We start from the raw sequence: 72,089 nt of genomic DNA on the forward strand, positions 1-72,089 counted from the left end.
ATTTGTAGCTTCTTCCGTACAGGTACTATATTGCATAAACTCAATTAAATCTTTCATATAAAACCACTTAAATTTTCATTATCATCAGTAGGCATTGAAAGGCTATGTGTCAAAACTTGTTAGATGCCCTCTTAGAAAAATAGCCACTCTTAGATCCTAAACACATGTCAGAATTATAAATAGAGGAGAGTTGATGGTAAATGGGATGGAAAATTATCACATTGTATTACTGAAGTTCTTTTAAGGGGAAGTTTTAATATCCCAACTGTAATATTTTAAGCTTAGTGCTGTCTGTTGCTGAGCAATGAGTAATAGCATTTTACTGGTTGCCTGAATACTGTTTCTTTTAGATCTTTTTAAAATTTCTCACGACTGACCTAGAGAGGATTTTTTCTTTGTTTTGCTTTAGCTGTAGCATATCCTATACTTCTTTCTATCTGCACGGTAGAAAGTGTTCAGCAATGACCTGTCAGCGTAGTCACAGACCGATTACAAATTGCAATTCAAATGATTAAAGTGAAATAAAACACAAATTTTACTTAAAGGGTGGCCAATAACAGATTTTTTCCATCCTCTTATTTATCCTTTTTATTTTTCAAGGAATAGCTGAACATTCAAAAATGTAGATCACTATTAGTCTCCAGTCAATAGGAATGAGCAGAATCCTAAAAAGGAACTTAAGTGAGCAGAAAATATAGGAATAATTTCCTCAAGGCAATTAATTCCATTGTTTTCTTCTTCTGTGAGACACATAAATCTAACCATTGTTGGAGGACATGTAACTGATAGAATCCTGTACTACATTCTATAGAGTCCTTATGAATTAATGGCAATTAAGTAACTTTGGATTTTTTAATTTATTTCTTTATTTGTATTCCTGGTAACCTGATGAGATACAAAAAGTGCAGATGTAAAAAGCACACAATTCTAAAGTGAGAATTCACATGTTAAATTTAGATAAGCCCATAGACTCTTGTTGCACAATTCCTTGTATTTTTTGCAAATACATTTTATTTAGAGAGATTTAAAGCCATTTTTATTTTGGTTTAATGTGATTATTTCAAATTTTACCTCTGAAATGTTTTATTGAGCCTAGCCTTTCATATTTTCCCCAGACAACTCCTATTTCTTAGTATTCATGTTCAGATTTTATTCAATTTATTTTAACCCATTTTCATACCTCTGTCAAATCTGATCTAGTTAGCGATTTCTTTGCCCCATTTCTTTTGTCTTTTATGAAAGATATTTTGCTATTACCTGAGGAAGAAGTTTCCTAAAATTCCTCTCCAAGTCTGAGGTCTACTCCACTGCTGTAATACAGTATTTGAACTTATTTTTGCACATCAAAGGAGTGGAGAACAGAAGTCTTATTGTTGCGATGTGTTATAAAGTTTAGGTCAAGGCTGTCATATCTTTGGATGTCTTTGGACATCTTTCCATATTATTTTTTAAAAAACTTAAAAGAATGTGTTAATGCTGAGCCCTAAAAAAGGAGCAGTTGCACAGTACAGTACTTCATTTGCTAACGAGACTGTAACAGAAAGCCAACTTCAGGTGCAAATGCAAATACTGGTTTTTTTTACCTTAAGGTGAGTTTTGCATCACAGACTCTTTCTCAATGCAGAGCTGGGTTTCTAGGTTTGATGAGAAAGATATGTTGTATTTCCACATAACACTGGGAGTTACCAAAAGCTCAGAGTAAAACATACACTGAAACCCAGAAAATGTTATTTTATGCAATTATATGACACCTTGAAAGTTTAGTCTTACATTTACGTCTATACATAACTATTGGAAAGGAAGAAAAATGTTAACGAAGTGAAATTCCAGCCATGAAATTTCAACTTTAATTGCAAATTATTTGAAGAGTCAATTATATCATTATATATTTAAAACTACATTTAATTATCTTTAAATTAGTTGCATTTAAATTTTATATACTTTTTGGACATGTTAAGGACACTATTGAACATTACAAATTAAACGTCTTTCAAAATACCATTATAATCTCATGTCCTGCATTTAAAATTGATTATTGTTTCAGAGCACGATACCAATAATGAGTCAATGTTTCCAAGTACCAAAGGTCTTCTTGTTTTTCCATTGTTGCAAATAACCATGGCCTCCAGGTAAGAAATCATTGTAGAACATACCTACACAACTACAGAGAGTCCATTACTTTTTCAGTAGAAGTCACAGACTTACAAGAGGTGTACCTCCTTACTGACATTTTCATCTTGGTGAGACTAGAAGACTGTGCACTTCAAAGCTGTTTTCTTCTTTTTTCCTGCTTTGAGAATCAAATTGGGGAAAAAAAAAAAAGAAAAATAAAAACCAAAGAAAAAAAACCCAACCAACCAAAACCTTAAAACCTATACTTTCTTCAGCATCCTTTCCTAAATACCTTTTTTTATAAATAACTAAAACATCTATAAAAAGACATGCAGAGTAGGTGTGAATCATGACTCCCAGTGCTAGCCAACATCAGAATAGGGATTAAAAATGAATAGTTCCATTTACCTTCATTATCATTCTTAAATTATGAGACCATGCATATTACAGCTCTGAATAAAAAAAAAGATTCATTGAGGAGAGAAGCAAATAGATCTTTATGATTAAAAGAATCAAGATAATTTTCATTTTCATCAAAAATTCTTCTATAAGCACAATTAAATCTGTGAGTATTGAGCTGGATATCAACTATCTTGATATCTCTAAGTTCTTCCTCTCAAACCACCAGCCCTCTATGTAAAGAAAAAAAAAAAGCCTCCAGCACCTCAGTAACTGTTAGGAAAGAATAAAGAAAGAAGACATGCTGTTCTGTATCTCAACCCATTAGCAGCTAATGAAGCAGAGAATAACAGCAGTCCAGAAGGAAATAGTATATGATTCAGTTGAAAAAGGGCAGAAAATGAAGACAGATAATGGGTGTAATGAGCCAACAGAGGAATTTTCAGGTTGCACCTTTGATTTCATAGATCACTCCAGATGTTTTTTCCCATTTCCTCATGTAATGAAAGACTTGGCGAATTTTTTTTTTTTTTTTACAGTCTATGTTTTGTCATTCTTCTTTCAAAGAGACAACAGACTGGATTATCTCTAACAACAATTATGCTTTGTCATAATAAATCTTCAGAATTGTTACGGACAAAACTGAATGAAGATCACTTGCACTTAAAGTAATATATTCTTCAGAGAATGACCCAATAGATTTACATTCTCTTCTATGGAAGCTAACAGGAAGCATGTACGAGGATAGCATTTGGGCAACAGACTATATAAAATAACTGGAAAAACTTTTACTGATATGAATTATAGGCTTTAAAAGTAGCTCACTGTAATCACTACCAATACCAGTATTAGAGTTGCAAGATGAAATTCAGAAGTATATTTTCATCTGAAATCATTTTCAGGATTAAATGTTCTCAAAATATACTTCCTTGGCTACACAGAAAGGGATATGGTAAGTCTAAACAAGGACAGCTAGACTCTCTGCATGTGCTAAAATCTCATCTTGGCTTAAAACCAGATTAAATTGGGACCTCCCTCCTGAATTAATCCTTTAGTCATTGACCACCAATTTTTGAGCTACAACTAAAATACAACAGAGATTAATTCCCAAATGTGTTCCTAGGTCTAAACTTTGTTTGTTTGTTTGTTATTAAAGTTTAGGCATTGGAACTTTGTTGTGAAAACAAAGTAACAAAGTGTTTGTGTAAACATTTAATTGTTGGTTTGTTACTTGGTTTAATGCTGCCACTGCACTTCAAATTATTAAAAATGACATTTACATAAAAATAATCTTAAGGCTCTTCATATTAATTTAAAAAGTAGTGGTCATTCCACCGACTCTTCCTTCCCAGATTTGTGGAAAAGCTGGGAATAAGCATAAGTAAAAGAGAAATGAGTCTCCTGTTTACAGTATCCGAGCTGTTGCAAAAGGCTTCTTCGGACATTCAGACACATGCCTCCCACCCCCCATTTCTTTCCTCAACATATGAAATCTAGTTAAGATGTATACAGTTTCCTCTTTCCAATCCCATTTTTGTATAACAAAATCTGTATTTTCACACACTAATGCTGATGACCATATTCATACCTTTTAGAAATTATTCCAAACATCTTCACACATCTAACCTACGCAAAGTCTTTGGTAGACAAAATACTAACAGTATGACATGTAATTAGCCAAGACAAAACTTTCTAGCATGCTCCCAATTTTTACAGAGGCATATTTTGAACAGTAATTATAAACTACTGTACCTTCTTTTGTCAAATTAATGACCTTCATCATAATGACCATATACTCCAGTACCATAGAAAGAATCTGCTTTTTCTCTTTTTAACATTTTTTTTCTGGATTTCTTTTTTTCATCTTCTGGTTCTTAACAAGAAACATTATTTTGAAAAAGAAGACGCTAATTATTAAAGATGAATTTCTAAGTGAAGCTGTCAATGGGGACATTCACATGCGACTGATAGGTTACATGACAAGCTCAAACAATCAGTCACCTCAGCAGCTGTCCTGGGGCATCTCGTGACTAGCAGTGCCATGCAAACAGGGGCTGCTCCGTAGCACAATGTAGGCAGAGACAGGAATAAACCCAACAGGAAAAATCCCAAAGGCGTCAGTACTAGCTTACCCCAGCACTGATACGCACACCCTGGACCATCCAGCAGGAGAGCAGTGTTGTGCCTGCAGATGTACTGACACCGTTTACATTGTTGACCCCTATGACTCTCTCTCTTGCTCTAGTTCTCCAGGGCATAACATGTTTAGTGACTCTCAGCTGTAGGAAAGGTGGATTCTTGGCATCTTTCTCTTGCATCATCACTTGATGTTATTTTAAAGAACAGTACTGCAAAGAGGATTACAATCCGAAGGTTGTTCTGCTGTCTAACAGCTTCAGAGACCCTGTTACAGACACAGCAAGGACAGGAGATCACTCTCCTACCTAGACGTGATCCTCTAATACGTTTGGGATAGAAGTAGGAAAGACAGGTCAATTAGGCAAACACGTCACTCTCGCTTTGTACCATTACTTTTCTGTTGATCATCTTTCCTCTGTTCATTCAAAAATAATCTTTCCAGCTACAAACTTTGAAGGGCAGGTGTAAATTTTGACTGTCCAAAGAGTAACTATTTAAAGTTTGTTTCCTTACATTTACTTCAGTTGTAATATTCCCAGCTAATGTGTTAGTAGTTTCTACCACTTGCAGTTCCCAGTTAGATATTTTAAAGAAGTTGACTGTGCCACATATGCTTTGGATATTTATCATAGAACACTAAGTTAAATGAATCATAAAAAATTACTCAGAAAATAAATATTGTATAAAGAGAGGAACCGAAAGTCCACAGCTAATATACAAAACTGTGAATATTACTATTTTGCTTACAACAGGATGTCAACAAGATCTTACATTATTTTCTCTGGAATAATAAAGATGTAACCAGGCACAAGCTGATAGTATTTGATGACTATTCCTTTCGCTTGTTTCCTTGACCTTGTAAACTGATATTTGGAAAACTATAAACACATCTTCCCTGCGGGCAGAGCAATCCAGAAGAGCACAATGCAAACCATCTTTGGCAAGATGCATTACACACCGATGTCATCATCAGAAACATCGCAAAATAGTGTTACAAACACAGATGATATTACCTAGAACAGATATTCTTTTATAGTGGGGTAACATCTGTCATTCCTGAGAGAATCTCTATGCACGTCATCCACAGGTTGAAAACCACATAGGGAGAACGTGCCTAAGTTTCAACAAATATTTCGAGAGTACATAGGAGAATGGAACTGGTTAAACAAATATAGGTACTTCAAAATAAGTTAGTTGTTTCATGTGTTAAATGAATCATCAGGAGGAAATTTCAGTAAGGCTTTATTTCATGCCTTGTCATGTTTCTCTCCCTCCCTCCCCGAACAAAGACTAAATATCAGCTTCTTGCTCACCCTATGTACTATTTCCTTAGAAACAGCAATTACTCTTTCTGCAACAGTAGAAAGAACTAGCAAAACATTCCTGATACCTGCGAACTTTTTGAGTAGGATTTTTCTGTATTTGAGCCAGACATGCTATATGTAACATACTACAGCTGGCAAGTGATAGGATTTTCAGATTTAAAAACCGTCCGTCTGTTCACTACTTTAAGTATAACTCTTAGACAAAATTAATTATATGCCTTTCTCTCTTTACATTGTAAGTTTTCTCTAATATTCCTAGGTAGTAGCCTCAAGACCATTCTCAGTGTAAAAATCCCAAATTGTGTGTTCAATTGCAAGTGCAACATAAACCTTAAAGGCAGCAATATAATTATTGCCATAAGCTTATCTTTATGTCAGCTTAGCATTTGCTAGGGAACAACTTAGGAGTTATTTTTAGGCATTTAAACAGGGGCACATCTGGCATGGGGTGTTCATTAATGAAGTGTGTTAAAACTGGTAAGACATTGCTGATATCAACAGAGGAAAATGTTGAGATTCTGGAACATGTGGCCTGGTATTTTTATGTGCTGCTTTGAATGCTGAGTGTTAATAATAATAAATCAAAACCTGGCAGAATGTTCTTTTTGTAATACCAGCCATAACATTACAATCTTTCAAGGTGTCGACACAAATTTCTGTCTTCAAATTAAGTAAATTCAAGTATTTTGACATACTTCTAGAATGATATCTCATGCATAAGCTGTATTTGGTATCATGCACTGTTACAGAGATAGCCTGGAAATAACTAATTGCCAGAAAATCCATTTTTAAGAACAGTGACTGATCATATCAATTATGATATGCTTTCCATAATAATAATTGTCTAAAACATGCAGCATATTGTAGACAAAATACAGATTCAGCAGGCATCTTTTGTTTTAAATTAGTTGCAAAAGATGTATGTACATAGTAATTTTGATCACTCTAACCTGGAAGAAGTCTTGTTTGTAATATACTTCCAGAGAAAGTCTTTGAAGATGCATAATCCAGCAGAATGCGCCCCAGCCTGCACTTTGTATGTAAATTTGTTTTCCTGTTTTGCCCTTTATTTCTTATTAGAGTAAGCGCAAGTATTTTCTGCATGAGAACTCAGATAAAAAATAATTAAAAAATAAATCAAAAGAAGCGCAATAAATAAACAATTCAGTAGCATAAAGGATGATGGATTTTGGGGAAAGTAAACGTATGCTGAACACTTAGATATTAGATAAGTAAAAGAGGCTTTTTGAAATTATGCCGCTAATTTACTTCTTAGTATTTTCTATTCCATATTTAGTGTCTATCTTGAACAGCATGGAAGTGACCACACCACAAAGAGCACTCTTCCTTCACTGTTCATAATTTGTTGGACTAAAAGGAGAGTTTCCTCCAAACTTTACATGATGTGCAGACAGAAAGTGTTACATTATAAGCTTAAGGCTTTACATTATAAGGCTTATTGGCATAGGAGCATGATGAAACATGTCACTCTAATATATACACCTTTACCTCCTGATCTTGTGAGACACCCATATTTTCCATTCATAAACAGCAACACATTAAATCCTCGGACAGAAAGTGGATCAAATTAAACACTGAGTATGCCCTAGGACTTATAAAAAAGTTTATAAAATTATTTAAACATCTGAATACTCAGCATCAGCCAGAAAACAGAACGTAACGGGTCACAGTCTAGCATCCTAGACAAAACTGGGAAGGTAACAACTACATCCTGACAGGTGGAAGGGCTGCCGGACTTTCCATCACTGGACACATTTAAAAGCAAGTTGGATAATCTATTCATTACTTAACAGTTTGAACTACAGCATGAATGTACATATGAATTAACAAGACCTATTTTGGGTATACTACAAATTTTCTAGCTGTACATGAGCTAAAGAAATAAGGGAAGCCTTATTTTGGTGCACTTAACTTGAAGAGAAATGAAAAAGAAAATTGAACTCTGTAGTAGCGACAGCCAGGACTACAAATTTCCCCTGGATATATATTTAATGCTAAAATAATGCTGGAAACAATTTATACAGAACCTTCCTCTTCCATGCAGAGAAAACACTCAGAGATGAGAGTCTTGAAATAACATTGTCACAGTAACAGTAGTATCATGCTTCAAAGTATGAAATGGTTCAACATAGAAACCTAAGCATTTAACAGCACAGGTTTAAGTAGTGCTGCCTTTTCCAAAGGTGGTGCACTCAAGTACAAGGTCAGGCCAGAAGTACATAAAACACATCCAGACAGAGAAGTTCATTGTCTGTACAAGATTGAATCACCGCTCATTTCACATTAGATGTATACACTGACCTCATCCACACATCATGTCCTTAATTCTACAATGAGTAGTGATTTATTTTCTTTTAAAGTTAAAATTATGGCAAACATTTGCATACTATGAAGAGAGGTAAATACTGCATATATGCTGAGAGGAAGAAGGTCTGAGACACCAGGACTGCAGAAGTGATCTATTTAATTTGCTAAGGTCCACCAGAGGATGTTCCTTGAAATTCCTTAGTAACAGAAGGAAGTTATTTCAGGTCTCTGAAGGAAATTGCTTAATTCATTTGCATGACATTTAGTGTCATATTCATGCTGAGAAATACACATTTAGTTGGAAGGGAATAATTCATTAAAGTAAAGGTTACACGATAATTCTCAGCTTCCACTGTTTTTATACAGAGGGAAGTCCAAATCCTGCTGATACTCAGGCAAAATATAGATAGTAAGATCTGTGTTTTGGCTAACGGCAGCAAGGTTATTGGCTGCCTCTGATACTTCTGCATCCAGTCTTGAAGTTTTCCAACTGGAACTGATACTGACTTATACTTGGCTGTAGTGTGGATGACATGCTTTCAAGAAGGTCTGGAAAAGAGAAATGAGACTTCAATCCCAATAGCAGGAGAGGTTCACATCCGTGAAGGAACTTCCCTACAAAGCAAAACCCAGATTCCTCATTAATAAAATCAGTAGAATCAGTTTAATGCTGTCATCAACAGTGGTCCAGGCACAGAATCCAGGGCAAACAAAAAGTGTCATATCTAAGTGTTACCAACTACAGGACCAAGACACCCGAGGCAAAAGTTTGCAGCATGTGCCAGAATACAGATTAAAACTCTGCTTGCAATGACTATATTTCGAGACAGTCTAGATCTCATTGCTGCGTAAACAAAGGAGTAGAAAGGCTACATGCAATGTGATGCTTGAAACATTAAGAAGTTAAGAGTTAATATATTCTTTCTTTACAATCTGAGAGGCTTGTCCTGAGTGAAGACACTTTTAAATTGTCATGTTTTAGTATCTATTTTTGAAGCTATTGTGAACTGTTGAGTACCTGGCCTTTTTGAAAACTTAACCACTCTCTTTGAGTTCCCAAACAGAAGAGAAGCACTGTTTCAGGAATTAGTCAGATGCTTAAAAGAATTGAACATCTGTGAAAACCTAAATAGAAGTTCTGCCGCAGTGCAGTCTGTAACCTTGGGAGAGCTTGTTCAAGACAGTTTGCTATGGGTGATGTATGGCTTGATGATAAAGTAAACCTGTCTAATGGATATCTCCCACTGAAAGAGGAGGTTAGGCCTTGTTCTTGAATTCTCTTCCCTTGTATTGGAACTGAAGATTGACTGACACTGTAGTTAACTGGTTAAAGATAGCAAACTTTAACAAGAAACTGTTGTTTGGGCCACTAAGGACTTCTGATCCCACAGTTTTCTCACAGCAAGTCCTGATACAGCCTGCAAAATACGCATCCAGTACCTTGTATATGAAACTTTTAGCATTAAGATCCAAGAATCTCTGTTTAGACAGTGGAGTAAAGACACCTTGTATTTCTGGACTCATTAGTTTTCTGAGGTTCTGAGCAAACCAGAGTGACTAAATTAGGTTTCCAGGAAAATAATTTAGGAACTCCCTACAGCTGGTCAAGTAGTTTGATATTGTTGTGAGTTTGAATGCTAATAATAGAAACTTGTTTACATTTCTTCCCTGCCTTTTAAAAACAATATAGTTTAAAAAAAATAGCAATAAAAAACAGACAGCGCTTTCTGACTGCATGCCAAGATATCTAGCTATTCACTTTCTGCCCATGGAGACAAAGCCAATCTTATAAATAACTAGTCTATAATTCAGAGACAGAAATCAAGACTCATTTTCCAACATTTCTTTCCCTCAAAAAATTTGAAAGAATGCTTGTGTCTGCGTGTATCAGATATAAGCATTTCTCAGAAGTAGGTTTCTTCCCCTATGGAAAGGTTTTTGCTTTTTCAAACAAGCTCAGACCATTAGCAGTGTCTTTAGAAATCTTGTCTTTTCTTTCACAGGCTTCCACATGCTCTAGCTGGAACTGGTTTTGTGGGTATAATCTTATAAAAACAATGATGGCAACAGTGTATATAATTCAAACAACTAAGCTACTGCAATGGGGGGAGTATAATGTCTCTGTGTGTTAAATCATATTTGCAGTTTGGGTACTGTCCTGCATAATATATTTGAATGGTGCAATGTTTTGTCTGCTATAAATAGCAGCTTTTACTTTCTTTGCGATTCTACTATATCAGCCATGCACTAGGATAAACAACACACCATAAAAGAGCAGAAGGCACAGTTAAGATAGAATCATTATGCAAATAGGTTATGGCATGCTTTATATGAGAACAGCTTCCCTAAAGAGACCTAATGGGATGACTGACCTATAAAGCATTTAATTTGTTGTTAGCATTTCATTTAATTGTCTTTCAGTTCCTCTAGGAATAAAACTTTTAATTGTAAAAACTTCTAAATGACATAATGGTTGATTTCTCTTTCTGTAACTAACAGGTTCCTCTCATAGTAAAAATAGCTTGCTGTAATTTCCAACTGTAGTTTTTAAATTCTGGTATAATTCTGGTGAAAAAGTTAGCATGTTAGACTTCAGCTGACAAAACTCTATTAAAAGACTGATATTCTAGAAATGTTAATGAGCAGCATGTTCAAGAAAGACTATATATCTTGATATACAGGTATACAACAGATGATCAATTTTTCTCACTTTTGACCTTTGAGTGGTAGACTCAGGATCCATAATCCTAGCAGAATTGATTATTGTGTGAAGGTTACATACAATAGGGGGTAAATAGAGTATATAAATAAATCTTCATTTCCTTTGACCAGCTACTAAAAGAGATTTAAAATCACTACAAAGAGTCCAATGGCATTTAGCATTAATTAAGAAGTCTAAGTAAAGGGACTATATAAATAACATATTATGAAATGTATTGGTTATTTCAATAAAAGCCTTTAGATGTGCTTACAAAGATAAACAGATTTTTTTCAGAGTGGCAATTTTTATGTCTCCAAAGGCAAGCCTGGAGGCATCTCTTAGGATATGATAAAGTAAGAGGTTGTTACTCTTGGGAATCTGGTTTTAAATTTCAGGCTTTTTTTGTATGAACAATGGGATGGCTGACATAATTTGAGTTTAAATTGCTATACTTTTCCGTCAGTGAAAAATACTGGTACTTCTTTCAGACAAATGAGGTAGGAAACACTTTTTAACCAACACATCAGTATTTGAGGTATCCAAGTGAAATGAAACCAGCTGCAGTGTCTCCCTGTGCTTCCCAACAATGATGGGGTTCATTTTTCTGTATGAAGCTCCTCAACATCTCCATAGGAATTTCTTTCAAGTTATGCATTTATCTAAATGTGTTCTTGCACCTGGGTATACTATGTTCCACACGATGACCTAACGCGGTACCTTTGAGTATTACTTTTAGGCTAGGTGAGTGTCCACACATAGTAGAACTGCATAAGCAGAAGAGAGACATCCATCACAGTCAATTGATCTTTGTGTGGCTAGGATTTCTGCTTCTAGCCTATTAAAACCTGACCAAATAACATCAGCTGGCAGATCTGAGAGAACCTTCTTGCCCCTATCTGTCTAGAATTGAGAATTGCTGTGTAAATCCTTATGTCAGTAGGGAGACTTATATCTCACTGGGAAGAGGTTCTTACAAATCTTGGATAAGTGTCCCAACAAGTGAAATGTAGGGTATATTATTTCTTCTGAGTTTATTATGAATACTTGAACTAAATCGTATGACTGCAAATCTGTATAGAATCCGAATATTATTCTAGTCTTTATGGTGCTGATCCCATAAAACCAACTTGTTTCACACCCAAACCTTCCTCTTTTACTCCTGTGTGTTGGCTATGTACCTCCGTGTTCTACATGGGAGGGATATTGACAGGAGATTCAACCTGAAGAGGAGTATGCACAGTCTGTGTTCACTCTTGGATCTAAGAAGTATTTATATGTCCAAGAAGAAAGTCCTATCCAGTGGAATTCCTCAGGAATCAATACCAAATAGCAGTCAATATTCTTATGAACCAGCTGGATGGCAGGAGTGAATGCAATCTCTCCAAGATTGCAGATGATACTAAACTGGGAGAAAAAAACCTCATTAGGCTAGAAGATCAGGCCAGCAAGATTTGCGTGAGGTTCAGTAAAGATAAATGTGAAGTCCTACACCTGGGATGGAATAATCCCAAATAACAGTACGGGCTGAGTTGTCACCCTGCTGAAAATGGCCTGGGAGTCCTGGTGAACAGCAAGCTGAGAATGAGTCAGAAAAATGCTCTGGCAGCCAACACTGTCAACCGGATCTTGGGCTACATCAGCAAGAGAACAGCCACAAAGATCAGGGGATGTGATCATTCCACTCCATTCAACACTTGTCAGGCCGCACCTGGAATACTTTGTCCAGTTTAGATCCCCCAGTTTCAAAGAGACAATAAAAAATGGAAAAGGTACAGCAGAGAGACACCAAGATAATCAGACGGCGGGACAACTTGGCATGTAAAGGAAGGATGAAAGACTTTGTTTTGTTCATCCAAGAGATGAGAAGGCTCAGGGGGAAAAAAAAAAAACAAAACCAAGAAGAAAACCCAATCACAAACTTCCAGCACCTAAAAGGTAATCATAGAAATGATGGAGGTACTCTCTTCACAAGGACGCATTCTGACAGGACAAGAGGCAATGGGCTTAAGCTGCTTCAGGGGAAATATTGGTCTGGAAATAAGAAAACAATTCATTACAAGAAAAAAACAGCACTGGAATAAGTTACAGAGAAGTGGTGGAATCTCCCTCGCTGGAAATATTCTAGCCTCAGCTTGACAGGGATAACCTTTCAACAGAAGGTTGGACCAGATGGTCTCCAGAGATGCCTCCCAACCTAGATTTTTCTATGATTCTAAAAAAGTCTGGTATGCTGCTATGACATTTCTTCCTACACAGCCTTTTTTAAAACTTAAAATCTTGTCTGAAATTTATACCTCATTTCACAATCATTTATTGTGTTAATACCTTTGTTATGAAAAGAAACCTTCTTTCTACAAATTGAACAAATGAAAACAATTCAGTCATTAGTAAAACATGTTTATAGGCTAAGTCTGCTGATAAGACATGACAAAGAACTGCTAACCAGCTATGGATTTGTGATGGATATATTTTAGTTCTTGCTCCAGAGAATATTAAATCTAAACATAAACATAGTGAGCAACATATTTAAAAAGGTCAGAGCAAAAGATTCCAATTCTAATCTCAAGCAAGAAGAAAAAAAGAAAAAAAGAAACCAGTATTTTTACAAAGGCTTTTCCTAATTCTAAAGTATTGAAATAAAATTGAAAGGCACATTTTTAGTGGGGATAGAAATATACATGATCCTTCCAGAAAGAAAGCTTTTAGTATTCTGTTGGCATTCTTCTCCAGGAAGCTGCAGAACTCATGCATTTTCATTTAGATTCTTCCATCTTAACCTTTCTTCATGTCATTGCACCCTTAAGCAAAAGTGTATAATGTATATTATTTTATCCATTAATCTCCTGTTTCTAATGTTACTATACCTCAAAAGGATTCACTGTGGATAATTCTGAAATACTTTGTCCAGCATGATGCCACACTCAACAAGCAATTCAAAGCAATCAAATAAAAAATGAAAAAGCCTAAACCCCAGAAATATCTAAGGTTTATCATGCCACTGTTTTCTAAATATATGAATAATTAAAAAAAAAAAACCCACATTTTTTTAATTCTACAAAACCTATCCACATCCTGGAATTAACATACATTTCTGAAAGCACAATAAAAACACACTCATTGCTGTTTATAAACTAATTTAAAAGACTAGTCTAAGAAAGATAAGCCAACTTGAATTAAAAGGAAGAGACATTGAACAGATGATGCTGAGAAATTTACAGTTCAGAACAACTGGTTAAAAGGACAGTGAAGTTGCGTGGAGATGATACCAAAAGCAGTGATAAGCCTCAAAATACAACAGATGCAACTGAAAGCTCTTGTAACACTTCTGGATTCTAAGTGCTGAGGACTGAGTGATTCCTGTAGACATTTTGTTGAAAATAATTAGTTGGAAAATGAATCAGAGTGAAAGAAGGCAACAGGAAGGATTTCTAAAATGACTGAAGACTGAAAGAATAAAAATGCGTTGTTTCTTTTTTTTATATTACTTTCAGAATGTAACACTTGAGATAAATTCACCTAAAATATTAAGAGTGGTGTTAAGGACAGTTAATGTTTAATTGCAAACATGGCAAATTTCACTTGTGGCACTGTGAACACAATGGCTTAGTAAGCATTGAAGAGTAACCATTACTAATTTCAGTCATCACATTAAAATGGTATATTTCTATTTTTTACATTTACAGAAAGGGAAAAGATTAGCTGACTAAACAAATCATGGAGATAGTAGAAGAGACATTTACAAAAATGTAGTTTTATACAGTAGGAATATGCTGAATCAATGCTATCCACACACAGACTTAATGTTACCGAAGATAGCTTGCTCCCTAAACTGCTTATATTATGAAACCTGATGCAATTCACAGTGGGATGAGTGGAAAATCACACTTGTTTAACTCCTGTAATTCAGAAGTTTTTCTTTAGAAAAAAACTAAACTCAGCTCTGCACAGATTAATGCTCCTAAACTGATTTATATTCAAGTCCCTTAGTAAAGCATCTGTTAAGTTTCTCCATATCATATGTGTGTTAGGCAGAGAGCCTTAGGGTTTTTAACTATAATAAATCCAGAGTTGATTTTCCAAACCTATTGCAGTTTTCCATTTCACAACAACCTCCTCTTAGATTTATGTCCTTTCAAATGTATTTGCCCTCTACTAATCAAGGATGTTTCGAAATCTCTCTGATTGCTTTCCCCATGATCATCATCTCTACTATCCCCTCAGATAACACTGTGTATTTCAACTGTCTCAAATATCTGTAATATGGCAGAAAAAAATATGGCCCAGTTTTGCCAGAAAAATTTAGCACAATCCTAATTTCACTTTTACAGTTTAAATAAGTGATAGTTTTCAAGTTACTATCGGTTTTGTTCAAGCAAAGGAAAGGACAGTGAGACTGAGAAACAAGCCTCTTTCCAGGTCACTCTTTTAATTGGCTTAGTTTATTTCTCGCTACTCAGGATTATTCACTGAATTATTTCCATAGCTTGATATTTTAGTCTGTAAATTATTGTTGTTAAAAGGTAACCAGAATGAATATTATATAACACAACAGAACCTTGCACTGTGTATGTCAACAGTGTCCAAAATATACATTTATTTTCATTTGTGAAGACACAGATCTCTTGTGTAGTAACTGTAAAAGCTCCTTCATCAAGGTACCTCTCTTAGGAGCTCATTTAAGACAGTGGAATGAACTCATGAGGAACTCCAGATCATATAAAATGAAGCCCAACCTATAAACGTAAAATGCATTACTTTGGGGATTTGTACTCCAAGATCAACACACAACTTTCCTGTTGCAAAGAACAAACTACACTAATTGCAAAATCTCACTCACTGTCACTATTATTCTATTAGTCTATGAGCCTAACAGATAACTAGAATAGACTACTTAATATTAGGATGAACAGTGTGGAACAAAAACAAAATAAAAAATATGTCATGTTTGAATTTCCGAGATTAAATTTCAGGATTATTTTTTTTCTTATGAATGTTCTACAAATATTCAGTCTTTGCCAATTATTTCAAAAAAATGTAAGTGAAGTAGCACTACAACCAACATACAGACCGGTTGTGTTTCACCATACTACATTGGTTTTAAAATTTCACCTCTTCAAAGTTCATACATAAACTGCATGCAACCATCAGCCCATTGGATCATTTTTTTTACGTCTTCCTCTAAGCAACTGTCTCTCATAAACAATTTGGAAACCTGCCGTACATCCATGGTATTTTTAATATAACTACAGGAGCACAGTTTCAGTCATAGCCTAGAAACACATGGAAAGTAAGAATTTACAAAGAAAAACAACTGCAGCATCAGTCCTGCAGGTCTGTCTTACATTTACAGGTTTCAGCAGATGTTTAGGCTGCAACCTTCCAGAGATATAGTGTCTTATGAAAGAATTATTCTGTGACCAAACAAAGACTTCTTGAGACGTGAATGTGAGAAGAGCTATGACTATCACAAAAATCTACAAATCTACAAACTACTTACCATGAAGTGCTGTCATTATTACAATAGATCCTCCCTTCTTTGTTACTATTACTACTGATTATTCTGTTTTGAAGTGAAGGGAAGGGCTTTCTCCATAGTCTGAGTATTCCACTTGCAAGAGAACGCAGACACTTTGTGAAAACATGTCTGTGTCTTATTTAAATCCTGCAGGGGATACATAAAGACTGCATTAATGGCAAACAAAAAGTTTAGACTAATATGGTCAGAATAACTAGGTAAAAAAAAAAGTCAAATGATTTGGCAGGATTTTACATTTAATTTTGCTGGCAAGGCATCATATGAAATTAAGATGAAAACTCAGACTTCAGAATGAGTATTCTTAGAATCTGCTTACAATGGGTTAAATTCTAAGGTTAAATTTCTGTTATTCTAAAGAAAATTCAGCTCTGACTCTGTGCTGTAGCCAATATGCGTAGCACTATTAAGGGTCCATAAAATGAATCACAAAATTTATTTTCTTTATTAAAAGGATGTAAAATGAAATGTTAACTTTCAGCCTTTTTCATATTAACTCAGTGTATGGAAGAATAATCAAAAAGCATATAAGAACTAGAACTTCCTTGCCGTATTTTGCTTTTAAAAAAGGAAAAATAATAATAAAGGGGAAATGTTAAAAAATAAATACTACTTTAATAGTCTGCAGATGAAAGGTTTAATATATTTCCCTGGTTTTCCAAGTGCGGTTTAGCATTTAAAGGAGAGTAACAAATTGTTTATAACTCAGGCTGAAATTTTGTACCCTATCAATGCAGTTAATAATATAAATTAATAACCTGAAATATAAGCCAAACATTTTGAAATCCAGTCATGTCTGAGCTGCAAATGAATTCACAAGACTAGCTTTTGGGTTCCGTTTTGAAGTATTCCCACATTTCAATGAAAAAAAAGAGTACACACCTTTTAGCATATTTTTTTAAAGGCTGTATTTATAAATATGGTGGGGCTGGCATACACTATTCTGTAGAAAGGTTACAGTCCTGTATGTTTTGGCATTACAGTTATTTGATGTGATGTGTTCCTTTATGTTGGTGTTATAATACAGCAGGATCATACTCTCCCTTAGTTGTATTAAAATGTCGATTTGAACAGTGTTCACTGTACAGATTAATCATATTTCATCACTGCAGTACCATGAATTTCTGTTACATCTGACTTTTGATATTTTCACACTTGGCAAGAAAATACAGCAGAACTTGTAAAGATAGTCAGCTACCTCTCCCCTCATTCAGTATGTAATCTAAATCTGAACGCTGAGTAAAGCCCTTTTCAATTGTTGCCACTGATGACTGCGCCGCAGTAGGAGGTGAACTGTAATCATATTTTAATATAGTTTAATCAGAAGTCACAAACCAATTGCAGTAACCTGTAAGACACACTGTGATGGATAATATACAAATGTTGCATGAAGGACTGTGCTCCATCTCCAGGAATTAGCGCTTCTTGCCTCATCCTTAGTACCGCAGAGTTTAATATGGTAAAGCTACACAGAAAAGCAGAGTACTTGGCAGATACAAAGGAAACAAGGAAGAAAGACAAAAGTTAAAGCAAACTTCTGAATGTGGCCTCTTCTGCCCTTTCTGTGGGATTGGACGTTCTGATCACTTACAGGCCACCACCTAAAAATGTAAAAGCTATATTGGGATGAGGCTAGAAGGGTGAAATATTAGCTGAGAAAACGACAATGTTCTTTGTTGGTGATTTATTCTAGCTTCAGTTAATGTGTTTTCTTAAGCTTTTGGATAGTGTCATCTTCATTCTAAATTGTGAAGTTTCAGACATGCAGCTATATTATTAAAAATTCCTTTTGATAGAATTAGACTATCATTACCAGGTAATGAGAAGAACATTACTGACTTTGTGAGGAATTATGTCTTCCAGGATTTTCATCTAAATTAAACTTTGGTCTGACTTAAAAGAATAAATTGCCTCTGAAGTCTACCGTTTCCTTGGTGATATTTTTTATTCTTGTGTCATAATGCAAGTAGATGAAACATTTGAAACTTTTGTAAGATTACTTTCCAATACTGCAAAATACAAAGATCACAGAAAAATTGAATGATGCCAAATGAATGGAGCAGAGAGCATGCAATTATGACTAAAGTGGGATTAAGTAAGTAAAGGTTAAGTGCAAGCATGACATGATAGAGCAGGGAAAAAAGGAAAGGAAAAATTTTACCGTGCTTCTTTTCATAACTCATACATACAAGTTCTGTAAGTCATAGGTAATATATGATCATATGTATATAGATCATATATATAAGCGTTGTGCAATACAGAGCGCTATGAAGTTGCACAGAGATCTATTGACAGAGTTTTAAATGACAGAAATCACTAATAAACAAACACACAGGAATGAAAGGTATAAGTGGTTTTTTTTTAATTAGATGCTAAAGCTATTTCTGCTTGAGAAAATACCACTCCAGCGTCCTTGGGGTCCATATACCTCTCAGAGATTCATATTCTCTTTCTCTAATATACAAAATATTTTTAAATATATGTATGTATACGCGCACGAGTGAAAGGGCAAATGGAAATACTATAGTACAAGTCTGGGGACTCCTACACAGATAAGCGCTAATATGAATTTTTTCTTCAAAGACAACTACTTTCATTATCTGGAATTTTTAATAAATTAAACAACTACAGAGTCACTACTACCTTGTAGAAAAGCCAGATGCTAAAGGACTACACGAAAATCAGAACCAATTATTTGAGAATAAGAAATCCAATCCAAAGAACTTCTTAATTTATCTAGTCCCTGTTCAAAGTGAATAAAAATTATATGAAAATCTAATAATTTTCCAAAGAGACATGAGGGAAAAATGAAATCAAGCATTTTGCCCAGAATAAATTTTATTATATAAAAAACCTGATGTGAGTATAGCAGTGGGGAGCTTTCAAAGCAGTTTGATCTGAAAAACACCAATATCTTTAAAGAAAGACCTCATTTCAATATTCATACTAATATCAATGACAACAGAGTCTCTTTGAAGAGAAGTTCCTGGGTTTACCTTTGAGAACGCTCATCACTGCGTGTGCTTGCCTCCTTTCTATCTTGAGATATTTCCAGAAGCAGAACTCTTGAAAGAACGTATTTATTCCAGGGCAGCGTATTGCTGTTTTTTCAAGACAGTTTGTCAGGTTAGTGTCACCCTTTTGTAACTGAAGAGTCATTATGATCAGAGCCAGATCTTTAAGGATCCATATGTAGAATCACTCTTCATGGGGCAGATGATTCTCTAACACATTGACATTATTTTATGATGATGTGTTACAATTTCAATCAGAAAAGGTCAGAGCTGGCACTAAAAGAACAGTGATTTATTATTCAGAGGAAGATTGCATTGCAACCCATAAAGCATTCAATACTACCATTAGGACAAAAACTACAGTCAGAATAGTAGCAATACTACAGTCCAAGGGTATTTAACTGCTGCCCCAGCAGGAAGTATAAGAATAATCCCATTTATTTAGCAATTCAAAAACTACTGCTCTGTGCCTTTTTATTCTCTCCTAATTAAAGTCATAAATAATAATTTGATCAATAATGGCCAAAGCAACCGTCCAATCTTGATTTCTTTTTCCAATAGCCCAATACTCTTTCAAATATTAATGAAATATTAAAGATTTTTTTTGTTAGAAAGGGACAGAGATATAGAAAACTAGCTAGACATATGTGACTATTATACTGTAAACACGATCAAGTACATCCTCTTTTTTTAAGTTTTATGTGGACATGTAAAGAAATCTCAGAAGAGAGGAAAGCCTTGACAAATCAATTTTTTACAGAAGAATAGCTCAATCAATATTCTAAGAAAAGTATTCACTTGTCTGGAAACATATACACTTAATTAGGAGTCTAATTTTGAATCAAATCCTGTGAAACTGTGTGGACATCCACAGTAGTGGAATAGCCAAGAATCAGTGACTAAAATAGCAGTAGAAGATGATGTACCTCATCACTCTGTTAACGAGGAAAGCGCATTTGGAGACAGAGGGCTGTTGTCCTGTGTGAGGGCTCAAGGTCATTATCTGGACAGAACATTAATTTCTTTCAGAAGAATTCTTACATTATGAGTTGAAATGAGAAAAATAAAAAACTCTTAATTATTAGGACCTATGCCTAATTTGTCCACAGTTGAGCAATTACTTGGACCTTGCATTCATCACAGCAGGGAAAATGGTCGGAGATGGACTAAAATGCGTGCATTGCCTTGCTTCTTGAGCGGATCTATAGAACGTGCCTTTCGAATATAGCTTGAAGAATAATAGGAAATAGTAGTGAAAAAGTGTACTGCTAATACTGTCTTCACCTCATCAACTCAAAGCACCTCCCAAAATGTAACCTATTATTTCATAGTATGCGTTAAAATACTAACTTTAAATTCTTATCAGTATCATTAGGGCACTTCTTAAATTCACATGTTCATCTTCAGTACCAGCATTATCACAAGTAGCTAGCAGAAATATCTTTAAATAAAAAGACAATTCTAAATGAGAAATCAAGCATGAGAATACTTAAATTTCTTCAAAATTCCTTTTGGGGACCAAAAAGACAGTTATTTTGTTTCCTTTCCTTGAGGAGTGGGAAAGCAAACAAGCAAGGCAAGATTTCTCTGCAGCTACCTGGAGCCTGGAAGAAGTCAAGATAAGGACTCAAGCTTTAAAAGACTTCTGTGGAGCACAGAGATCTGAATATAAATGAGACAGCTTGAAGCAAGCCAAGCCTTATACATTGTTACAAGGTTTCAATATCAGAAACTAATTTAACCATCATTTCTGCTGTGGAAAACTGAGTTACAGGTGCCCCTTGTACTTCAGAATTTATTTCTTTTTTCCCAATGATAAATAATAGCTTCCAAATAGTTTGGGCTATATTAATTATGTGGAACATCACCACGGGTCAAGGCACAACAAGATAATAAGTACTGCCTGAATATGCTAATAAGCATCTTTCTTAAGTAAGGTCAGAAAGTGCATCTGCGGCAGAATCAGGAATAGAATAGTTATATGCAAATCTAAATGGTAAGATCATTGTCGTCTTCTCTCTTGCTGGAGACTTTTTTTTTATTTAACCAAATTACAGTTTCTGCAACGAATCACTGGTTTGTTGGGTTTTTTTCTTTATATGGAAAGTTTGAAGTTTCTTTGAAAGGAATAAGGCCTTTAGTGCGCACTGAAGCAGCCAAGTTCAGGATGTTGTAGAGCAAGAAGGGTTTTGCTCTGTTGAGTATGGTTCACACGCAGAAGCTACACTATTTAGGAACTTGATAGCAGTGGAAAGAAATGCATGAATGTAATAAATTTGAGTGCCTTAAATAATGTGTGACCTAATATACTGCTTTAAAATATTAAAATTTCAAATTATGAAAGATTCTTCTTATACCTGATATATGAGGATGTTTCAGCAATTTCCATTATATCTATAATGATAGCTGTTTCAGAATTGCTGATCCTGACAACTTTACTGAATTGGTTGTAAATCTGGAGAAAATGTACCCCAAAAACCAGATGGCTACATAAGGGAAAATCCACAAAATTGTTGAAAGATACTAAAATAGATGCTAAAAGCTTACTTTTACGATTAAGACACATATGCCAAAATATATATTACTCATTACATGTTGTAAAGACAAGGTAAGTAGGTTATGAATTCACATTTTACATTACAATACAGTATTTATGGTTAAGCTGCCTTATTTCTAGCATGGTAACTTCAAAATCCACCAAGCTTTATACTTATGCCCAAAGCAGAGAGATCAGAGGGGAAAAAAAACCCAACAAACAACTGTATTCCATATTATAGAAATAAGAACCTCTAAAAGCAGTACTTGTTAAACTACATGCATTCAAATAAAAAAACATTTCTAAATGTTAGTGACAAAGACAAAACATTCATCTAATCATCAGAATCTAGGAAGCACATCACAAATCTCTCCAACAGCTGTTCTTTTACTGTAAAAGTAATCTGTAAAAATGTCTGAATTTGTTTTAACTGCTTTGACTACCTAGGAGTTTATTGTTTTGACTACTACAGCTATACATTTATGGGAAAGTAGGAAGACAGACTTAAGAGGCTGTCCTGAGGCCAAAAAGGTATGGATCACTAAAACCTGCTATTAACCTGTCTGTCCTTGGATAACCTCATTATGCTATTGAAATTAGGCTCAGAACATAACTGATTTGGGGCATGTATTTGGAACACCTTGTTTATGAATACCTAAGTCTGCTTTGTCAAATTAAGTACTAATTTCTTTTCTTGTGCTCTTCACTTTTATGCCTAATATCCACTAGCCAATTCTGTAAGGCAGAATTTGGCCTGATTTTGGGGCAGCACTATTATCCCTATAACATTCTACCTTCAGGAAAGACCTCTCTCTGGAAATTAATTCCGTCTTCCTTTTTTGATGTCTGCTACCTTCTAGATAATTTGTTTTTTAAACAAATACTAAAGATACTTTTCACTTTCTGTAAATTGCTGCTTCCTTGTTTGTATTGCAGCTCAGATAGATCTTGAAGCCTTGACTTCAGAGATTCCATAGCTCCTTCACATTAAGTCCCTTGGCACTTCAGTCTTGTTGACTTCACTAATTACTCTCCATAATTTCTCAGTCTGCTCTTTTGGAATTAGAAACCTTAGTAACCAACCTGTTTTTGTTTATCCTTCTAGTTAATTGAAAACGCATCAATTCATGCTCATTTATTCCAAGGTTATTCTCTTTGACCAGCTAATAACATACCCTCCTGTTGGTTCACTGACTATCCAGAGTGAAGAAATTTAATGACTAATGCATCCGATAGTAGGAAGTTTCTATCATTGTTGGCAACGCTTGCTCCAGTCGATATGTGCAAATGTAATGTCTACTGTAATGACACAGTTCTTGGAAGAATTCCTCTCTCCATAACATTAACAATCTCTGCATCTATTTAAATCTGTCCATGGAAGCTGGAGCAGAACAAAACACTGACTTAGAGAATGTTTTTTCACAATCTTTCCCAAAGTGATTTTCAGATTTTGACCTCTATTGTACTGTGTTTCTTCTAAAACATGCTACGGCGGTTTGCCATTGCCTCTTTTTCTTTGTTTTGAACCCAACTTTTTGAAAAGCAAGTACTCTTCAGTTTCTCTGTTCTAGTCATGATGGCTCTTAGACAATAGTTCTATTATTTCCCAAAACAAAACAAAACAAAGGTAAAACAGCTTGAGTCAAATATTTCTGCACAGGAATATGAACACATATTCTGGAACTTCATTCAGTGAAACTTGACCTCTGGCTGTATCTATAACATTTAGTGTAGCTTTCATACACTGTTGTTGCATTTGTGTTTGTAATTTTAGTAAAAATATTGCCAAAAAATGTTTAAATTTGAACCCGCATTCAAAGAACTTTTACAAGTATCCTGTCATGATACAAACAGAGCAAATGCTTTATGGAGTAGGGGATGTGTCTCCACATCATACCACATCATTTTCAGATGCTCCATATATATATTTGAAGTGCTTGCTTGTATATATGTATATATACAAGAAACTTGAAAAAGTATAATTTAAATGCAATTATCTCTGTTTTGTATGGTTCATTAGCAAAAAGGAAAACCAATCCTCCAAACTGCCAAACCACTGCATGTGGTTTTTTAAGCCTCATTTTAACTGTAATATTAATTATCTGCTTCAAAACCACATCTTTTACTCCACCTATTTTATTTTTTTTAAAGTTTCTGCTTTGAAACGTGAAAATGAACTTCTTTATTCAATATGGTGTTCTGCTTTCATATATAACAAAGACAGACTGTCTTTGGTATTTTTCAAATCATTTTCTTTGCATTTGTATTCAACATCTATTTGTGCTATTTTTCTAGTCTTCTATTTGATTGAACACACTAATTCTTCCTTCTAATTAAAATCTCATCTTTAATTTTATATATAGATGGCCTATAAGAAAGTTGTTCTGATGATGCTATTTAAAGCACATTAATGGGGTAATACTTTTGTTTTCCTGTTGGAGTTTTGAATCTAGACAGCAACTGACAAAATATTGAAAAAAAAAAAAAATTCAAAAGAATTATTTACTGGCATTCTGTGCTAGTTCTGTACCAAGATTTTACATCTTGGACCTCAGTGCTGGCTCCAGGATAGGTTACTGTGCATCTGAGATAAACCATTTTCTGCAAGAGATTTTAGTATGCGTATCACAGTTTAAAATATCTGAGTTTCAGCCTATTTTATCCTTTGGCATTTTAATATTGAACCAAAGATTTACTACATGTAATTGATCTATAAATAACTTAGAATGAAACAGTCAATTCAACTGGAATCAATTTAAGAGTTTCTTTTTAGCAAATTTAAAAAAAAAAAAAAACCAACCAAAAAACCACCACCCTACACAACTCTAACTTAAAAATCTTTCCCATATTCTTAATTTGAGTAGTTTCTTTCTTTCTTTCTTTTTTTTTTCCCCTTAAATCAGAAATCAACAAATCCACAGTTTGGCAGCAGAACCTGACAGTGAAATTGCCTTCGTTAATTCTAGTACACAATGACATTGATTATGAAACAGGGTAAAGGACTGTGTGCAGAACGCCAGAGGGGCATTCCTGAGAAGCTGAAGCAAACCATGAATATATAAAGAATTAACTCTTCAGGGTGATCATTATGGCAAGATAGGAGTTGTTGTTGAGAAGAATTATAACCAAATATAATGTAAGAACTGTTGTCACAGCCTTGGAAGAAGACAGAGTTGGAAACCATAGAATAAGAGTTATTGTTGTAATGAGCTTTGGTTAATATGGGTACTTACTTGGTATTATGGCTGCACAGAGACAGACACTGGGGAGCTGGATGTGACATTGATGGCCTATCTTCTTTTCAACTTGGAATGACATTTGCTAAGATTCAGTTCCCATCCAATGGCAAGCACGTTATTGCATTTTCATTTTAATGGCTCGTTCAAACAAACAAAAAATATTATCACTTTTTCAAAATCAAACACATCCCTTTTAAGCAACACTCCAAAAGATTAGCTGGTTGTTAATTTCCTGTATCAGAAGATCTTTTCAACCCTTCACAAAACCAAAACTAAAACCATGTCTTCCATTATCAAAGCCATTTCATTTTCAATCCTCAAATTTAAGGACATGTCATCCAACATGACAGCAGCAGAAATTTTCATAAATCTTTCCATGTTTTGAGAATCGTGGGTTTTATTTAATTACAGTCTACAGCACATAAAAAATAAGTAAATTAACATTTAAAACACATGAAGAGCAGCAGAAGTAGTCAGAGAAGTAGAACTGAATAACTCACAGTGCACTTATCTTCAGCTAAGTTAACTTCAGAGGCTTTATCACAGACAAAAATCTGTTACACAGTCCAACGAATCATATGTTTGCACTTAATAAGAAGCAGTAAACCTATAAAGTTCACTGTGCCTGGGTAAATTCGTGGCAGTACACAACCAAAATCTGCCTCTTCTTATGCTGAAAAAACACGTATTTGCACACACATATTCATATTAATGAAAATTAAAATTTTTGGAAGCCAGGTATTTGTCACTATGTCAGAACTGTATTCAAATCCTAAAGGTATCAGATGGTTTACAGAGAATTTTATAGACATTTCTTTTTGAGCATGAAAAATGGCACAGAATGGATATGAAACAAGGATATTGAAATTTTCTAGTTTACTTCTGCTGCAAGTTGCTCGATTTTTAGATCAGTAGAATAATCACCCATAGCTAAGTTCAACCTCCAAAAACCTTACAGGAGTACATATCTTACCTGAAAAGCTGGTGAAACCAACCATTTCAAAGTTGGTTTGGTTATTTTGCCCTTAAGTTATGCAACGGCAGTGTGTTCTCTATTACTACTTTTATTTAAATCTTACAGACCGTCAGTATCTTAAGACCAGAGCTTTGCAGATAACTGCTGTCTTCACATCTTTTCACCCCAAAATATCACTGTCCAAAACCAAAGCACAATTTGTCACCACAATCATATGTAAAAAGAAAGTCTGTTCCATACGCCTGATAAACTGTCTCTGATCTGGGACTGTCTTTCCTGATTTTGATCATGTTCTCAAGCTTCCAGTCTGCTACTTCTGCTTTCTATTTTCTCCTTTTCCCCTCTTTATCCTAACAACTTTAGCAGAACTTAACTCAGTTGTTCACACTAACTCAATCCCAGCTTAATATTATTTGAAAAAATAATTAAATTTATGTGTGACAGGAAAAAGAGCGACAAAAGAATTGCAGATAATTTCAGAAAATGACATCATTGATACATTTGATTTTACAAGCTTAAAAGCCTCGAGCATTCCCTAACATGCTTGTGCATAGCCTCTATGAAAAAAGAAAATGAAAATAGTATGGTTACTTTCCTAGAACATTTGTAACGGAAAACAATTCTAATGATGCAAACATTTGCTAGACGCAAAAAAGCTGATGTGGATTACCTTTGGCTTTTCTTTCACTTCATTGGCAACACATAAGAACATACGGTTTTCACAGGAAAATAAAAGGAATTAACAAAATGGTAACTGAAGATACGTTCCAACTTCAGACCCCAATTATAGCCCGCATTGCTTAAAGCTAGGAAATATGCAAACATCTAACACAAGTGTAGAAGAGAAATTGAATGAAAAAGACTACATGACATGAGAAAACCAAAGCGGAAGCAGCTAATTAAACCTATGCAACTGTAATGCAGAGGAGTGATTAAGAGAGGCAGAAGTTAGTGATAAACTTGTAGCTCTCGCGCTGGAAGAAGATTTAAAATTAAGCAACCTTCAAAACACAAGATACATGTAGGGCTGGGGGTGTTGAGTAGCTAGCATCACCTTTTTTTCCTCAGCTGTAACCGACTATGCCATCCAATCTACAAACCAAAGATCGCACTGGGCAGGTTTGCCTCTTTGCTGCAGGGTTCGGACAACAAGCTGTATAGTGCACATTATGAAATACTTTTTTCTTTTGGATATAAACCTCCATCCACCATCATTATTGACCACAAAGAAGCATAAATATATTTAAAAGGCAACGTTCATTTCACTTACTACTAAGGCTCATTCTGCAAAACTTCCTACTTGGCGCTAAGGAATCTACTGCTGATCTACAACCTAGCTATAGTATAAAGCTGCCTGTACAGCAGAATGAATTCGACGGCAGGAAATTAGGCACCTGGCATGGATCATTAATACTGTTAATTTTTGGCACGTAGAGTGCAACCACTATGAAATAACTCATTCAACTTCCACAGGTAGCATGCAATAGAAAAGGGCAATCACAGGGCCATGCTCATGTCCCTCTGAATGGGAGGATCCACATCTCCATACGGAATGGGAAGACAGGCTCTGGATCTGGCACAAACACCTGTGTGGGACAAAAGGAGGAGCTCTCACCTCTGCACACTCTACCGGCCAATGCGACTTTAATCCTGGAACAGAAATCTGCGGAGGGAGACTGAGATAACACGTCACCTTGGATGCTGTGTTTTCATGAGCAATTCTCTACCGTGTACATCTACTGGTTCCCTTCTCCATAGTTTTGTAAATCTACATGGAACTGAAAATATTCTAGATTCATGATGCTTGAGGTGTTTTTACAGGCTCCCTGGTAACTTTCTGAAAATTTGCTATAATGTGGAAGAAAAGCCATAAAGAGGTGCACGAGCAGTTTATCACTTGGAAGGAAATTCTTTAAATGGAAGATTTTCTGCAAGTTGCTAACCTTTTTAAAATAGTCTGTAACATGCTCTATTAGTCTGTAACATGCCCTCTTTTTGGCATTTCCACCACAGTTACTTAAACGAGCTTACAGTATAATCATATTAATGATCTGAAATCAGACTTAATTAGAACAGCTTTGTGTGTTCAACACAAATGATAAACCCTATAATCTAAGGCTTTGTATGTACTCTGTACATGCTTTCCCACCATTACAGGCAAATATTTTTGTGTGAAGAAATCTCTTTGTAGTAAACTGGTTTTTAGCTGGAGTGAAAATCCATACTTCCAGGCTTCACTGCCTAGGCAGCTATGACCTTCTCCCTTTCTTCCTTCCAAAGTAAGTATTTCCCCACTTGGTGAAACAAAAGATTGAGCAGAATAGGAAAATAGTCTCTGTAATTCATTGTTGTGCAACTCATTGAACTTTAAAAATCATCATGGATTAAATTCCCCCCCAGATGACAACATGTCTGTATTTACAATGTAGCTTTAACTCCTAAAATATCATTAAGTCTTCTGTAAATCTTCTTTTCTTCAAACACTAATTTCCTTCAAGAGAGATTTAGAGTTCAGACCGAAAAGTGCTATGAGAAATCTTGGAATACCTCAGAGCGTATTTTTTTATATCTATTAAAAAAATCATCTACAGTATATAGGTATTTTGAAGGACAGTTTTGGCAAAATCATGTATCAGTGTAATTAAAATATAGTAAAACTTTCAGAGATATTTTCTTGTGGGCTATTTAAACACATCACATCACTGGCTTCTTTGGTTGTGAAGAACAAAACCAGGCCCTACCATTGGTTAATCATCTCTTTTACACAGTTACCACCTTACTGAAATAAAGTAAATGCCAGGTCTCATTTCACTATATGAAATAGAAGACCACGTTCTGAAAAAAAAATTAAAATTCCATTTTAAGAGCGCACCAATCACAATACGTGTGTTTGGACAGCATGTTTTTAATATTTAATATAAAGAACAACATAGAATTTCACAGTTTAAAAAGTCTCACATTCGGACATCTGTAAAAACAACTGAAATAAACAGTAATCTTTCAAATTATTTCTTAATTTATAAGCAGTCAACTTCCACTCTGGCATAACAGAAAAAAAAATAATCAGATTTTGAATTAATAATTTAGACATTTTAAGACACTGCTTAGCAAATATAAGTGAAATGACTCATCGGGTTTTGACAATTTATTGTCATCAACAGTGTCTTGTTTTTCAAACTTCCTGTAGAGAAAAGCTTAACTAATGAAAAGCAATGAACTACTTTTTTCCCCAATATCAATGAGGTCCTTACAATGAAACTAAGTTGCTCCTCCTAATTTGAAATGTTATACGCTATTTTTGTAAGAACAGATGCTTCAGTTGTTTCCCAGTGATCACTTTCTCTGACCTAAATTCCTTACTCTTTGTGGCTGATCCTGGTTACTACAGAATTTGTCAAGTATTTTTCATTTAAGTCTCTGAAAATCTCAAAACAGTCCTTAAAGCATTCCCCATAGTTACACGTGTGAGAGATTCTCTCAGGTTTTTTATCGTAGGTCTCTTCCTATGCTAACTCTGCACTGTATTTGGTTTGCCCAGTATCCCTGAGCATCTGCACACTCTAAACACAAAAGATAAGTCCATTTCCCAAACTGATAGAACAGGAATGAAACCATCAAATATCTGTGAAGTGCGTTTTTACAGCAGAAGAAAATTTGGTTTTGTATTACCAGTGTATTTTAACTAAAATTTACAAGTTGCACTTTAAAAAGTACAAAGTCCTAATTTAAGAGAATGTATATGAACCCAGAATAGTTTCCAGCACTATATATACATTAGGATTCCATGTATTAATGTAGCAAAAGTTTTCTTAAAAATAGAAATAGATTGCAGTCATTTGCTCAGACCTGTTGTATGTGTCCTGCAGTAAACTAATTAAATGCGTCCATCCTTTAGTTTTCCCATTCTCTTACACAGCGGCAAGATTGGCAATGTCATTAATACAACCTCTTCCTGATAAGGAATGTGTTTAGACAATGTTTATTGTAGCTTCTTTCACCCAAAGTACTTTCATGTCAGCTGAGACAGGAAATTTCCTGTCAAGCCAACTTCATCATAAATCGCTTTTAGTACTTTTTCTGTACATCTGAAGAGTTTATATGAAAATATGCCATTTAAAATCCTATCAGTGCTGAAAGTAGTGCTATTCTATTTTTATTGATGAGACTGATTAGAAAAATTGATTAATTAAAAAATTTCTGATTTAAAAAGAAAATGCTAAAATAAGGATAACATTTTCCAAAGTTTCTAAGGCAGCTGGCTGACATCCAATACTCAAGGGCCATGGAGAAACTTAAGCGGGGCAAAATCATAATTTCCCTGGAGAGACATGGTTACAAAGTTCAAAGACTGTAAAAACAAGGCTGTCATAATTTCCTGATCAATATGAAATTCCTGGAATGTAGTCATTAGTATTAGAGAAATGGAAGGTACCAAAGTCTTTCAAAGATACGAGTTAATTTTGTCATTTATTAACATCTAATTTATATTTAAAAACTAAAATAAAATCCCCAATGGATGGAATAAGATTCTCTCGGGGGAAATCAGCATGTATGAGGCACTACTTCAGCATGGACAATATGGAATTATTATTAAAACAGCTTGGCAAAAATTCTAAAATTATAAAGATCCTCTCTCTGGGTTTGCTTCTCTGACAGAAGCTTATTAGACCTTACTGAATGCATATTGGTGAATAAGTATTATTTAAAAACTACAGTGCATGACAGTGACGCAGTTGGCACTGCACTTGCCAGAAGAGCAGTGCACTTCACCAGAACGCAGAGTCGTCTCTTCACTTCGATGCCTCTACATTGCACTGCTTTCCAAATACCAGTTATCCCTACCTGCCAGTCGGATGGGGTAGTCATTTTCAAATCTTCTAACAGTCAATTAAGCACCCTGTATTTATGCTTAAAAAATAATTCAACTCAAAGATTTGCCAGAAAATGGCCTACTAATATCTTAGGCATGTATCAAAAAGCATCAAAACTCCTGTTTGTTCGAGGAAATAATGTTCATGGTCTATGCATCTGAAGGCTGGCATTCACTATTCAAATTAGCTTTTGAAAATAATTTAGAAGGAATAAGCATCTTAGGAAGGGTTTTTTGACATAGACAATGCTGAGAGATATTATACAAATATATCAAACATTCAGCAACATCTGCAGTTTGTTTGAGTCTTTTTAAATAATAGCCTTAGACCCTTGACATATTAGATGGGTTTGGAAATAAAAGTAAACATTCAGATAAGACAAAGAATAAAATCGACAACTAGAACAGCCCGAATCAAACATGAGACCGATATTTTTGACTTGAACAGAGAAGGGTACGGCACAGAAAGAGACAGGCACTTTATTTTTCTTTTATCCATTGCTTTTAACAGACGATTGCTTTGTCTGGCTTTGTAAGTCTGTATGGTGGCATCTGTAAATGAGAAAAATCATAGAGCTCGAAGGGACTTTTAAAGGTCATCTAGTCCCTTCCCCGTAGATCAACTCTAACTATGTTACAGATGTTTGTCTAACCTTTTCTAAAAGTTGCCAGAAATGGTCAGCAAACTACACCAATGCTACAGCATCTTTACCACTAAAAAACTTTTCTTCATATCAAATCCGAATCTCTCTTACTGCAGTTAACCCCCATTATTATTTATCTCTGCAGGAGAACATGGGAAGTAGCTTATTTCTTTTCTCTGAGAACAAAATATCCAGCTTTTCCCCTTTGAAGACACCACATTCCAGCTTCATCTTATCCTCTTTAGCCTGAATAATCACAGCTCCTTTAATCTTCTGTCATGTCTCCTACCATTCTTGCTATTTTCTTTTGACTCTCCCAAATGACTCTTGGAGTGTCAAATGTGGACAAAGACCCTCAGCTGAGCTGCTATGACAGGTGAGAGTAGGAAAAAGGTTGCTTCCTGCATCCAGCAAAACACAAATTCATGTTCTTATGTGCCACAGTACAGGCTGCCTTGCTGGTAATAATGTGCCATAATTGCCGTGTTTATTTTGCAAGTCCTAAGCAGCCCTTAGACTCGCCCACCCAAAGAACTGCTATCTTGTGTTCTTGTCCCAGAGGAAGACTTACCCCTTTGAACAGATTACAGCAAGTTCATTTTGAATTACAACCTTGACTTACTTGTAGTTTCTTCCAGCATTATGTCATGCACAAAACGAGTACGTATACTTCCTTCTCTATCTTCTAGTCATCTCTGATGATACTGAGTAACAGCGCTCAGGGTAACCCCATTTAGATTACACTTCCATTCTGACAGTTGGCAATTAGCAACACCTCTCAAAATGGAGTTTCCTTTTCAGTTTTGCATTATTCCAAGTTTAAACTTTCTTATTTACGGAACTTTGATTGATCTCCCGGCATCACTTTTCAGCCAATGATGTGTGGAAAATGCAATTTAGCATTATAAAGCAGAAAAAAATCAGTACCTTTAAACTGCATTATTATACCTCTGAAAACCACGTAACCCTGTATTAGTCTCTGCTGGAGCGCTACATGCAGTTGTGGGCTCCCCAGTTAAAGAGAGACATGGACATGGGCCATGAAGCGATTGCGGGCCTGCAGCATCTCTCATACAAGGAGAGGTTAAGAGAGCTGGGACTGTTCAGCCTCAAGGAGCAAAGGCTCAGGGGGGTGGCATGAATGTGTATGAACACCTGCTGAGGGTAGGAAAGACGATGGAGCCAGATCCTTCTCAGTGGTATTCACTGACAGAGCCAATGGGCACAAACTGAAACATAGGAAATTGCACATAAGAAAATTTGTTTGTTTGTTTTTACTGTGAGAGTGGTCAAACAGGGCAACCGGTTGCCAGAGCAAAACCTGCTCTGAAAAACCTGCCAGCCTTGAAAAACCTGCTCTGGGTGACTGCTTTTTAAGCAGGGGTGTTGAACTAGATGATGTCCGGAGGTCCTCTAGTATTCAGCTGCTCTGTATTTCTTTTTTTAAGTTCTTAGCTGCCTGATCATTTTTATTAGCCTCTGAAATCGTAGCTTTCTTTTCACAGAAGAATGCATTATATGTATTTTTTATTAATAATAAAATTTTTATCAGGACCAGTTTTATTTAAGCTGACTATAGTCAAAGATATTGCAATTCCACACAACTGCAAAATTGTCACTTGTTTAATAATCAGTAATATTTCTAATTAATGTTCTATTCAGATATTAGGTATGACCCAGATACAAAACCCAAACCAAAACAAAATACCTCTTGTAACTAGCTGAGCAGTATGAAATTAACTTTCATTATTAAGCAGCTTCTTGTTAATTTTGCTGAATTAAAAAAAGCAAAACATTTTATATTCCTCTACACCCATCTAATCTTATTGCCAATTGGAGTTCTTGCAATTTATTCTTTAGTAGGATATAATTAGTTATCTTTTTAATGTGTTTCAATAAAGAGTGAAGAAAAACTTTCAGTACCTGAACCATAAACAATTAACTGTTAAAATGACGACACTAAACTTTAAGCAACATCCTTTAGATTAATGAAAAGTTATAAACTAAGTTAATATTTGAGAATCCTGACAGGAAGCAAATGCTGCCGGCTGCTCTACACGTCCTCTTCTGGGCCCCCAGTACACACCAGATGGCCCAAGCTGAAGAGTACAGCAAAGTGGCATAGAAGGGGTTCAGCTCAGAGACCTATGGTGAGGGGAGACTGAGGGCACTGATTGTTTATTTCAGGATGAGAAGACTAAGAGCCAGGGGGATCCACCAGCAATCATCCACCTGATGGAGAGCCAACCAAGAGCTGACGGACACAGGTCTCAACAATGGGCACTTGGGCTGGAAACAAGGGAAAGGGAAGCAGCAGACCACTGGCCTTGAGACTCTGTGTGCATCAGCTCTTGGACTCTTTCAAAACTTGCCTGCAGAAGGCCATGAGCAACCCAAATTTACTTTTAAAATGTTATTAATATAAATTGAATGGGCATACCTTTATTGAAATTAATATTAGTATTTAGTCCCGGTTTACGGAGGAGGCTGAAATGAGGGACTGCTACAGGTCATCCCAACCTAATTTTTTCTCCACTTCAAGCTACATGATGCTACATAATCAGATATTTCTGAAATATTGCACTCTGTGCTGTATTTGAGGTTCCTCTTTGAATCTTACTGATTTTATGGTTCACTTTCTATTTTGAAGTATTTGCACTGAAAATAATACACATCTGACATTCTTTTTAAGATACATTCTTCCATACCACGTCCCACCAGGGCCATTATATGCAAATATAGCATATTATTTTTGTTTCAAAACTTTTTTTTTTTTTAAATCATGCACAGTTCTTTAAGATTTCTCGTCCTCTATTCATTTATTCTTGATGAAATGAGCAAGAATCATAATTTCAGGTCTTTTTATTTTACTTTTCAAGGTATAATGCATCATTTAAAAAGGAAATATAGCTCTAAAAGTTGCTCTTAAGGACCATAAAGCAGAGAAATAATATGTAGTTCCTTTGCAAGGTTTTTATCTTAACAGCATTACCAACTGTGACATTTATCCTGCTTAACCTCACCAAATGTACCCCAGGGAAATGTCAACAGAGTCTTATGGTTTTAATACAAATGAATTATCAAAGAGTTTGAATAATGTAATCGTCTTAATGTATTCAGTTTTTATAATGAACATCTGTTATGGGGATAGAGAAGCAAAGTGACTGGTTAATGTAACAATTAAATAAACAATTAAATGTAAAAATTAATAAAACCGATTTTACAATTTTAACTATTTGAGTTACCTGAAGTAACTTTCATTGAAATATTCTTTACATCTCTCATTTCTGTTGGATACAATTTTTCTTTGATGGAATTCATATATGCTTTCTAGATGCTTGTTATGGGTATAATCCTGTTTACAAAGACAGCTTGTTCCCTGGATAGAAATCTTCTCCCTTGAGTGATGCGTATTTGTGTTCTTAAAGTTCCTGCCAAATCTCCTACTTCACGTGCCTTTGCCAATAATCCTTTTTCAGTGTATTTTCTGTCAACTCCATTTATTAAGAGGGTTGTTTTCAAACATCCTGCTAGCATACATTACAGTAATTCTACTCTCATGAGAATACATTCTCTAATTATCGAGATGTTCTAACAAATGCCTCTGATATTTACTGCTATTATATTTTATTCTGGCGTAATAGTTTATGACCTGAATATAAATTTTGGAAAATTTACATGAATGATATGTAATTTTGCAGTTTATACTCTTCTGAACTACATTTTATGAGTAATTCCAAGAAATCATGAATTATTTTTTTTTAAGGAAATCATGCCATCATTTACGATTCAGAAAATAAATATCCTCAGTTTTATCCGAGTTCCTGAATGACATTTCACGCAATCTCCACGCTCTGAACCTTGTTCATACACTGTAACCAGTTTGCTCTTTTGGTCCTGAAATGCAGAAATTTGAATACACTTTAGGCATATTTGTCAGCTTGTCAGCACACATTCATACAGACAGGACATTTTAGGTCCTGAGTATGCAAATCTGGTGTACTGAAATTAAACTCTCAGATATCTCTTGCCAGGTTGGTTCAAGACTTGATTCATCTGCTTTTGTCTGACGCTGTTTGCTTGACAGCTACTATCTGCTATTCACAATTTGTTAGACAGTCATAGTGCAAGCTGCGGTCAGAGTACTATTATAATGAAAGCGAAAGTTATCACGTGATTAAAGGTGTTGAGTACTCTCAGACTGACCTTAGGATCACAGTAACAGAGGGAAGTCATGACTTAGACCACAACCACAATGTAACTGGAGTTTAACACATGATATTTTTTACTGCTATTATAACACTTAGCTTTTCGATTTGTCACTGAAATCCACATCCTCAATGTAAATGACTGTGTTTGGTATGTCTCGTCTAGAGGGTTGTATAGCTCAAAATGGTATTCACAGCTTCTGGTGTATTGACTAGGAAAAAACCCAAAATGGTTATATCTGAATTTTGAAGGAAAACAGCTCTACGCTCTTGAGGCTTACACACTAAACTCAGCTTTTCAAGGATTTCTCTGCCTCCTGTCAGTATTCAGAATTTATAACCAGCACCAGAGTAACTGCCCATCTCTTTACTTAGCGAGAATGTGTATGGTAATGTACCTTAAAAATCTAGATACAATAATGGTATTTCTTCTTTCTATATAGAAGCGTTGTAGCCAAAACGCATTGGATACAGTAGACAGGTTCAAATCTGATTTAAATGTAGATTTCCAGCTGTTCTAGAGAGTACTTTATAACATCCTAAAAATCATCTTATTGAAATCATAACAAAAGAAAGTGAAGATTTCAGAAATCATTATTAACCAGGGTATGATAATTATTTCTGGAAATCAGGGGAGAAGGCCCTTGGAAGTGAGGAATCCTGGCTCTATTGGTTGCTCACCCTTCAATAGCCAAGGGAATAATAACTGTCTCATACATGACAACTCTGAAACCCGGGCACATATGCAAGTTTTCTCACAGGGAAAATCAGTCATTTCAGTCAAGAGCCAGCGTAGAAATTGCTGCTGTCAAAATCACAAGGAACATATGCATAATTTTCATTCTTTCATTCATATTCATCATTAGTAAGATGCATGTAAGGCAACCAAAACAGATGCCTGTGACTCTGAACATAACTTACTCAGTTTACCGCCTGTTGGGTTTGATTACTTAGTTGAGGATGCCCTCCCCTGTCTGGCAGATGATGGTTTTCCTTTCACTTCACTGTCTGGTTACCATGATCAACCCTGAATTTTACTGCACACCGTGCTCTTTTACTTATCCCACTATTTGGTCTCAATCCTTTTCAAACCACTGAATCATCTTAAACACTTTCAGCCTGACCAGCTTCCCTAGGGGAAAATAATGACATGCTTTTCTCAGGATCTCCTCCTCAATTTTCTGTGTATAAACATTTTTGTCCGTATACCCAGATTATCTTGAATCCTTTTAGCAGTGGTGACACTATGGTCACCCAGAGATCCGTATCTATTTCATGTGATGCGGGGACACGGGATGCTGGGTATCAGGTATGGTCTGAGCATAGCTGGTCATTCCTTTCAGGTAGTAGGGACCTGGAATAACCAGGCAGAAGGTCTCACCTAGGGCAAGGTGTGAAACAGAAGCTGTGACATAGCAGTAGCAATCTTGTGGATGAAAAGGGACTGGAATTTAGATAAATCTTTCTGGAGTACTTGGAAGCACTAGCTGATTGTTATCTCTTCACATTCAGAGAGAAATTGGAAGGATTACACTTCTTGACATAAAATGCCTACGTTCTGCCCCAGTTATACATTAAATGCCTTTTGTGAACTAAACCTTGGTCTTTGAAAATTAATTATCTTTAATTACCAGGTTCACTCTTCTTTCCTCTGAAAATTGTCACTTCATTTGCTTTGTTCTAATATTTGCTTACCTTCCCAGTTAAACATGACTTTTCATAAAGAAATTCTCAGTTGTACAGCAGGGTATTTCTAGCTAATTTCCTTAATACCCAAAGGATGCACATAATCTGGACTTTGAGAAATGAGTATTCATTTTTTTTTCCTGCATATTCCCTCCTTTGATCTTAGTTATTTTTACAAGGTCAGTTCTAAGCATAACTTCATAAATTTTCACATACCTCCTCTAATTTCATTTTCTGTGTCCTTCAGCATCAGCAGTCAGAGGTAAATGATAACCCATCTTTTTTTCAGCGCATTATTTTCCACTTCCTGAAGATTTCACTGCCACGTTCCCTGGAGTTTCATTTTGCATGCCAGGAACCAAGAATCCTTTGATATAAAACTACCTCTCCAAATCTTGCCTTTGCATGGCTCCTTGAGTTACTCATTTTCATTAATATTCCATCTATATGAACCAGCACATTAGATTTCAGTAATGCATAGAAAATCACAATTGGTGTCACCCACTTTGCTTCTGCAGTCTACTATTTCTGCTTGTTACTTCTCTTTCCATACATCCATTTTAATACATTAATATAGTCTCCATTTTAATTCTAATTTGATTTCTGTCTCAAATAATACATTTCTAAGAAAACTGAAATCGCCTTGAAAGTTTTAGCTCAGGTGCCACTCGAACTCTGCTCCCCTTCATCATCCGCTGTCCCCCACATCAGGTCTGGAAGGCATTACGGTTCCTGCAGACCATGAAATAGACTGCTATTCAGAAAGCATTTGTTCCTGAAAGTGGTAACTATTTGTCCTGGTAAGTTTTGTGTGCCTTTGTGCTTTGCTTTTCAGTGAGTGCTTCAGAGGCAGAGGGGAAGAGATCTCCAAGATTTTGACAATGGCAAGTATATCCACTAAAGATGAACTCAATTATCTTCATGCTCGAAAATTAAAAATAATCTGATATTTTAGGTTATATTAAAAATAATAACTTTGTGGTAATAGTCAGTATAATGGATTGTAAGATATATTTTGAATAATGGCAAAAAAATACAAGTCTATCTGTGATAATGAGACTGTAACTTTAATTGACATTCAAATCTTGTTTAAACATTTGCCTATTGAACTGTAAGCCTCTCTATTTAATTGAGTTTAATACTAAAACAGAAAAGATATTTTAATTTTGGATGTGGCCACTAAAAGAAAAAAACCTACATTAAAGTGACAAGACGTGAAATCTCAGGGAATTTAGAACCAAGTTTTTCTTAACTCAGTAAATTTGGTTTTACAGGGTCTAGTCTTGTTGAGGACCTGACTACCTATATATGATTTTCACTATAGTATTTTGCAGATTTGCATATTTTTTACTATTTTTTTCTCATTCCTTTCTTGAAAGCAGAGTTGAATTTACTTTCCAAGATCATTTAAGAGGTTGATATGATTTCTCAAAAATATTACCAGCAAGCAATTTGCTTTAGTGCTGCCAAAGCTAAGAAAGGGAGTAAAGTCTGAGCACAGACTTTTCACCCTTCTTTCAAAGTAGAGTAGAAGATTTGTCAGGAAAAACAACTTTATCTTTACAAAATGTTTCCCTTACAAACCTATGTTTTTACTTATGGACTCATTCATATTTCATCCCTCAATATTTCCTAAATTTCCTAATTACTCAGTTTAATACAAAGACACCTATAGTCCTGGATTCTATACACACTCTTCCTCACAAATAAGGCATCTTAGAAAAAGAGACATATACATACTCTATAAATATACAGAGCATCACAGAATGCATGAACCACTGTCCAACAAATTGTTTGGAAAACGTTCTTTGAAACATTGTACAACTTTTGTTACAGTGTTAGATAAAGGAAGATAAAATGATCAACAAAACCTTGTTCTGTGAAATTGTGAATAAAAGTGTTTCATTTTCTTATTAGAAAATTAATCAGTCGCTAAAGGTTCTATGGACATTTAAATTATTTTGACCAACAAAGCTTTTAAGAATTCATGTATTCCACTCTGTCTTCCAGAGAAAGTTGGACTTAATTCCAGGTTCTTCTCTTTGTTTTGTTTTCTGTTTCTTCTTTTCAAATGGGAATCTCTCAGAAAGAACTGATACAATTCTTCGATTTGGCACTTCAGAGATTTTTAACTGACTTGTATAAAATTCAGACACTTAACTCTTTCATGACTCACTTTTAGTGGGAAAATTTACTAAAACCTGGGGGATAGAGCACTCCAACTCTCCAATAAAACTGGAAAATTTTGCAAAGGATTATTGTCTTTGCATGCACACAGTGCCTATCACACACACCAAAAAAACCAACATGGAACAATCCCCCACACTGCTTGAATTCAGTAACACTATGACTATAAGTAGCCCAACAAAAGGATCAAGCCCTTCATACTAACACCAAGAGGACTACCTTGCTAAAAAAAGAGTTACTCATAGCTTCTGTCAAGAAATTGATTTATGATACAGAAACAAACACACACAACATCCCCGCATTTCAGAGCCTACTTTTAAGAGGAAAACTCAACACTGTGAAGAGCAGTCTCAAAACAAACTATTTTCTGACTATTACTAAAATAAGGCAAAATTAAATGTTTATATGTATTAGATTTGAGAATATATAACTAATACATTCCATTCTCAGTACCAGATGTTCTTTTCTGCCAAAAGCCTAAAATTTGAGAGTAAAGAGGAAAAAAAAAACCACTTCTCAGTCGTTGATAAACAGATAATTAGAAGCAAACTAGGCTTGAAATTAGATTATATACTTTTACAAGAGGCTGTATACCTGAAGAATTATAAACTAATTGCAGGGGAAAAAAGGTAGGCTTTAATTTGTTGAAGCACAGGATGAGGCAAACTTTCAGAGACTAAGCTTGAAATGAGAGCCTTTTGTAGTACAAAAACATGATGAGACAGCCTTTCACAGCATTTCAAGCTTTTCCATAACATACTGTCATTGTAGCCAAAGAACCCGTCATATATGATAATTTTCACACAGTTTTGAATAAGAACCTCAAACAGATCAAAACAAACTTTCAAGTTGCTTTGTGGTTTGTAAATATATTTAGAAATTACTTTGTATCATAAACAACGGCACTCTAAGCACTTCAAAAAGAAAGCTGTTAGGTTACCTAACAAAAGTAATGTTATTTACTGAGAATAGTTTACAACACTTACAGTGGATAGAAACATTTATGTAAACAGCAAAATACCGGAATGGCTTTGTAGAGCATACTTGTACAACAACCATATTGATTAAAGTTACTGCTGAATTTTCTAGTTCATTGCCTTTACTTCTCTTAATATAGCGAAAGAAATCGTTGAATTGTCTCAGCCCAGGGAAGACGTGACTCGTTAAAGATTTGAAAATATGTAAGTGTTAGACTGCGCAAAACTCATGATTTCATCTGATGAATAACCTAGGGGAAAACCCCCAAATCTTCCTGATACTGTTGCTCATTATCCTCGGAATAGTCACCATTTAAAAGCTGCACGCTGCAGTTAAATGGGCAAATGCTGGCAGTGAATTATATCACTAAAACATGTTGTATGTGGAACACCAAATGAACAGATTATTGCAGGAATCGCATCTAAGGAAGACAAAGCCAAGGTTGACAACAAGGCAGGTAACACACACAAAAAAGTCACATATTCCCAAGGAGCTTCAGATTAAGAAAATTATTTAAATTCTGTATCTACCTGATCAGTAAAGAATAGTGAATTTTCCATTGACTATTCCATTTTCCGTACTGTCTGGTTGCTGCTTTAACACAGATTGCTTGGCCAGTCTGTTCGCGTGGCTCTGACCTGGGTAGCAGGAGACTAGTCTTCAAAGACGCAACAACCCCAAAGTTATCACTAATTGGTAGAGTAATTTAGGAGCTAGATTGAAAACAGTGGGCTCTTTATACAATGACATCTGGAAAATGAAAATGAGAAGTATTTTTTTCTCGGAAATACTTTAATTTTCTGAGCATGTCGTGTTGACAGAAACATACAACATAACTCATTTAGGGTATGTACAAGTGTGCAAAGTGCTTTTCTTTATTAAAAATTTTATAGAAGCTGATTTTTTCCATTATGACCAGATCCAAATCCTTATTTCATTTTGTGGCAAATGTTGGAGGAATTTGCACTCTTCGATTCCCTTAAAAGCTGTATGTTGAAAGATACTTGCTAGCCATATAATCTTTATCACAGCTATAGAGGGAGGTTTTATTCATTTTAAATCATACAGATCCCAATACAATAATCCAAAAGGCAGACTTAACTGAGTTCCCTTGGAAGCACAGCACTCAGATTATTTTCTCCAAATCTCTAAGGCCATTAGCAGAAAACTGATAAATGAGAAATAGCACTGAATTAAAAAAAAAGTTACTGCAAGGGTATAATTTCATTTTATAGAATTTTTCTAAGATTTTAAGTTTTTAATAGCACCAAGATTAACTGAGTCATACTTCATTATATTACTTTGCTTCAAATATTTGACCTCTTTTCATTTCATTAATGGAAAGTATTCTTCTCTCCTGTGAACAGTTATCATTATTATAATACTTTTCCTAGCTTTTATGGTTCAACAACGTGTACATAAACTATCCAAATAATTACCAGTTTTGTTTTTGTCATTTTGGATACCAGAGGATGTTGCTGGATATTCCAAAAATCATATTTAGAAATCAATAACTACATTTATAGCAGAGGTATATATTCATCAAAGAAAAATCACATATCCTCAGTTATCCTTGGGTCAGCAGTTCTGTGTGTATGCACACAGACAACAAATATGCCAAAGTAATGAAAAACAAATCTAAATAAAGACCTCCTTTCAAGTTCTTGCATAATCCTTCCTATGCAAAACAAATATCTACCAGGTGGCGCTCCAAAAATCTCCCATTAACTTCCTTTATCAGCATAACTCCATTTTGGATGTTCACCTGTAAGGCGTGCTGCTCTTTGTAACAACACTCCCTATTCCTACTGGATATCAAACTACATAACAGGGTTCCTGCTATAATCTAGTAACTCTTGTCTTTAGCAGATGGCACTAGGACAAGTGTTCTCTCCAATTTTCTCTCCCACCTCAGACAAAAAATGGTGGCAGATGAGTATCTCCTTAGGCTTGCAAGGTGGCTGCTGAACCTGGCCTGTGTCCAGCTAATGTAAATCAGACGGTTTATACAAATAAGCCCATTAATGACTGAAGAAAAATTTCCAGTGTTTTCAATGGAAGGCACTATATACCCAAAAGTTTTAGATTTTTGCACTCTACTCAACATTGCTTCCTCTACTCAACTTATTTAGCCTGATGTCATTTGATCTGAATTTCACCTTTGAAAGAGGGATTTCCATCCTTGCCTATTTGAAGAGCTTTTTATTAGAAAAATATGTAATTTTACCATCTTGTATATTAATAGATTTATTTTTCCTAAAATTTTCTGGTTTTTTAAGGTCTTTCTAATAATACAAACAAAAACATAAACATGTCTTATCTTAAAAATAAAATTGCTTCATAAATATGGATTGTACATTCCTTTTATACCACAGCCCTAGTAATTAAGAGTTGGACAGCATTTAATTAGTGTGTCAAGTCTAACTACAAGGTCTCACATATACTCTTTTTTTTTTTTTCCTTCAAAAGAACTGTATCAAAATTTTATAATCTGCCTCTTCACAGACTGAACCTTCCTGCTGAAAACAAATGATTTTATTCCTTCTGGAAATGTGAATCATGTCCTAAATCCTGTGCAAGATAAATAATACCTCCTGGACACAGACAGATCAAACATAAAAAGTCTAAGCCTTAATCCTCATCCCTAGACAATGCACGCAACTTTAGAAAGCAAACATATCATGTCTGAAAAAGGCTGGTTCTGCTCCAAAGTCAGCAATACACGACCAGCACTGAACACTATTGTTGCTTCCATACCAGTTTACCCTTCGTATCACAAAAGGATACTTGTAGTATCCGACAATGATGTGTTTTTAACAGCACTACAAGTTATTTATAAAGATAATTACTTTTAAGCTGCTCACCTAAACTGAGAAAATGCTATTTTTACAGACTTCTTCATTTTTTACTTGAGGATGCACACAAATGCATGGATGTACACACACTTTTCACGTGATCTACCACCTTTTTTTGAAGTAAAATGTGCTGTGTATGTTTTGAGCAGCAAAGAGCTGAACTTTCAAGTGATTTTAGAAGCTTAAAAGCTTTATTAAAACCTCATTAAGAGAAGTAGCAACAATTCCTGACTAACACCATACTGCAAATGAAGAATATTACTGTTCAGAGGTGGATTAATCATGTGTAGGGTCTTTAGAAATGCTTAATGCAGTTGTTTTTTGCTTGAGAGTCGTTCTTGGCATGCCAGTGCTCCATTCCATATCACATTCTTCAGTAAGACAATGAATAATCCTTACCTAAAGAGCAATTACAGATCCCTAATTTCAACTCTTTCATTTCCCTTAATTAGAGAAAGTACCAAGGGCAGAAAATATAGACAAGCCCCAACCACCATTAAAAGTAAATGAGATTTGTATAAGTAACTTACTTGAATCTTAAATCTTCCCACCCGCACTGCATAGGTCTGCTACATAATTAGTTTATATGTTTTTATAGATGCCACATATACTTCTATTTCTCCATAGGTGAAATGTCTTTCCCTCTTTTGGGACCATAAACAAAGTTGACAAACACCCATCAAGCAGTTCTCGTGTTTCTACTTGCCTAAGAAGAAAAGCTGGTCCAAACACCATGTTTTGAAAGCTGCTGTCCAGACTGCAGCACCCACTGCACACTGTGTCCAGTTCTGTCCCTACAGATGGACCCTGATTTTCTCCCAGAGGAAATGCACACATTGGCATGCTCTGAAAACGTGTCAGGAAAATGTGGGAGGTACTCCCATGTCCTCAGTTCAGCTACCTTCTTTGTAAACCATACAGCCACTTTTTTACCTTGCTAGCAAGGTTGATTTTGCTTAGAAAGAATTTTTCTATGCTAATGGTATACATAATAGATTTCAGAATACAGTATGACATATGGTAACAGCAACTTAACAAATTTCATAAATGTAAATGCTTATCACAAACAATGTCACAGAGCTTTGCATCTTGTAACTTTATCTTCTCTGTTGTTAGCTGGTAACGTGCCTGTGAATACATAAATTCTAAATTGAAATTTAAAGTTTTTCCCATTTCCTTATTAAAGATTAACAGTATGTGACCCTGTTTGATAATATACCATGATCTAGTACTTTCTTTAAAGTGATTCATTAGATAGACTCAAGAAAATCTAGTTATTAGCAAAAAAAAGGTCTTTTTTATTTCTTGAGATCTTTTAAAAAGCTTTGTAATTTTCAGAGAAAATCTGCAGTCCTACCTTTTACGTTTTAACTTTTCTTACTGTAGAACATGAAAAGATGGGAAGATAAATTTTCAAAAGATATTTCTCATGGCAATTTCTTACCATACACTGTAGGTGGTAATTCAGATTGTCTAGGCTAAAAATGAGATGTTATCCGAGGGACTCTAATAAAAATCTGTACAGGCTTCTCTGTGCTTCATAATATTTTTTAAAAGGTAGAAATTAATGCTGCTTAATATGCTATCATCTTTAACTCTTACATTTCTTTGGAGCAATTACGGACACACTTTCTACAGCAGAAAGAACTGCTGCCTGGCCTCACCTACCTCCTTCTCCATTTAAGAAAATTATAAAAAGACTGTATTAAAAAGTCAAATTCTGCCACTGGGTGAAAGACTGGTAAAATATGAATTCAATAATCACGCCTAGAATTCACAGATATGAACAGTACAAACTTTTCAGATGACCTCAAAGAGATGAATACTTCTCACAGAGTTAGATAATAATCTTTTAAGTTGTTTATTCTCCTCTTCATTATCAGTATGTCTTAATATGTAAAAGTGAAACAATCTCTGGATGCTCTGCAGCTATCTTTTTCCAGGTTAATTTGTTGTCTGTTTGGATTGTGTATGTTATTTGCGCATTTTTTACATACATCTTTCCCTTGACATCTTAAGCATCAAAGCAGGTTCCATAGTAGAACAGATGATCTTAGATCAAACACAGAAGTGAGCTAGTAAAATGACACGAGTATTGGGGTTTTCAGGGGGAAGCTGAAACATATCAACACTGCAAACTGTCAGCATTTTATTGCAAAGAATATGTGAAGATGCAACTCAAAGATACAGGGTATAAGACTAAAGGCAAACAAAAACATTGGCTAGTCATCTGTTACAAAATGCTTCCTACAATTACTTTTATAAAATTTAACATAAAAAAAAAGTAAGAACATAAAACAGTGCCTTGGATTTTATTATAGCCTGGTTTTTAGCATTGTTTTTCTGGTATCTTATTTCTCTACCTGTAATGGTATAAATCTGCCAGTAATGCTAGAGCGAATAACAAACAAACAAAAAAAACCCGCTGACGCTACCATAACATAATTGCTAACTCAGAAAATAAGATCTGACTTTGGTGGAAGCTCTGAATACCAAGTGCTCTAAGAGCTCTGCCCTTGGACTACTGTTACAACCAGCTATGCAAACTGCAAACATGAAATAAATTAATCAGCACAGTTTCTCATAAGCTACACCTATTTTAATGCAGTGGGTTAAATTATAGCTACTGCCATTTCATAAAAGTAAATTTTGAGAATTATATAAAAATATGTCAATTTTACCAAAAAAATCTGCTAACTCCATCAGATGTTATTTGTTTTCACTCTCCTTTCATACCAAAAAATAGTAATGTCACTGACTTAAAAGTACGTTTCTCTAAAAACCTATGATAATATTTACCAAATCAGCAATTTTTAATACAGTTTGGTAGATGAGATATCATTCTGTATTTCCTAAGGTCTCATTTTGTGTTGAGAGGCAATTAAACAGCTGGCATATTTCAAACAAAGTCATGGTTGATGAGGTTTCTGTGTAATGTTGTCACAATATTGAACTATGCAAACAAGCATACAGCAATGGCGACAGTCTTTTTCTAAATATGGCTCTCTGATAGATTTATAATGTATCCCACAGAATTTCATTTCCTTAAGATTCACTATCATATTTGGATTTGTTATCTGTAGTAAACAGTTGCTTCTTGTCCTAAAGAGGCAACCAAGAACGTATTACGTACATCCTTTCTCATACACTTAGAATTTCCTCCTCAAATGAATACCTAACTGACAGGTAGTAGGGATAAATTTGAAAAACAAGTTTAAGTAGCAATTGAAAACACCAACTCGACCTGCATATGTAAAATATTTGTATTGCAAAACTTTTCCTAACAGTTATAAAATATATACACTTTTCATTTAAATGACCCCATCAAGCTAAAACATAAATCCACATCATACCTACTGTACTATTGTTTCTGTGCACTTAAAAATAAAGGAGATCCTCTCCATTGGCCTGGAGTGTTAAGTGGCAAAAAACCTAAACCTGAGTATTTCTTTCACTGCAAAGTTCAATGTCAGTAAGTTTTTGGAAAATACTGTGCATGTATATTGCCTGTATAGATATTTTTATTTTTAATTTATCATTGTTATGTACATTATTTGAAAATATCTATTCTTAGAACAAATACAATATTGGGGATCACCTTGCATGCAATATATAAAGAAAATGTTACATATTTACTTCACATAAGCATCAGTCACATTGCTGTACACAAACGCTCAAGAAGCAGCTTTCACACACAGCGCAGTGGTAACCACAGTTCTTGTGGTTACTTTATATTCCACAAACAACACATTTCCCAAGAGAGACCCTTATGAATCTGTGCTTGTGATCTCACCTAATTGTAAGAGCCGGCTACTTACTCCAGCCGCCTTCTAGCCAGTTACTTACCTGGGGCAGGGCATTCCATTGTGTTTCATTCGGGTTTTTGTTTCCTGAAATACTTTTGCAACAGATTTTGTCAAAGCCAAAAGGCTTTGTAAAGGTTGGTTGTTTTGTGGGGTTTTTGTACCATAAACATGCAAACCTTGAGACTTTCAGGTGCTAAAGAACCACAGGCGTACACACATCTCCCCAGTCTCTTCTACAGTGAATACCAACACAAATAATTCATTTATCTTCTTTGCAGTTTTAACTTAATTACAGCTCTTATGAGCTAAATTTCTAAATAAAAGTTCCCATTCAGTACTCTGCTTTTTTTTTTTTTAAATAGTTAGGTGGTGCAGTGTGAAATAAATACAAATTAATTTAACTTAATTTAATCCATTCAAATGGATTTACACCCATATGAATGGCAGTACGATCAAGTTTTAGCCATGTGCTACTTGCCTACTCTTTGTTCACCAATGTGCGGAATTTGTTTCGTATGAAGACAGTATTTATAATCACTCAGCTTATATCAGTCAAAGCAGCATTACTGATATGTTCCCAATAAAATTTCTAAGAGAAAGGTTAGATTCAAACAATTATACTACCACTCAAAATATAATTCTGCTAAGTCACTTGAATTCAAGATACTATATTGTATTAATTTCACTCCCGTCGCTGCTCACAGGCTGATTTACAAGAACCACCAAACAAAACCTCCGAACTGTAACGTAAAAAGTGCCTATAACTTTGATCTCATATTACACTGACAAGCTTGAGAGTTAGCTTTTAAGAAAGCCAGGCAAACTTCTGTCAGGATGGAGAAATTTTGCTAAGGTTTTTTGTGTTTGTTTTTTTTTTTTTTTTTTTTTTTTTTAATTCACAATTTATAACAGTTCAATTTCTAATCATATGGAGAGGGGGAAACTGTAAGCTTGAGTTCTTAATATAGTTTGAAAAGGTATGAAAATCAATTTCTGCTTCCAAAAAATCAAGGTCAATCATGTGCAGAACTGTTCTTCCTACTTCTTTGATGCTTCCTACGTCTCCTTCTCCATTATAAAAGCATTACTAGAGGGAGTCTCATCACTACTGTTCCTATCTACCTGTATAATCCTCTCATTAAAGGGTTACTAAGGCTTACACTGTATGGAATAAATTTTCAAACCTACTTCAGTCAAAGAATAACAGGTTCCATGGGAAAACAGATCAGTTTCTGCTCTTTAGATCCCCAGACCTAAGATGTAGCTAATTTTGAAGCTTCTTATCTCTCCTGAAGCAAAATTATGCAGCAGGATTACGCTGGTAGGCTTGGTGTACAGTTCAGAGTATGACAGATAATATTCTTTTTGTGATTACAATATTCCCATAAAGCACAGGAGTCACATATTATCTAGTGATCTGCTTTGGTTTTCTGTGTAATATGTTATAACTGAAGTAGCATTTAATTGCAAGGTAACTAGCCAACAGTAGTGCAACTTCTACTGAATGTTTCATTTTTTCTGAATAATGCTGACTACTACAGCTATCCTCAAATTATAAATAAACAAAAAACCCCTTTGTAATTATATCTGCAAGATACAAATATTAATTCCACTACCCTGTGGCATAAATATAAACAACCCCCCCCCCAACTCTTTGGTACATTCAATTAATTATATTAGAGAATAAAACAACTGTAACTCATACAAGTTAGGAGCCTCTTTCATGATTTGCCTAAAGAATGACAGCAAAGGACGTTGGGATGCTGAAATCTGGTAGTTAAGATATGCACAAACAGCGGTCAGTACTCCACACTACATAGTCACACTGCAGATAAAGACTCAATGTCCCATACTAAATTTGACAGTACCGTACTTTTCATATATAGATTCTTACCTCAGTAAGATAAAGGAGAAGGAAGTTTAAATTTCTATAATTTAGCTATTAAACTTCACTTTAGGCTATGAGATATTTCAACAACCATTGTATATTTTATTTTTAGGCTGGTTTTATCAATGCCTTTAAATATAATGTGAGACAACCCTTTTATCATAGAATAGTTTGGGTTGGAAGGTCGTCTAGCCCAACCTCCCCTTCAATAAGCAGGGGCACCTTCAGCTAGATCAGGTTGCTCAGAGCCCCATCCAACCTGACCTTGAACATTTCAAGGGATGGGGCATCTACCACCTCTCTGGGCAACCTGGGCCAGTGTTTCACCACCCTTATTGTAAAAACATTCTTCCTTCTATCTAGTCCAAATCTTCCCTCTTTAAGTTTAAAGCCATTACCCCTTGTCCTATCACACCAGGCCCTGCTAAAAAGTTTGTCCCCATCTTTTCTGTGGGCCCCCTTTAAATACTGAAAGGCCACGATGAGGTCTCCCCCAGAGCCATCTCTTCTCCAGGCTGAACAACCCCAACTCTCTCAGCCTGTCCTCACAAGTGAGGTGCTCCAGCCCTCTAAGCATTTTTGTGGCCCTCCTCTGGACCCACTCCAACAGGTCCATGTCTTTCCTGTGCTTGAGGGCCCCAGAGCTGGATGCAGTACTCCAGGTGAGGTCTCACCAGAGCAGAGTAGAGGGGCAGAATCCCCTCCCTCGACCTGCTGGGCATGCTTCTTTTGATGCAGCCCAGGATATGGTTGACCTTCTGGGCAATGAGCACACATTGTTGGCTAACATCCATCTTTTTAGTCACCAGTACCCCCAAGTCCTTCTCGGCAGGGCTGCTCTCAATCCCTTCATCCCCCAGCCTGTATGGATACCAGGGTCTGCCATGACCCAGGTACAGGACCCTGCACTTGGCCTTGTTGAATCTCATGAGGTTCACACGGGCCCACCTCTCAAGCCTGCCCCTGTGGATGGCATCCTGTCCTTCAGGCGTGTCAACCACACCACTCAGCTTGGTGTCACCTGCAAACTTACTGTTCAAACTTTTACAGCTATGTCATCAGTCTCCAAAAGCTTTTCAGCTACTATAACAAATGTGATCAGAAAAAAATTTTGTCCAAACCAAATCAGCTTATTTTATGATTATTTACATAGTCAAAGTTCCCAAGAGTGCTTCAGCAATTAATTAGCAGGAAACACGCTGAAAAGGGCAGTAGATATGGGATAGTCATCCTTTTTCTTCTAAGATACCAGTTCAAGTTTATTTGTTATTAAAGATTAGAAAAAAGAGCTTTGGTTTTGTTCCTTCCCTGGTGCCAGATAAAAGCTGTTAATTGCATGTCTGGTCTTTGTCCATTTCTTTCCTGGCCGTTAATACATAAATTGTTTTAAAGGCCTTTCTAAAAGAAAGCCCCAAACAAACGAAAAATCATTTCAGACATATACCCAGCATTTACTCTGCAAAATATACAGGACAGTACACATTGTGAAGACTCACAAGACTGTTATTTGAAACTGATGTTAATGTCAGAAAATGGCTCTGTTGGCGTGTGCTAACCAGAATATTAAGACACTGAAAGAAAGTGACCTGTACCATATTCTCTGAATATGAGCAACTGTTTAATGCCAATTTTTATGAGAAGCAAACCAGCCAGAAAAACTCTGAGTGGAATTATTGAACAGGTAAGGGGCCCACTAAAGATAAAACTCTCCAGAATGTGAGTTAAGAATTTTTAAAAGCACTTACTCTACAAGATGTCAGCACCAGCAAAATGATAGTTGAAGTTTTGACAGTAGTTACTTCAAAGGGACATGATGCTTTCGTGGTTGTGAATATAGAATAAATATCATCTGGGGAAAAAAAAAAGGAATTCAATAAACATAATATACATATTTTGATTAGAGAACTGTAAGAAACCGAAGATTTCATAAAATCATAACATTACTAGGGTTGAATTATAAGGTAGCCTCTGGAGGAGGCTACCCTATAATATTTGCAGAAGGTGCACAGTTTGTTATGCACACAGCTAGATTCTTAGTTAAGAGATTCTTCAGTAGTACTTCCACAAGGTCAACTCTGCCAGGACAGCAGAAGTGCACAAGCTGAGTGGTGGGACTCACCAGTGTGAGTTAGTAACCCAAGCTGGTTTTGAATTAAATCTGGTTCAAATCCTAACTGCTTTCAGCATATACTGAAATACTGCTATACTATCACCTCTTCTGATGTCCTGTAAACTTTCCAAAGATGATTTCACAAAGAGCAAAAAGAAATGATGTTGTTGATAGCTCTGAAATCTTGGCGGCAACCTACCTGACCATGTTTCAGAACAAGGCATTTTAGCAAATTTTAGGTCTGCATCCCTCCAGGGGACCAGGCACCCCCAGAAGCAGGTCAGTGAGGCTCTGTCTACATAGATTGGTTTTGCAAAGGGCTGTGTTACACAAGGATGAAATAATTTTAAAATCAAAGACTGACCGAAACAGATTTTCTGTCTGATTGCTGTCTCAGAGCAAGTGCATCATGAAAGCTTCCCTCACTTTTCACAGATTAAAATGAGATTGAGCCCACAGACTAAGATCACAAACCAGCTGTCATCCCTACTCTGAGTGCAAGATGTAGCTTTGCTTTCATACCTGTAATGCACTCACTGCAGTCATGGCAGTACAGGCAACAAACTGATACACTGCTCAGGAAAAAGGTATCTTCGTATACAGAGAAATCAAAGTGAAAAATAGTGTCCTTTTTAATGAGTGGTATAGGAAGTAGAACACTGCACTAGGACAGTAATTACAAGGCACGGTGATTCTGTAGTATATTCAGATTTGTCTTTGTATTTTCATATCCCCTTTGCCTGCCTCTCCTTTTTGAATTTTCTGTTTCCTTGTCCAGCTATCTTGCTATAATTGCTCTTGCTTTTCTCTTCTCAGAGTATGTACTATTACTTACTCACTAATCTTTATTTTCTTGAATGTGAACCTTAATAAATATGAAATTAATGCAAAGCAAAACCAGAGGTGAATGAGTAATGAAATATGTTATCGTTTTTTCCTCTCAACATCTCTCAATTCGGTCACTACCTCCTCTGTTTTAATATCACTGCTTTTGATACCTCTTTAAAACCACAAGCACAGACACAGAGAAGAAATATGCAACATAGAAAACAGAAACACGACTCCCTCAGGCAGAATATTACATATTTCTTTTTTTTTTTTGAGAAATATCATTTATTCATAGACAAAGCCACTTAAACAGATATTTCTTAACAGAATCTTTTATTTCCCTTCCTTGAGAATGAAAGCCATGCACTCTGTTTGCAAAGCTGTCATATAATGTTTCGGTAACGCCAAAGGAAATTTGGGTATTTAGGAAGCTCTTTCAGGCAGAGAGTATAAAGGCTGAGAGTTACTAAGTGGCTCCTGTTTGAATGACAAGCTTCTCATGACAAACTGCCCTGGAGGACAACTTGGAGATTCAAAGAGAATTTGCAGAATCTCTCTGACAAAATGTTGCTGAGTGGAGGGGTGAAGGGCAAGATAAACCTTCCTTCTACTCCTCAACAGAGGAAAAATTCCTCAGATGGGCAAAGCTTCTAGCATAGTGGTTTGACTACTGGTTTTGGCCAGATTAAAAGTACAAAGCACAGCATATATTAACAAAGAAAGCATTACACTTATTTTTGGTGCTGGCAAAGCTAATAAAATTAGAAATCACAGTGAAGCCAGTCTTGGTGGAATCTATAACAAGGATCCTTCCCTCTTCTACATATCTTAAGAATCATAAAATGATTTAGGTTGGAAAAGTCCTTTAAGATCATCAAGTCCAACAATTAACCTAGTACTGCCAAGTCCACCACTAAACCATGTCCCTCAGCACCACATCTACACGTATTTTAAATACCTCCAGGGATGGTGACTCAAGCAGTTCCCTGGGCAGCCTCTTCCAATGCTTGATAACTCTTCGGTGAAGAAATTTTTCCTAATATCCAATCTAAACCTCCTCTTGCACAATTTCAGGCCACTTCGTCTCATCCTGTCCCTTGTTACTTGGGAAAAGAGACTGACAACCCTGTAATAAAGTATTTAGGGATTACCTGTGCAGCTGAGGGACATTGGTGAAAAGCCCTTTTAACATCAACTGTTGAACATGAAATAGTAGGCAGTATGAGGCGGCCAGACAGAATAGGGGGTCTGGCCTCCGAAATATACAGGATGGAGTCATCAGACAGTAGCTAATAGGAAGTCAAGCCTTTAGGAAGTCAGGAGCAGGAAAGAGAAGCATTCAGGAAAACAGAGGGGAAAAAAAATACACGCAGAACTACGGTGACTTTTGTATTCATCTTTTTCATTGCAAAATATTCAAAAACATTTTGAAGCAAAGAATCCTTAAATAAAGTGCTGGTGTCTTCTTTAACATAAATATATGGTAGGTGATTATTTAAATTTGGCAAATAAAATCTGAGTGCCTAATTATCAACTCTTTTCAAAATGCGTGCTTTTGCAATAAATACAGCCAGGAATCAGTTTGCATCCCTTGAATCAGTAGTCTGAGATGTGAATAAACCATTACTCTGACAACTTTCAGTCCCTTCAACACATCTAAAAGAGAGACACAGCAGAGTTTAGAAGGCTTCCCAGAAAGTTTCTGAAATTAACTATCAGTGTAGTTAAATTTAGTAAAATTTGAATTACAAAGAAAGTGGGGTTTTGCAGATTCAACAGAAAAGGCTGACCCAAATGGTACATTTACCACCTGTGATCAAATTGGTCCACTTTCTTAAAAGACAAGAGTGAGAGGACTATGTTTAGTAGGAAAAGAGTGACATTCTTATAAATAGAAACCAAATAGATTTGTATATCCCTTTTCAGTTGACATACTGAAATTATGTGAAGAAAACCGACCTTTAGCTCCCTGTGAATTTATCCCATAAGATTCACAAATCTTGTTAGCAAACAAGATTTGGAAGACCAGAAGGGAAGATTGTATTTGCGAGATTTTCTATCGGAATCAGTAGAAAATAATATGCCTCGAAAAAAAGTAAGAAGCAACATACCAGCAAATATTGCCGTTTACATGAGCACATGGTCTCTTCCATAACCAAAGTACTTTACCATCTTCAAGGAATTTCACAGTATCATTCAGTAACTAATTACACTTTTCTAAGGATTTCAGTGATGCTGCTTTGTAAGAAATACAATTTTAGATCCCTATTATTTTTTAATATATATTTTCCTATCAACACTACTCATTGCAGCTTGGAATTAATTTTAAAAGTAAACTCCTCCAAATTCCCAAGAATCATATTGTTTGATCACAGAGTAGTTATAAACCTCAAATCTCTCACTAGGTTTGTTTTTTAACCTGTAATTAAGTTTTGTTGTTGCTGTTTTAAAACTTCTCATGTATCGATTCCTTAAAGTTACACTATGCTTTCTGTCATCTTTATGGTAGGGTCAGGATAAAGAAAACTGAAACATCAGTGAAAATTCCTGTATTAGGACCTCCTGAGACCCCAAGATAATAAAGACAAGTTTTGCAGTTTTACTTCTCTGTGAAACTCAGACTAGTCTACTAGAAAAGTTCAAGAAATGTTAGAATGCCATTTTGCGGGTTCACTGAGTCCCTGTGAGGTAAAGATGTTTCTGTAAGAATTAAGAAGCATGAACTTCACACTTTAAAAAAAAAAAAGTGAATATAATTTAAAAAAACCCCACTCCTGTCAAAGAATAGGTATTTACTGAAATAGAGCATTCTTTGATTTATGATGAATACAGAGAATTTGGAAACTGTTTAGAATGTAGTGATTTCTGATGTTAAAGCCTGTTAAAGTAACCTCTGAGCTGAGGTTGTACGGGGTTTCTGATGTACATTTATCTTTGACAGATATAATCTCCAGGTCTTCTTATCATCTTAGAGTTCCTTAAAGTTCTTGGAAAAAAGTCAGAAAGGTAAGCTTTCATGAAGGAACTAAATCCATTTGGGGAGTTTCTTGCCTCTGAATCTGCTAAGATCAAAGTTTCTTCCATTCAGTTTTCATTCCTAGTCAGCTACAATGCTTAGACTGAAAGATGACACATCACTGCATTAATATGTTCCTTCATGAGCATAACTGAAATCATGTCATTTAAACTTTTAAAATATATTAAATAGGGGGATAACCTAAGATTATTATCTAAAGCACATCAGATTTGAAATAAAAGGATTCTATTCTACTATCCTTAAAATCCGTATGCAACAAAAGGGCTAATTTCATCTTATTTGTAGCTCAAGATTCTCTATTTATCTGCGTTCCTTTGGTGGTTTTAGTTTTGCCCACACCACCCAGAACATCCACAACCCTGTCAGGATCACGAAAACCCAAAAGCATAAGACTACATGCTTTCATACAGTGTCCTGCTGATGGGCAAACTTTTCAAAAGTTAGAATAACTACCTCTAGCTTTCCAACCTCAAAACCCAGGCAAAGCTTTATTAAGAATCCACCCTGGTTTTGAAACATCTAACATAGCATTCAGGTTCTTACAACCTTATTTCACAATAGCCCAATGCAGTTGACAACCACCAGGTGACATTCCACTGGCCCAGCCAAGATAGCTTGGCACCCAAGAGGTTAACACAGAAGACCGGTCCCAACCTATGCAAAGAGGAAGTGTAATCCTTTGGTCCAGACTAGTCTTGATCCATAGAGAAAATTACATATAAACACCAATGATGCACAGATGGACTGCCTGAAATTTGAGCATAAAGGGTGATTTGAAGCTTTGAACTTTGCCTGATGTCTCAAAATATTTCCATCACAGTGGTACCAACTTTCCTGCAAACCAGTATTTGCCCTGCTCTACAATTTCATTTACTTTTTTTTTTTTTTCCTTTTTTGGAAAGTACTACCTTGTACATTCAATAGCAGCATTATCTGCTGTGGGGTTTTAGATACGTACTGCAGGAGCTAAACCTACCATTCAATCCATTAAAGATAAAAAGATCAATTTGATAAGACAGAAGATTTGAAGTCCAAAAGAAGGCATTTAGGTTTTAATCCACTGTTGCATCCTAAGTAGATATTATATACTTTACAGAGCAATAACTCCTTTCAAAGGATTATTTCCAATGCTGCAGTAGCACCCAAGTTCAGGTCAAGATTAGTGCCCCATCACATAAGAGGTTATGCAGGCACATAAACAGATACTATTTATGCCATAATCTGAAAAAACTTAAAATTAAATTCCTAGAAAGTTAATTTGACCTCAACGTATTCTGAAAGAATAATTGCATTTCACATATTAATAATAAGCTATGGAATTTTATTAAATCTTTATCGAAAGATGACAGCTTTTAACCAGATTCTATAAGGAAACTGTTCAAGTTTTCCTCTTCTCACTGACTATTAATATTTAATTTAATCAATTTTGTTAAGGACGGAGAGCAAGCGTTCCCGTTGTCAAGTGTGGCTAAGAGTTGGAACAGTTTATGCACTGTTGGCATATTCTGAGACACACAGTAAAGCAACATTACTACATTTGTTTCACTGATAAGAACACATTTTCCTCTTTATCTTTGCCATCTACTGCATTACTCCTAAGTGAAATAAGCAACAGAAGAGATCTGTCAAAAGTTAGATACCTCAATTTTTGAATGAGTTTGAATTTACACGTGTAAAAGGACATGAGTAATTTTCTCACATTTTCCTAATCTTCCCTGATGGATTCAGGCCATGCTTTTCATTTACTCCAGATGCGATAACCAAACTGTCAGCTATGTTTCAGCTTTTCCTTTAATCTTTCCCTGGAGCCAATAATAAAAGATTAGTAATTGACAGTGGTTGCTAGGCTAAGGGTAATGCTTATTTTAAACACGGGAAGCAAGAGCTGTATTCTTTGAAGGGATAATTTGTGGGAGGCCAGGAAATTGGATTACTTTGTTATCTGTTGTGTAAATGACAAAGATATTCAGTGTCCTTAAAATGTCAAGGCAAGTTTAATTAAAAATTTACTACCTAATTTGAAGGTGGGAGAAGAGCCGGAATGGAGTAATGTTTACAGGTAATTTAGAAACTTTAGCAGGAAGCATATAATGTTAATAAATGTTATAAAAAAGATAAAAAGGATACTGATGTTCTGATATATAAACATACCGTCGATTTTTGAACGATACAGATTTTTTTGAAAAGTAAAAAGTATCCATTTGCATCAGGAGCTAAACATGCAACACATCATCAACTCAACATTATTACCTACATTTTAAAAGTCCAGAGCTGGGAATAAGAGAAGGTGTCAAGAAAACATTTAGAAAAATGAGATTCCTTAGAAAGAAATTCTCCAACCACATCCGTACTTCACTAAAGTTGTCTGCACAGAGACAAATTTGACTTAACTGTGAAGTCACTTAATTAGACAGCATATTACTACACAAAGTAATATAGCACTTTTCCTAGATGATGCACAGAGCACATTTTTGTTTCCCGTTTAAAGTGCAGGAAATTGCATGGAGAACATTAATACTTTGGGACAGTGTTTTAGGCAGCACAGCTGAGCTCAACTCCACTACTGCATGTAGACATTCAATAACTAATCAAATTGGATATAGGAAATTTGAATTGAAACATTAGTGCAAAACTTGGTTGGTGTGGCGCTAACTGAGAAAAGCTGTGGCTGAAATGTTGTCATTGAGAGCAGACAGCCATGATACAGATTTTGCTGAAATAAGGTACACAGTTTGAGTAAGGTCAACAAATTTTTGGAAGTAAAAGTACATTGCAATTTCATTTTTTAAACAAATGTTGACATGTCTCACTAGATAAATTATCTATCTTTAAGCTGCTATACATCCCAACATTTTTTCCTGGCTTCTTTCAGTTACATAGATTTTTCTTATAGATCAGATGTATGTAGAGATTAACAGTGTAGATATCTAAGGCCCGAGCTACCCTTACAGCTGACGCTCATGCTTACTGACAGCAGGAACAGAAATAACGCTGTAATCTTCACACGCACCACAGGTGGGTGCAACGTGTGTGGCATAGGTACAATACCAGGTCTTGCCACCTGGAAGCAAACCAGTAATCTGAATACTTTCCTTGTCACTACCCTTTTGAGAAAAATTTGGATTTGTAAATAATTTATCTCCTAATAATAGTGTCTATCACCTTATCTTGGTCACATACTGTTTTTCTTATAACTAAGGCAATTTTTACTGCAAAATATGTAAAGAAAGCAGAATGCAATCCAATACTGAGATCTTTCATAGATAGGATACATGACAAGCACCATGGTAATAATCAAAATGAACAAGAAAACTGGAAAAGCAAAAAAGATTAACATGGTTTTGAATTTTCCAACCCATTCATTCATAAATACTATAGCTTTCATGGAAATGTGCTGCAGTGCCATTGAGCTGATTCAGTACCAAGGAACTTTATCTAAATCGTCACAGTCGGGTTTATGCCTTTTCTGTAAATGTAAAAAGACTTACAGAGTTTACAAATTAGTTTCAAACACACTTTGCTCATGAAATATTAAACTACTATTAGCTTACAACATATTGTGCTCTATGACTGACTTAAAGCCATGCACAAAAAGGAGACAAATGAGAACATTACAGAAAAAAATCTCTGGCGATATTAGTTTATTCTTTCAAGCTTCACAGTAATTTCTGATTTCATTCTCAAGAACTGAAAAGCCCACTTCTCCACAAAATAAATCACTGGTCAATGAGGAATTTGAGTACCATTTGAAATAGTCTCAATATGGAAGTAGTGTTTGTAGAAACATGTATCTGAGTTAGATGGATACATGTATTCTGTCACCTCTTTTACAGAAGTCACTGACTATTAATAGACAGAACTGTGGTTTCACTAAAAATGTGTGAAGGGAAATGGACTGTTAGAATTTAGGAGAAAGAGAAAGATGGAAAACATTAGAGTTCAGCATATGTCTATCGTTAAGCACACTCAATTTCAAAAACGTATCTGGCATTTGTAAAAAAGCTCCCTCAGTTTTTTTATCTAATATAGAATAATATTTTCTGCAATTAAATGTCCAGACAAATCGATAGAAAGTGGGATGGTATCTTCCTATAAATATTTTATTTGTGCAGTTAAGTACAGATTCTTTCTGAAAATTTACATTGTTAAATCAATAACAGCACCAGGTTCAATCAACATTAAGACTGGAGTTCAAGAATACACACAGACCGATGAGCTAGATTTGACTAAAAGCCTGAACTAAATTACTACCTGCTTCGCTATTTGTGAAAGAATCTAAAGGTCACATAACTCCATATTGGGATAATTTTTCCCAGGGCAGGTAAGTGAAACAATAAAATGCTTTTTATGGTTACAAATTAGCAGATAACTTGAATATTTGAACCTTTAAGAGTGGATGAAGTGGCACAGCAGGGTGATTTATAAGATGGTTGTTTAAAAATAGAGAAGGAAACAGAAGATCATTTTCATAGTGACTCAGAGTCCATAAATCGATGAATTATATTCATAATCAATATCGTACAACAGAAAAATAAAGAGCTAGAATCCTTGTTACCAGATACATTAATCCCTAAATTGAATGGAAAATATTGACAATATATCTCTCTGAACAGAATTTTCCCATTGGAGTTTAGCTATTTGTTTATGCAACTTTTTATTAAGTATTATCTTGAGAATACTGAATACTTTTTGACTTCATCAATGAACAAGAAGAAAAACACGTTAGAACAGAATAATTTTTAAAAAATCTATTAAAAAAGTGAAATTTTTTTTTTTACCTCTACTTTATTCTTTTTTGTATGTAGAGATATTACTAATATTTCACAAAAATTATTCTTAGTTTCCTAAAAACAGTTATCTGGAGTTAAGCTAGAGATGATCAATCTAATTTTTATGATGCTTTTTCCAAAAAAGAAAAGAATACAGAGAGTGCTTGAATCACAGGTGCCTCCATACTGTAGTGATATATATTTATTAATACTTGTTAGATGGGATACACTTGTCGGAAAGGAGTTGATCACAGTGAGAGGTTGCATAAAATTTTTGGTTAATGATGACTTCTTCGGAAGTGGAAACCAAACCAGTCTGCTTTTATACACTCAAATGGCAAAAGATGCAGAAGACATAAAAAAGAAAAAAGGATCCTAGATAGGATCCACTTGGGAAAGGCTATTCTATGTTTGAGGTCGACTCTAACACAAGAGAAGGGCTGCAGCAGCCTATTTTTGCTGCACAGAGTTGGCAACAAGATAAAGCTTTCAAGGCAAAATATTACTTTCTCTGTTATAACAAAATGTCACAGTTGGGAGTTCTTTATGAGATAAATGTCATTTAGGAGCATTGAAAGGGGATTCCCAATCTCATTTCCTTGTCCATAACTTCATATATCTTTTCCTACTTGTATGAGACACTGTGCCTGGACAGCCCTTGAGATGCTGCCGCAGCAGTGTGCCTTCCCTCAGAGCTCGCTGCCCCCCTGGGCACCAGCAGCAAAGCTGGGAAAGAGTCTGAGTGTAACAGGCCAAAATATTTTAAGGTGAAGATGATGATACTGGTCACAGTTGCAGGTTTCAGTGACTGACTTTGTGATTGACAAAGAATTCATGTGTCTCAGAGCAAAATCTCAGACTTAGCAGGGCGAAGGGATGCTAAGAAGGTTTCCCTGCAGGATGAAACCACATCAATAGGAAGAGGATGCTTTCAAGGCAACCAGAAACACACAGAAGACAAAGTGAGAGACCCTCTTTCTCTTGTAAGCTCCTGGCCCAAACCCTTTTCACTGAAAGAACCGGAAAGTGAAACATCAGCATCCCTGACAAACTCATGAGCCACCAGGAATGGATAAAGCAGAGCTCTTTTACTTCACACTTCAGGGGAAAAAAAAAAAAAAAAAGAAATACCCAAAATAAATGTTACAAAGAAAAAGTAATGAGACTATTATGTTTTCATTGAAATTTATAACTAGAATCTGTTTATAAACACTCAATAGAAGTCTGTCAAAACTCCATTCATACTTCAGTCAGCTAAAACTTGCATATCTAATGAAAGCAACAGTAATTCTGGACTTCGGAAAGTACAATTTCGCTTAGCCATGACAAGGAGAAAAGCAGTCTATGTGCTCAGATCCATTACCAGAGTAATTTTAACTGTCCAGCAAATGACTCACTGAAAAAGGCAATAAATGATAAAATTAATTCTTGGTGAACTGAATTAATTCACATCGTTTTCCTTTCCCAAGTACCTATGGAAAATATTATTTTCCTTCTCTAAAAAACAGTTATAAAAACTGCAATAGTTATCAAGAACTAAAATAGTGCATAGAATCGGTCTTGACAGATTATTTTTTTTAAGGGTAAGTTCTACTTCAGAAAATTTACTGTTCAGACACTAACCTGAATAAATGCTAAAAAAAGAAAAAATCTTCAGCCATATAGTTCATAATCACATAAGTACACTTACAAAATTGTTTGGCTCTTACCTTTTCTGAGTTCCCTTTAATACAAGGAACATGGTATCAGTTGAAAACAATTCAATCAATAAAGGGATTTTCATCAAAACCATCTTGTATTTCGTCATTATAAAAAAGGTTAGCAACAGAGAGCAGAATTTTTGCAGCGAGATACAAAAGAACAATTTAAGTGTAAGAGCACTAAGAAGTAAATGACAGCAGCATTGTACAAAAAAGATATACACATATTTACTTTGAGAAGCTCTTCGTGATGGAGAGACCTTTTGAATTGCTCTCTGATGTCATTCCATAGACCTGTAAAACCTATTAAAATGCGTTTAGCAACTTTTTGCCAAGAGAAAAAAAAAAAACTATTACCATGCCACCCTCAGACAGGATTCTACTGATTTCATTGTAGTATAACAAACTAGGGAGGTAAGTTGTGCTCTCAAATGTGGTTTATCAGTTATGGGGCTGAGTTCAACTCATGGTGTTGAATGGGGAATTTAAAAGTAACCCGGGGGCACTAGTTGGAGAGTAATTATCTTGAAGAATAACTCGGTAAGGCATACACAGATACTGCTTCTTCTTAAGGATCCATCCGTAATTTTAGCCTACAAAGTTGGAGAGTAAGGAATTCCCTGCCATTCAAAACTCAGACATTAAAATAAAAAACATGGTGCAGGTATAATAATTTATCTCAACAAAATATGCATGTATATTGGTTAAAAATTATGGTGATACTACATAAAACTTTTCACATAGCTCTAGTATTGCTTGACATCTTCAAGCTAAAAATCTAATGTTTTTACATGTTACCCCATTCACACATGAAAGCAGCTTACCTTCCATAGGAGCTCCACATGGCTTCACCATTAGGTTATTCGCTTATAGAAAGTATATGCCAATCCTTATAGGTCTATGCCTGTGTTCACGTTGGTTAAGAATATACCTACTAAGACTGAGGTTATTTAATTGAAGTTGTTTAATGTTTCTCTTCTCTGAACAGTGATATTTCCTTGATTTTGTAAGGGTAGAAAAGATGCACTCCTGGTATTGAGGAGGAGGCTGCTGCAATCACAATTTGTTTGTTCTAGCAAGCACATGGAACAAAGTACAGTATTTTGCAAATTATACTGAGTTCAGATTTAGACTGATGTATGCTGAGCATTCTTACATGAAACAATCCAAATAAATAACGAGGAGCACCTGAGTTAAGTTGTAGTGATTTTTTTTAATTATAGGTGAGAAAATTGGCCTAATCAATTCTTTTGATGACATTGACAGGCCAAGATTTTGTAGTAATCTACAGCATTGAGCATTCTAGACAGTGAAGAAAATATGATATAGCTATTTCCTTCAAGTTATAAAAATAGAGAGATCCGATTTATTATTCCTTCTTCCCAATATCATTGTTATATGCTTGTAAGCACAGGAGGTAAAGAAGAGGAATGGAAAAAACAGAAAAATATTTATGCTGAGATTAAGAAATGCTTCACATTTTATATGCTGGATTTCATGTGCTTTGCAGGCATTGGTATATTAATATAATAAAGGTAACAGTAAGTGATTCTTGAAAAATCTTGGTTGTTCAGGTTTTGCATAATAATAGTAACCCAGTAACACTTAATTTCATTGGTCCTCTCATCAATCAAGTTTCCAGACTTTTCCAATCATAGAATAGTTAGAGCTAGAAGGGACCTTAAAGATCATCGACTTCTAACCCCCCTGCCCTGGGCAGGGCCACCTCCCACTAGACCAGGTTGCTCAAAGCTTCATCCAGCCTGGCCTTGAACACCTCCACGGATGGGGCATTTACAACTTGCCTGGGCAACCTGTTCCAGTGCCTCACTACCCTTACAGTAAAGAATTTTTTCCTGATATCCAATTTAAATCTACCCTCTCTCAACTTGAGGCTGTTACCCCATGTCCTATCATAACACTCCCTGACAGAGTCCCTCCCCATCCTTCCTGTAGGCCCCCTTTAGGTACTGGAAGGCCGCTATAAGGTCTCTCCAGAGACTTCTCTTCTCCAGATTGAACAACCCCAACTCTCTCAGCCTGTCCTCATAGCAGGGGTGCTCCAGCCCTCTGATCAGCTTTGTGGCCCTCCTCTGGACCCACTCCAACAAGTCCATGTCCTTCCTATACTGAGGACCCCAAAGGTGAACACAGTACTCCAGGTGGGGTCTCACAAGAGCAGAGTAGAGGGGTAGAATCACCTCCCTCGACCTACTGGCGACAAATATCCTAGATAATCTATTTTAGAGGCATATTAACCTAGACAAAGGCATCAGATTAAGTTTATTTAAATATGTTTCCACACATACTAATTTATCTGTAAATTTATGTAAAGGAAAATTAAGAACACAGAGTTTTGTGTTTTTCAACTGCCACAAACAAGGAACATGTGCACATGTCTATCACACCTGTCATTAAAGCTGAAAAATTCTGATTTCAATGAAAATAAGAGTGGTAAATCACAGATTTTCATCTGAGATACTAAACATTGTCTTTTTTCATAAAGCTCATCTTGCTGCAACACCAGTTAACGTATTTCTTCAGTAGAACTGGATTGTGCCCAAACAGGCATAGCACTGTATAATATCGCATCTATTCTAAAATAATGTATTACTATAGGATATAATTTTTAAACAAAGAAAGATATGTTTGAAAAATGTCAGTGTACGGATATGAAGCAACTGAGTTCTGACACCTGTACTTTGATTGCCTTCTCCTTTGCCCCTTCAAATCTAAATATCACATATACAGGAGCATAAAGCACTGTTCGATTTTCATGCTAGCTCAGGGGTAGCTCTTTAGGCAAGAAGTAAAAGGCTAAATTATAAGGAATAGTTGGTTTGAATCAAATGCAAATATTGCACAAAGAAAATTATTTTTAAGGACCAAGATCAGTGAGACACTCAACAGTTTAAAAGACTTGGCGTGACACACTGCGTAACTACAGAAGGCATAGATTTTCAAATCGATCTAAATATTTTGTGCCATATGCCAAACTGTGTTACTGTAATGTATTCAATTCCATGCATATAAAGATCACTGGTAATAGCAATGTATATTATCAGTACATATGCCACTACATTTGTTTTTTCTTCAGCAGCTATGAATAGTATTTACAAGTACAAAACTAATATTCAAAGCAGTAATATTCAATACAAAGATTTGTAGTAGTATTAATCCATCTGCTAGGTTTAACTGCTTCTACTGCCTCTCACCTTTCAAATTCCTTTTAAAAAAATTATCCAGGATCACATTCTTTAAAAACATCAGCTTAAAGCTGATGACTACTTAAGCTATTTATTACTTAAAGAAATTTCTACTTTATATTGGTACTGTTCATCAGAAGGTTCTTTTATTTACAGCAGCAATTCACTTGGCACGTAGCAAGGGCAGATGAGACAGCCTAAAAGGGGTAGAGTACATTGGAGAACAGCCCAAACGAAGAATTTATATAGTAGTATTGACCCTTTCCGCTTCCATCCCCTGGTCCCTAAGGACGTACTGAATTTGTGAGTGCTGGTAAGGGATCTTTTAAAAGCAAAGGTTGCATCATAAAAGAAGCTAATATAAGAATATGAACTGTAGGTAGGGGAAATTATTACTTTAGAGACTACTCAATCAGTATTCAATTTCTTTTCATGGAGAAGGAGGAAGTGTTTGTGTTTTGTATTTCAGAATATGCAGATGAAAGAATCTGCAGTCCCAGTTTGATTACAAACACATGTTGCTCCTTTCTTGAAAAGATTCTTACTGTGAGAGTTTATGCAGAATTTGCACCTTGACTGTAATTAAGGTAAGCATAAAGAAGGTGTCTTTCAAGAGGGCATGATGACAAGACAGTCAAGAGGATAATGACAACTGTTGTCATCTTTCACTTTGGTAGAAGGCATATTATTTCTGTTCAAAGACAGTACCTTGATAATCATGATGAAAAAATGCAGGTAAAAACTGCAGATAACAATAGTCAAACGTCTCAAGAAAACAGCTTTGGGAGATTAAGAAATAAATACATGGTAACTGTATTTATGCCATTGACCCTGTCTGTATTTCCCAGTAAAGTTGATTTTTATTATTATTATCTGTTACTGTATTTATTCCATCTTGAAGTTTATTTTTCTTTTGCCAAAGTAATCTTATCTTGAATCAATCACTTGTTTTCACTGATGTCTTATCAAACTTTTGCAATAACTTTAAACATGAATATGCATGTGTGTTATTTATCTACATCAAATGTTTTAACATGCTTTCATCAGAAATTCTTGTGAGTTTTTCAAGGTTCTTTGTCAGAATAGCAACTCTTTTATATAGCAAACTCTTTACAAAGTTAATGTCTTTAGAGTAATGAAGTTTTGAGGATGAAAGATTAAATCCCTGAAGGTTTACAAATCTTGAAAGTATTTTTCACAGAAATATTCCTCTTTTCTTCATTGCAATTATTAGAACTACATACGAGTTAGGAAAAACACTCTGCTAAACTTTCTACCAGACATAATGCTCATCTAGTTTCACAGTGTATTTCTATTCTACTATTATTTAATAAAGAGTTTTGTTGTCTTCTATGGCCTAAAAGGGTAAGTCGAAATCACTTCACTCATGTTGCACCCAAACGTGCATTTAACCTTGAATGAATTACTGCATGGCCTATAAATCACTTATGAGATACAGAATTGATATCTAAAAGGTACAAACTAGAAAGAAAAATAGAGTTCCTGGTTAAACCAAGGAAATGTAACTCAGTTGAGTGAGATATCCTAGTAAACTGTATATTGATTAACATTACTAATTTACAGAAATTTCGATGTGTGACCCATGAGGAGAAGAGGAAATGCTCTAAACTGCATTGGTAGAACCAAAACTCACTGCTGTGCTGGGATTTGATTATGATTACAGACTTATAGGAGGAGAAAAACACCTCTTTTCCCACCCATGTAGAAATTTATATGGGGGTACTGCAGGGGAGAAAAGGAAACCTTTCTTGAGATACAACTCTTAAATAAACACAGTTTTATATGGAAATTTGGTGGCTCCATTTTTATTTCTCTGCCTTGGGGCCCTTTCCATCATGCTTTATTATTAACACATGCTATGTAAAGCGAGATGAACTTCAGCTAATTTCACTGTTACAAACTATCCACTTTTTCCAGTGGTAACTTTTCCACTACATCCTGGGGATTTTACTGAATCTCACAAACACAATCCTGAGAATTATCCCAGTGAGACAGAAAAAATGCTAAACCCCTTTTCACAAAAGACTGGTCAGACATTATAATTATAGCCCCTAATCATCAAAATAAAGTGATTTTTAATCACAGCAGATAATTGCATGTTTTGTATTTTAGATGAAATTTTTAAGAAAGTGCATCTTCCCTAAATGAAGGCTAGAAACTGAATAAGTTGACTTTTCTTTTACCTTATCTTCAACTAAATGAGAAAAGAAAGACTCATGTACAAACTGGCTGTTTGTTAATGAAAATTGGTAAACAGATTCAAGCAGTGAGGATTTTAAGAATGTTAGCTCCATAACACAAGTAATAGTGATAAAAACAACAGATAAAAACTTGAAAACAAGCCCAATTTCTGAATGTATTTCTATGATCTGGTTGCCTCCAATGGCAGGGAACTGATCTCTATGACCCAGCAAGTCCCATTGCACCCTCTGTCCTTTATTAACTTGTATTTATTCGGACATACCCTTTCAAAAGAAGCTGAGCATCAACAAACTGAAAGTGAAGTAGCACAAAAGGCCCAAATGAAGGTTAAAAAAAAGTAAAGAAAATCCATGCAGTTTATGGGTGTCTGGGGAAATCACAGCTCTATCTCTCTGGAAGTTAAAATATAACAATTTCATTTTAAATAGCTTTTGTGCAATTCCAAACAGCTTCAGGTAGTACAAAAAAAAAAAAGGAAAATTCTGCACTTTTCTATGATTTGGCCTCACAAATTATGCCTCCTGATGCAATATGGATAGAATAATTATATAGAACATATATGTGCAAAAGGTAATTCTGAGGTCTTTAGTAAGTAGCTAACCTTTCCAGAGGAATTAGCAAACTAAGTCTGTACTGGATCCTTACAGAAATAGCTTCAGATAAGCCTAAAGAAGCATACATGCAACACCTTGATGTGCAGGCTGGTTTTATACGCTGATGAAATCTACACCATGATGAGTTTAAGGTCTCTACATAAATTTCTGATGCGTTTCAATCCAATCAGCTCCTCTCACAGATGAGAAATGTCTAAAGTACGGTCCTGGGACAGTATCTCAGCACACAACACTATCTTTCCCCTTTACGTAGCAGTGTGTTAAAGCTGTGATGACTCTGCTATATGTTTTAGCAATAGCCAACTGCCATCCAACCTTGTTAGCCTATATACTGATTACTAGGCGAGTGTATGTATGAAGATACACGCACACACACACACATATATTGTAGGCTGGTACACTGTCTCTAGCACAGATGGGGATTGCTAGCTGTACCCTTGCTCAGCCATCACAAACTTTGACAGTACATCATGGGCATCAAGTTTGTGGTCATAGGCATTGCGGAGGTATTAACCCAGATTCCTTTTCTGCTTCTTGCTTGTCCAGTCAATATTGTATAACCCCTCCTTTCCAAAATCTCTGCTATTGTTTGCACTGTCCCATCAGCATTTATCTCAAGAAATAAACAAACATACAAGTACGGAAAGAATGTGAAGAAATTAATGGTAACAGAAACAGTTAATGAACCATATCATCACTTTGAGCTTGAAAAGGTCCTCAAAACTCCCACTAAACAAAACCAGTCCCGCCATTCCTTCAGATGCTCTGCAGTGCCGTGAAATTGTTTGAGCAATAAACAGATCCAGGGTTGGGAGAAGCAACAGTGACTAACAGTGAATTTTAATGCAGATGTCAGAATTGTCACTGAATAGATTCACTTCAACATACGATATTTTAGTTTATTTAGCTTGGCGCTACAGAATTCATATTCTACTGTATTTTCATTGTGGTTTACTTTAACAGCTTGAAACCAGTATCAGGAAGTTACTCTCCCTGTAACAGTCAGCTTATTATTCTTGAGATACTTATTTGTTAAATAGGTTGGGGCTTTTTTATTAATGAGAAAATACTTGTTTTATTCACAACAGATTTTAAATTGAAATTCCATAGCTGTAGAATATCCAAAGTCTACAAGCTCCAGAGACTTTAACTAAACTGATTACAACTGAAGAAAAAAAAAAAAGTAGATAAAACCTTTGACCTAAAACAAAGCTCTGCAAGAGCAAATCACATGCAGGAGACAAGTGTACCTAAGAGGGTGTCACAAGTTCACAATCATTCCCTCGATAATATTACCTGGTATAATATAGCAACTTATGGCATTCTTTTCATGGAGATGGGAACTGACAGACCTGACCTGAAGGACCCACTGTTTTTCTGTGCCCTGTGAAACATAATGTATCCACTCAGGACATGTTCCCTTCACCCACACATTCTCTTTTCCTAGTCCTAAAGCCATTAACATAATTTGCAAAGCTTTTTTTTTTTTTTTTATTTTTAACACTAGAAAGCACCAGTGAACACTGTACAGTATTTCATAAGCATAAGAAATGGAGAAACAGGAATAAGATTTTGACCAGCTGACAGCTAACACAGGGACAAAGAGGTGGTGACAGCTCCAGCTGTTCGTATCTTAAGTGCTGTTTATTTCTTAAATGATTGACAATTTGCAATGAAAAAATGTGGAAATGAAGTCATTCTACAGCTATACCATTAACTAAAATTACAACTTTGGTATTTTACATTACTGGATTTATCCTAATTGAGAAAGTAAAGAATTAATTGCATTGTTTCAGCTCTGGATTAATGCTTTTATTTTTTCACTATAACTTTATTTTCCCTTCCTCTCTTTAATTTTCCTGTCCTGTAGATTAAAACGTGAAGACAGTGAATAACATAAGAACTAAATAACCTTTTCTGCAGAAAGAAATATTTTAAATAAGGAAAAGTATAATCTCAATTTTTGAAGTTTCTCAGTATGTGACTAAAATTCTGAAGACTCTGGATTTGCAGGCTTCTCTCTTTGGGCTTTAAAGGAGCATCGGAAAACTAACTCAAGTGCCTCTCTTCTGCACACTACTAAGACTACCCAACAATGGTCATTTTTCTTAATTTAGATGTTCTGTTGCAATCTCTTTCCTATGGTTTCCAGCCCATGCATCCCTTTCACTGGGCTCCCTTGCAAGTTAGGTCAGAAATTAACCCACATCTCCACTCCCCACCTTATTCCAATGTATAGTGACTTTCTCTTAAGTGGAGCCAAATATTTAATATGTTGAGAGTGCAATTCCAGAAGATACAGTCTGTCACCAAATCTTAGTCAGAATAATTCATGTTTACAGACTTTACAAACTAACAAGATAACTAATCTGAAATACCACTGCTTTCTAAATCCTTTGCCACTTAAACTACAGTCTGGACCCCTGCCCAAGCGGTCAAAAATTTTGCTCCTCTAAATTGCTCAGGTTGTGCATTTTTCAGTGAACTGTAGCTAAATGAGTTATATCAGGAAAGTGTTACCTTTTATTTCATATTCATTCTTAATTTTATGCTGAGAATCTGATGAGATATAGATTTGTATTCAGAATTTCTACAATATGACCTTTCATGAATTTGATTTACTAAAGCCTCAGATGTGATAATTCCCATTCGCACACTTTGTTTTATATGGATGACATTTTCCTTCAAACATTAACCTGCCATTTTATTGTCTCCCAGCTACCTTCAATACGTTTCATAGACAGAACAATTTTGACTTGTCACAAAATCAAAATTGGCCCACATAAATTTAGGTTTGGTAAAGAAAACACATTTTCATTTTTTTTTGCCCTAGTGAGAGCATAATTTTACATTAAGCCTCCTGTGTTTTTTTTTCACAGAACACAGATTGCTTTTCTCTTAAGCCATGTATTTTACATGGCTCTAAAGAGCCTTTCATGTGGTACTGCATACCATCTGTAGCTATTAGGCTATTATTTATAGAACTACATCTAAAAAAACTCCAGGAAAATTCTTTTATGCTATTCCATTGACTAAAACCCATGAACCAGGTAAGAAACTGAACTCTATGAAATCACTGACATGTTTTCCTTTGTAAGTCGTTTAATATGGTCATTGCCATATACTCTACTCTGGATGTTTATCTGATCTACATGAGCCACACAAAGAATTAAGGATTTACTAAAACAAAACATATGAAAATATTGCAGGGAGACGAAATTGGTTCATATTCCTTCTTACAGCATAAAGTTCTCACTTCTCCAGGAGAATCCCTGCAAAACCAAAGCCTATATCAGAGATGATAATTCCTTTTATATCATCACTAACAAGAATGCTGAGCCACTGCAGAACAAAAAGGATGGCTAGCAGGTCATCCAACAGTTCTTAGTACAGTTCTTACGTCTCAGAAGACAAAATGCATCAAACTCATACCCAGCCACTATCTGCCTTCAGTGCACAGGACATGCAAGATCAGCGGGCAACTCCCTGGCATTAGCACGAAGGCATTTGTCGGGGGAATAAGACAGTTTTCTATCACCCTGAACCTCTGATTTCTAGCCTTTTGATTCTATTCATACAGCTAAGATAGGTGCAAACCTCTTTTTCAGTATTTATCCAGTAATATCTGCTGTGGATTGTGCTTCTTCATTATTCCACAAAATGTAGACACAAATATACAATTAGTTTTCTCCAAAAATAGAAGTAATCTGAATGCTATTGAAATACATATGTTAGTAGCACCTATTTAGAAACATAAATTATTATTTTTGTTTAATAGTAGTCCTCTTTAAAATAAGGGTGCACTATGTTACAAAAACATAAAATCATGAGAACACCTTTCTCAGTATAATTAAAATATTTTTATAAAATATATAGTGTGAATTTTTAATAAGCTACCGTTAGTGTACTACCAACCTTGAAAACTAAAATACTGAGCATCTTAAGACATCTTGACTTCTCTGCTCTGTAAACCAATACAAAACCTGCACATCCCTGCACACTAAGTACTTAGCTGAATGACTCCCTACAGCTGAGCATACTTTCTGTCAACTCAGTTGCCAAACTTTTATAAAAAGTTATTATGAAAAGGCCACATGAAAAAAGTTCCAAACTATAGCTTATCCATGTTCCATACTATCACATATCATGGTAAATAATTATGATTAGTGGACATAATT

Source organism: Chroicocephalus ridibundus, chromosome 9 (genome assembly GCF_963924245.1).
Source record: "Chroicocephalus ridibundus chromosome 9, bChrRid1.1, whole genome shotgun sequence".
Lineage (NCBI taxonomy): Eukaryota > Metazoa > Chordata > Aves > Charadriiformes > Laridae > Chroicocephalus > Chroicocephalus ridibundus.